The sequence below is a fragment of the Staurois parvus genome, unplaced genomic scaffold (assembly GCF_062004578.1).
Source record: "Staurois parvus isolate SC_StPar_1 unplaced genomic scaffold, SC_StPar_1.0 ptg000175l, whole genome shotgun sequence".
Classification (NCBI taxonomy): Eukaryota; Metazoa; Chordata; class Amphibia; order Anura; family Ranidae; genus Staurois; species Staurois parvus.
In genome coordinates this window covers 3,152,283-3,224,371 of record NW_028317971.1, presented here as the reverse complement: position 1 = coordinate 3,224,371, position 72,089 = coordinate 3,152,283, and positions in this window count along the sequence as shown.

Below are 72,089 nucleotides of genomic sequence, written 5' to 3'. Positions count from 1 at the left end.
TGTTGTTACTTTGTACAGTGCCTATGATACCTGTGAGTGGAAAGTAAATGATCTAATTCATCCTAGTTACTAGGCATATATCTTTAGAGGGTCAGTGCCGGTGGGTGCTCCATAAAGGGCCACATTTCCAAAAAAACTATGGCAGTCTTCGCACCGGCAGAAACCCCACTTAAGGGAGCTCTGGAGCCTTCATACACCTGTATACATTCCCCACCTAGGAAAAGAGGGGGAACGTGGAAATGGACATTGGAAAGTGGCCAGTTGTGTAGAGGAGGGGAACCCCCCTACTTAGCATACCTTTTGGTGGTACTTGCCCTGATCCTGGCCCAAGAAAATTGCAGAACACCACTGTCTGAAGCTCAGGTTCTGGTGACCTGTAAGGGGAGCACTGAAAGAGACCACTCAGTCATATGTTTAGCCCCCCAAACACAAAATATCCCAGAGGCTGCCAACAAGGAAACTGGGACATTATAGCCGAACCTGAAAGCTGCAAAAACTGTATCCGTTCAATAGATGAACCTGGAGAGGCTACCAGATTTTATAATAATCCCTTTGCAATTAACTGGTTTTCTGCAGTAATTTGCCATAAAATGTGTTCTGATCCTCATCTAAATCACAATAAAAGAGACAAACACAATGTTCTTAAGTTGATAATACACAAACAACTCTATTTTTTTTGTGTTTATTAAATACACCCATTAAACATTCACAAAGCTGAAGGAAAAAGTAAGTGAACCCGCAGATTATTCACTTCAACAAAACCTAATTGGAGTCAGTAATTTGCACACCTGGAGTCCAGATAATGAAATAAGTTTGGAGATGTGGTTTAGGGCTACTTTGACTGATAAAAGACAACCAAACATTTTAAAATTGCTGCTAATAAGAAGTATCAGCTGATGTGAAAAATGCCTTGCAAATAGTAGCTCTCTGAAGACATACGATCAAGAATAGCTGACCTGCATAGTGCTGGAAAGGGATACAAAGCAATCAGTCAACAGTTCGACAAGTTGTCTATTAATGGAGACAGTTTAGTTCTTTGACTGCTCTTCCTAGAAGTGGGCTTCCAGCCAAGATGATTACCAAGTCACAATGCAGAATCCTCAATGAGGTAAAGGAGAACAGGGGTGAAAGGCTCTCTTAAGGTCATTCCTCAGCATCTCTATGGGGTTAAGGTCTGGGCTCTGACTAAGCTACTCCAGAAAGTGCATTTTGTTTTTCAGAAGCCAGGCTGTGGTGCATTTACTTCACTGCTTAGGGTCATTATCCTGCTGCATCACCCAACTTGCTTCTGCTGGCAGATAGTCACCCTGACAAATACCCGAAGGATATTTTGGTAAACTTGGGAATTAGTTTTCCCCACAATGATGGCAAGTGGTCCAAGCCCTGAGGCAGCAAAGCAAACAAGCCCAATTCATGACTTTTCCTCCACCATATTTCGCCTTTGGGATAATGTTTTGATGTTGGTAAGCTGTGCAATTTTTACATACAGTCATGGCCGAAATTGTTGGCACCCTTGATATTTCTCCAGGAAATCATGTATTTCTCACGAAACGTATTGCATTAACACATGTTTTGCTATACACATGTTTATTCCCTTTGTGTGTATTGGGACAAAACAAAAAAAGGGAGGAAAGAAAGCAAATTCGACATAATGTCACACAAACCTCCAAAAATGGGCTGGACAAAAGTATTGGCACCCTTTCACAACTGCGGATAAATAAGAATGTTACAAGCATGTGATGCTCCTGTAAACTCACCTGGGGCAAGTAACAGGTGTGGGCAATATAGAAATCACACCTGAAAGCAGATAAAAAGGAGAGACGTTCACTTAACCTTTGCATTGTGTGTCTGTCTGTGCCACACTAAGCATGGACAACAGAAAGAGGAGACGAGAACTGTCTGAGGACCTGAGAACCAAAATTGTGGCAAAATATCAACAATCTCAAGGTTACAAGTCCATCTCCAGAGAACTAGATTTGCCTTTGTCCACAGTGCGCAACATTATCAAGAAGTTTGCAACCCATGGCACTGTAGCTAATCTCCCTGGTCGTGGACGGATGAGGAAAATTGATGAAAGATTGCAACGCAGAATAGTCCGGATGGTGGATAAGCAGCCCCAAACATGTTCCAAAGACATTCAAGCTGTCCTGCAGGCTCAGGGAGCATCTGTGTCAGCGCGAACTATCCGTCGACATTTAAATGAAATGAAACGCTATGGCAGGAGACCCAGGAGGACCCCACTGCTGACACAGAGACATAAAAAAGCAAGACTACAGTTTGCCAAAATGTACTTGAGTAAGCCAAAAGCCTTCTGGGAAAACGTCTTGTGGACAGATGAGACCAAGATAGAGCTTTTCGGTAAAGCACATCATTCTACTGTTTACCGAAAACGGAATGAGGCCTACAAAGAACAAAACACAGTACCTACGGTAAAATATGGTGGAGGTTCAATGATGTTTTGGGGTTGTTTTGCTGCCTCTGGCACTGGGTGCCTTGACTGTGTGCAAGGCATCATGAAATCTGAGGATTACCAAAGGATTTTGGGTCGCACTGTAGGGCCCAGTGTCAGAAAGCTGGGTTTGCGTCCAAGATCCTGGGTCTTCCAGCAGGACAATGACCCCAAACATACGTCAAAAAGCACTCAGAAATGGATGGCAAAGAAGCGCTGGAGAGTTCTGAAGTGGCCAGCAATGAGCCCAGATCTAAATCCCATTGAACACCTGTGGAGAGATCTTAAAATTGCTGTTGGGAAAAGGTGTCCTTCCAATAAGAGAGACCTGGAGCTGTTTGCAAAGGAAGAGTGGTCCAAAATTCCGGGTGAGAGGTGTCAGAAGCTTATTGATGGTTATAGGAAGCGACTGATTTCAGTTATGTTTTCCAAAGGGTGTGCAACCAAATATTAAGTTAAGGGTGCCAATACTTTTGTCCAGCCCATTTTTGGGGTTTTGTGTGACATTATGTCATATTTGCTTTTCTGCCTCTGTTTTATATTTGTTCCAATACATACAAAGGGAATAAACATGTGTATAGCAAAACATGTGTTAATGCAATACCTTTTTTGTGTGAAATACTTGATTTTCAGGAAAAATATCAAGGTTGCCAACAATTTCGGCCATGACTGTACATAGTGCTGAGTATTCTTCTCGAACAATTCTACTTTTGTTTAACCTCTTCACGCCGCCCCTCCCCGCGCTTTAGGGGGTTTCAGACGCCGGGAGGTGGGGCAGGGTTTTAGGGTCATGTAACCGCCGTGATTCGCTGTCATGACAAACAAACAAGAGATACCTGTGCTCAAATCCCAACAGCTAGTGCATGCATTTATCCATCAGGTGCTAAAGGGGTGTAACCACATATTAACACTAGAAATTCTGAAGGACCCTCTGCACACTGGTATATACCCTTTCAAGCAGACTATGCAATAAATAGGGATATTTAGTTCACACATATTGCAATACATGCTTAAGCTGGCCAACTGCGTCAAAGTAATCCCTCTATGGCCAGTCCTACTCTGCTCTGCCTACGCAAATGCTACTGTGGACACAATGCTAGCATAGGGGAAAAGACACAATGGGGAGAGCTACAAGGTTCAGATCTGGCTACTGACCCAACAATACAACAAACAAGAGATACCTGTGCTCAAATCCCAACAGCTAGTACATGCATTTATCCATCAGGTGCTAAAGGGGTGTAACCACATATTAACACTAGAAATTCTGAAGGACCCTCTGCACACTGGTATATACCCTTTCAAGCAGACTATGCAATAAATAGAGATATTTAGTTCACACATATTGCAATACATGCTTAAGCTGGCCAACTGCGTCAAAGTAACCCCTCTATGGCCAGTCCTACTCTGCTCTGCCTACGCAAATGCTACTGTGGACACACTGCTACGCTGTCATGGCAGTCACATGATCGGAAATCCATGAGACACCGACATATGTGCTGGGAGCATGCAGGGCGCACACTCTCAGCACATATGTGTGTTCAAATGGTACGCAAATGTGTGGCCACTCGGCGTCAAGGTCCAGCCACCAAGAGGCCACATGTGTGTGTATGGTCGGCGTCAAGGGGTTAATCAATCCACAAAACATTATCTCACTAGCGCTGTGGTTTGCCATGGTGCCCTTTATCAAACTTCAGTTGCTTTTTTTTTTCGAGCTGTGGCTTTCTCTGTTGTTTTCTGCCATAGGCACCCTGCCTGTTCAAAGATGTGTGGTAGGCTCCTGAACATGGATGTTTGCAAGTTCTAGTGATGTCTTCATGAATTTACTGTAGTTGTTACGCATGTGTTCTTCTTCACCTCATTGAGGATTCAATGCCTTGGTAATCATCTTCGTTGAGTGTCCACTTCTAGGAAGAGCATTCACAATACTAAACTGTTTCCATCAATAGACAAATTGTCAAATTGTTGACTGATTGTTTTGCATCCCTTTCCAGCACTATGCAGGTCAACTATTCTTGATTGTATGTCTTCAGAGAGCTACTTTTTGCAAACATTTTTCACACCAGCTGATACTTCTTATGAGCAGCAATCTTAAAATGTTTGAGTGTCTTTTATCAGTCAAAGTAGCTCATTCACAGGAGCACAGCTCAGGAGCGAGCCTGCTCGAGTGCTCCCAAAGCAAGAGGCTTGCTACTGGGACCACTCAGCAAGGGGGAGGAGTCAGGACTGTCAGTGGGGGACCCAAAAAGAAGAATATTGGGGCCGCTCTGTGCAAAAACCATTGCACAGAGCAGGTAAGTATTGCAGGTTTGTTTGTTTTTTTTAATGAAAACCTTTAGAATCACTTTATATTTCAGATTATAGCCTTACCTACCAGTGCTATTCATCTGTGTCTTCATTGTTGCTGTCCCTGCTCAGTTTTTACATTTTTGTTAGTGGACTAGTAATATAAGTACATATAGCTCACCTGTTCTGGGTTCATATTCCAAGAAATAAAATATTTGTAGGCCAACAGTCTGCCTTGGACATCCAGTAGGTATTTGTAGATGTATTGATGCAGAATGGACAGATTGTCTCTTTCATCCTCTCTGTCCCTAACTTTGGCATTTCGTCTGTGAATAGTATGCCTGATGTTGCTAGTGCACCTGGGATGGGGCATAACAGGACAAATGATCTGCTGGGTCAAAATGTAGGAATGCAGCTTTTCTGTACGTCATATTCACTGTTCTGAGTATGAGTGCAGCAGTATGCATCCTACAATTGGTTTGAGTCTAAGCTAAAGCAGTTCTGTAAAGAGAAATTATCAAAAATTCCTCCTGAACGTTGTGCAGGACTGACTATGATCTACCGAAAGTGTTTGCTGCTATAAGGAGGTTCAACCAGCTATTAACCTCAATGTTCACTTTTTCCTCGTGAATGTTTATTGGATGTGTTCAATAAAGACATAAAAAATTAGAACTGTTTGTGTGTTATCAGCTTAAGCACATTGAAGATAATCTCCTAGATTGTAAACTCCAAGGAGCAGGGCCCTCCTATTCCTCTTGTATTGAACTGTATTGTTGCTGTATTGTCTCCCATTCTATTGTAAAGCACTGAGCAAACTGTTGGCGCTATATAAATCCTGTATAATAATAATAATTTACTGAATGCAAATAGACTGTGCACTTTACAAATGCAGTTGCACTCATTTTCCCAAGAGCTTAGTAAATGAGGGGAAACTCTGCTGATTTCCATCATCCAATCATTTGCAAGCTGACTTTATCGTTCTGTTTTTTTATGGGTTCAGCTATTGAAGCCATTGGATAAGCATGACTGCCTGATAGCTAGCATTTTCTGAATGTGATCTGCAAAGACTACCTTGGTGTCTCTGTCTTGACAGGATACTTTCAAGGAATGTAATGTCTTAGAAAGCTGGCAGTGATGACTCGGAGCTACAACCATCTTAGCTCTTACCTCACTGAAAACACTCTACAGAAACTGCCCTACTAAAACTCACTAACAATTTACTTAATGCTAAAACCAATGGCCACTATGCCATACTCTTACTACTAGACCTCTTAGCGGACTTTGATACTGATGACCACCTGCTCCTTCTCAATAAACTCCACAGCCTTGGTTGGTCGTCCATATTCAGCTCTATCCTGGTTCTCCTCCTACCTGTCACAGTGCTCCTTTGGTATTACCTATAACTATGTCTCCTCCTCTTCAATTCCTCTTTCTGTAGGGGTCCCCTAAGGCTCTGTACTTCGACTCCTTCTCTTCTCTTCTCTATCTACACCTCCACTCTTGGTCACCTGATAACCTCACATGGCTTCAAATACCACCTCTATGCCGATGACATCCAAATCTATCTCTCTACTCCTCGCCTCACTCCTTCAGTCTCCTCATTACTAACTTACTAACTGACAAATCAGCATGGATGTCGCACTACCTCCTTAAACTGAATCTCTCTAAAACCGAGCTGATAATATTCCCTCCCCCTAATGTACTCTTACATGACTTTTCCCATCAGGATCAGTAATAGAACTATCAGTCCCTCCCTCAAGCCAGGGTACTCAGTGTAATCCTAAACTCTGACCTATCCAATGTCAAAAGCTTGTAGACATCATCTCCGTAATATCTCTAAAACTCATCTCTTTTTAACCAATGAAACCACCAAGATGCTTGCTCATTCCCTTGTTATCTCTTGCCTTAACTATTGCAACTCCCTTCTCATAGGTTTACCTCTCCATAGGCTATCCCCTTTTCAGTCTATCATGAATGCTGCTCCCAGGATCATCTACCTTACCAACTGCTCACTGTCTGCCACCCCTCTCTGCCAATCCCTCCACTGGCTTACAATTTCCCACTGAATTAAATTCAAAATACTAAAAACAACATACAAAGCCATCCACAACTCTGCCCCGAGCTACATCACCAATCTTGTCTCCAAGTATCACGCAAACCATCCTCTCCGCTGCTCTCATGATCCCCTGCTCTCAAGCTCCCTTGTCTCCTCCTTCCATGCTCATCTCCAGGACTTTGCCAGAGCCTCTCCCATCCTCTGAAACTCTCTACCTCAATCTGTCTGGCTATCCCCTACTGTGGATACCTTTAGGCGATCCCTGAAAACCCTACAGGGAATCACTCCTTCGAATAGACATTTATCACTTCCATCAACTCATTCCCCGTTAGTTATAACCTTTTGTACCATTTGCCCCACCCTATTAGATTATAAACTAATGAGTAGGGCCCTCTTAATCCTCTTATTTTGATCTTATTGTAGCTGTACTGTCTCCCTTTATATTGTAAAGCTCTGCGTAAACTGCTGGCGCTATATAGGTCCTGTATAATAATAATAATTTATGTTATTAGTGAAGCCTGTCTAGACATAGAATTAATAGGTTATTTACAGAACAAGACATTTAAATTAAAATTTGCCAGAAGGGTAATGTCCACAAAAATGGTCATACAGCTTTTTTATAAAGCATATGTCCATATTTGTATTCCTGGGTCATAGATAATTTCACTGTATTGTGTTAAACAAATCAATTTATAAATGAGTTAAATATTCACATTAGCACATTTAGCAATTCATTAAGTCAACCAATGCCGTAAAACTAATCACAGCATAAATGGTAAAATTATGCCTGCTAGTTTGTATGCATCATGGTTAAATATTAATTGTCAGGCTCTGCAATTATCAGAGCCATACACAGAGAGAGAAAGACTGCTGGAAATTGAAAAATACTTTAGCTGTAAGGCTATACAGACATGGAGAATGACAAGACATTGTCAGATTAAAAGGACACCACCATCCATCCTTTTTAAATCTTTTAAAAAATATACACATCCCTTATATTACTTAGGTTTATACTGGTGTCAATTCATGTGCCCCCACTGGAGTCCACCGAAACTGGGGTGGGGATGGAAGGGGTGTGCAAGTTATGTACACAGGATATGGCATATGGCAATAAACACTATACCCTGAACATGGCATGCAGCTGCACACACAAATCCCAGCTCACAAAAACACACAGTGCTTTTGACATCTCCACACGCTGTATTCAGCACAATGGAAATGGCACAAGGTAGCATATACCCTACCCAGCATGGGGGACACAGCAGCACACCATACCAAATACAGCAGACACATGCAGCATACAGATACAAAAGTACAAACCATATTTTGCACACTACACACAACACGTCAATGTGCATTGTTCTCAGCATGGACATGACTGCACACAGGACACCATACCCAACAGGCTGAACACAGCACACAGTGAAGCACATCATTATTAGCACACTGAACATGGCTACTACAGCACGCAACAAAATCAACACACTATATGCCCAGCACACAGCATATTCATTACTCAGTACATTAGGTTTGGGACACAGTAGCACATAACACAGCCTTCCCTCCCGGACATGAGCCGCAGCATCACACATCACAGTCTGCTTGAAATGCAGCAGTACCATACCCAGCACACTAAATACAGTAAACAGCAGTAAAAACTAACTCCACCATAGTAAGCACAGCATACTGCTGCACTCATACTCAGAACAGGGAATATGACATACAAAAAAGCCACATTCCTACATTTTGACCCAGCAGACCAGTTGTCCTGTTGTTCCCCATCCCAGGTGACTGGATATCTTAGTACCACACTAACAACATCAGGCATACTATTCACAGAAGAAATGCCAAGGCTGGGGACAGAGAGGATGAAAGAGACAATCTGTCCACTCTGCAGCAATACATCTACAAATGCCTACTGGATGTCCAGGGCAGACTGTTGGTCTAAAAATATTTTGTTCCTTGTCATATGAACCCAGAGCAGGTGAGCTATATGTACTTAGATTACCAGTCCACTAACAAAAATATACAAACTGAGCAGGGACAGCAACAATGAAGACCCAGATGAATAGCACTGATAGGTAAGGCTATAATCTGAAATTTAAAGTGATTCTAAAGGTTGTGATTTAAAAAAAGAAAATAACAAACATGCTATACTTACCTGCTCTGTGCAATGGTTTTGCACAGAGCAGCCCCGATATTCTTCTGTTTGGGTCCTCTGCCAACAGTCCTGGTTCCTCCCCCTTGTTGAGTGCTCCAAATAGCAAGCCCCTTGCTCTGGAGGCACTTGAGCAGGCTCGCTCATGAGCCATGCTCCTGTGAATGGACATCGGCCCCGCCCCTGGTTTGGCTCACTGGCTATGATTGACATATGAAGAAGAGTCAGACATGTCTAAGGTCCAGCCCAGTTGGCAACCATGGATTCCTCCATAGATTCATTATAGGAGTGAACACAACTACCCAGGGACAGGAAATGTATTTTTTTGCAGGGTTACCAGGTAAAAGTAAAGAAAAAAACTTGAATGCAGACACTTTGTCTAAAGACTGATAAACTGCAACTTATTAATCTGTTGGCTTTAGGTTTAGACACACTTTAGGGGAAATAGATAACCTTTGAAGGTGCCCATTTTGAACAGCAAGTACAATGAGCTTGCAAGACTGGAACAACCATTCCTAAACAGGAGGTTGTGTAATAGGATGACCAGCAAGTAGATGTGATGGTCAGGTGTCCATAGACTTTTAGCAAAACCATTCTGTTTCTCTAAACAAATCCTTTAACAATACAAAGCACTAACAGTTTTCATAGCTGTGGTATAGTTGTTTTTTTAAAGATGTTAAACTAGATATACATTACTTTTTCTAAATGTTTTAACCAATGTCAACATCACTCTCCAGTCCCTGTGCTTCTGGGCCACATAATAGTTGATGGGTCTGCTATCACTATAGTTATGCCCCAGCCTTTGACCTCTGCAGAGAGCTCATGGATAATTGATGTCATAAGAAAAAATAATTAGCCAAGCTGGACTTTTCCAACTAATCACCATTGTTTCCTCAAGATAAGAACAAAGAATCTTTGCCCATTAACAAAAATGGATTGCTCATTACATATACAGTACATGCACAAGTGGTTGGAACAATTGTGCATGTTTAGTCTTTCCAAAGAAGAGGTGTTAGAACTATTGACCACCATTACATGTCTATAGGAACATTAACACATTTCTAAAGAAACAAAATAATGCAAATCTATACATACCCTCCCATTTTACCTAATTGAATAATGTATCTTCTGTTGATATAATTCAGATCATCCTAAATCTTTACCTGTGGTCACTATTTTCATTTCAAAAACATTTCAAAGGCATAGTGGCTAAGCCAATGCCATGTGAGATTAAGATATTGGTAAACCGTTTTTTAAATGTAATTATAAGAGCAGTTTGACGCCTAGTGAATCAGGGATCAATAAAGTGTAAGCAGCTTTGCTTGGTTCAGTCTTCTGATTTTATCACTGTAATGAGATGCAAACGTCTTGAAATTAAATTGACTTTAAAATTTAATCCAGTAGAAAAAGTTTAAAAGTTTATACAGTATAAAAAGACACAAAGGAAAATGCAACGCCATATATTTTTTCTTTGAATTTTACCTTGAAATGCAAGTACATCATTCTGGCTGATAAAATATGTGGTGGACGATTCCATTAGAACTTAAAATTTTATCTTGTTAAACCTTGCTGTGAAATTAAAGATCACATTTTCGAAAGTAGTTTTATTTTGTTATGTAATGGAACATGACTTAGGTGAGGTGTAGAACCTTTACAATCACTTGCAGAACAGGGAGATTTCAAGGCCTACTCTGCATATTTTTCTTTAAACGTTTGCAAAAAGTAAAGATCATTTAACTTAGTGATTTAGTGATTCTTGAGCAACGTTCCATAAATACTTATATAAAACGTGGGCATATACACAGATATTATCATTACATTGATCATGAGTATAACTTCTTCAATGATGAATCTAGTATGACAAGTGTTGGAAAATTCAAATGGTAACCAGCACTTGTAATAATCCAACAATAGAAAAAAAAACTTTAAAAAAATCCCAGTCACCAGGTCACCATGACATCCAGAAATTGTATCCTGGCGCCTGGGTTCACACACTACCTCCCATAGACTTCAATGGGAAATCATGCCCTATAGACTTCAATGGGAAATCGCGCGCCATAGACTTCAATGGGAAATCACACCCCATAGACTTCAATGGGAAATCGCGCCCCATAGACTTCAATGGGTAATTGTGCCTCATAGGCTTCAATAGGAAATCGCACCCTATAGACTTTAACGAGAAATCACGCTCCATAGACTTAGATAGGAAATCACACCCCATAAACTTCAATGGGAAATTGCGCCCCATTTACTTCATTGAGGAATCGCCTCCCTTAGACTTCAACAGGAAAATGCCTCCTATAAACTTCAATGTGAAAACGCCTCCCATAGTCATCAATGGGAAAACGCCTCTCATAGACGTCAATGGGAAAACGCCTCCCATACACTTCAATGGGAAAATGCCTCCCAAAGACTTCAATGGGAAAACGCCTCCAATTGACTTCAATGCAAAAACTCCTGTCAATAGCAATTCTGTGTGAACACTTATGCTTACGCTTGTCACTCTAATCTATAACTTGCTAGTTAGGAACGCTCCGTTACACAGGACCCTTTTCATAATGGAACTCAAAACACAATGCATGTGGATCGCATCTGTGTGAACCACCTCAATAGGAACACAAAATATCTAGCCTGTCATGTGAACCTGTGAGTTTCAAAGCACATCCAGAATTGCATATATGTGAACCAGAGCGGATCCATTCACACCTGGCTGTTTTGGGATCACAAAATGGCACCTAAAACATAGTGCAGGTTTGCCGTGATTGTCACGTGGCAAATTGCATTGCATGAAGTCCCAGGCAATGACAACCCATGCCATGCTAAAAATAAACTGTCTCCTAACTTTTTTTAGCTAGCTTTTAGATTCAAAGCAAATTTGTCAAGCCCTGTTATAATCTATATATACTAGTGAAGGCCATACAGAATAAACATGCAAAATATATGGAACATATCTATTTATTTCCACTAGTTTCTGTTTTAATGAAATAATATGGGTTACATGCTTTAATTCTCTCTAGGGCACCAATCAATAGAACTGCATAAGCAGTGAATATGGTACATTGATTAAAGATATGTGTTGCCTAGAAGTCAGGCAGTAAACGTAGCTTGTTTAAGCTTATGGACTATTAGCTGAATAGCTGCAGGATTAAAGGGTACCAAAGACTATTATTATTGTACATACTTGCTTTCAAGGACATAATAAGGACCATATGGAGAACACATTGTCTTTGAACATGTGAGAGTTATTCTACTTCACAGTTAGGAAAATGTTCAGGAACTTCAAGAGATTTAAGGTGGATTGAAGTATTATATTGTTTCTGTGCACCATAATAATCCTCACTCGTTTACAATTATTCACATAAATCCATTTAAATCCATTAGAATTGTATGACATTGGAAATGTGAGTAAAATTAGTCCACATATTATTTCTTCACCTTCTAAGAGTGCCCCTTGTCTTCAAGCACTTACACTGCACCTAGCGTACTTAAAGTGTCAGTTCACATGTACCAGAAACCTGCCTATGCAGATAAGGAGTGTCTGTGGATAACAAAAAACTGTGGGTCTCTGACTAAAGTTGAATGATACCAGTGATATTAATATCAGGTGTCTTTTCCTTAATTTATCTATGTCTCATGATAATATGCATACTAGAGTTTTTGCCTCATTGCACGCCAAAAAGGCGTTTGATTCAGTAGAATGAGCATACCTCAGTGAAGTTCTGGCTTCAGCTTCCCCTAGAGCATGTGTTCGCACCAATGACTGGCTCTCCGCGTCCTTTCCTTTACATCGTGGTACGCGTCAAGGCTGTCCTCTTTCCCCGTGTCTTTTTGCATTGGCCCTGGAACCCTTGGATATTTTGATTCAGGACTGTGGGTGGGGTTGCTGGAGGAGAAGATATCCCTATATGCAGATGATGCCCTGCTATACCTCAGTGATGCTGGTCCATCCCTGTCGGTTGCATTGCACATTTTTTATAACTTCAGAACCTTTTTGGGTGTTAGAATTATTTGGTGCAAATCCCTCCTCTTTCCCATTTATGAGAGGGCAATTGCCTCTACCAACCCTTCTCCTCTGTGCTGGGTGGATGAATTTCAGCACTTTGGGGTTATAGTAACTAAGGATCCGCACCATTATTTCGATTGTAATCTTCCGTTGCTGGCCTCTCTTAAGTCGTATTGTTCTGCTTGGCATACCCTCCCTTTAAACCTCCAGGGTTGTAGTAATCTCATTAAAATGATGCTACTACCTAAGTTCAACTACATTTTGCAGAATTGTCCTATCTGGGTCCCTGTTTCATTCTTTCTTGAGATTGATTCCTGTGTGGGCTTCTTTATATGGAAAGGTGTAATGCCCAGATTGGCTAAATCCACCCTTTGGCTTCCTTCTCAGTTGCGGAGGTGGGGTTTGCTGTACCTCACTTCCACACATACTACTGGGTGGCAGTGGCAGTTATAGATTTATTAAATATCAGATTACTGTCCCTTCCTATTTCCTCAGAGTTATCCCTTCTGGGGATTCAGGATGATGATCAGCGTTCCCATCATACCAAACCGCAGCCCTGCCCATGTACAAAGTTATATTTTTAAATAGAGGCTGCCCTTAGAAATATGTGTGGTCCCCTTGGACTTCGAAATAGTGTTCCATTCTATGCCCCCCTTTCTTTTTTTCTTATCCTCTATTCTCCCCTTTGATTTCCTCCCTTCCTCGCTAGTTCTACTCTCTTCATTGTTCCTACTACCTCCTTCTATCTTTCTCTTGGACAACTATCCCCCCATGAGATTCCAGTGCCTTCCCATGGTTTAACTCAGGGATCCTTTGATTGAGTGGTAATTTCATGAACACTGATCTATACATGTCTACTTACTGCTCTGCTATACTGTATAGTTGGACTCTATTAGACCACTGCATTTGGTGAGTATGCATGGCTTTGTATTTTGTACATGAGTTTCTTTACTCTGTAATATTCTTGTCTTCAATAAAGCACTCCTGATTTGTAAAAAAAAGTTGAATGATACCCTTGCTATAGGTGTAGGCTTTTTATGTACCTCAGGAAGCCTGGCTGGAATACTCCCTGGACATTGTTAGGACATTGCTAAGTGAGGCCTAGTCATTACTGCTTGCCTCCTCCATCACAGGAGTTAGCTTTTTATCTGAATCAAAGCCCCTCACATGCTCTTTCTCACTCCTAGTGCAGTGGCTCTGAGCTCAGTGTCTGAGAGCTCACTCCTGTGATGATGAAGGTGAGTAGTAATGACTAGGCCTCACCTAGCAATGCCCCAGGAGTTTTCCAGTCCGGCTTCAGGAGGTATGTAAATGTCCTAAACCTATAGCAAGGGCATTATTCAACTTTAGTCAGAGCTGCACAGTTTGTATTGATCTACAGACACCCCTTATCTGCATAGGCAGCTTTTTGGTAAAGGTGAACTATCCCTTTAAGCATGAGCACTCCGTAAGAGTCTTCTACATTGGTCTTCATGCAATAGCATTCCTTACTTCACAAATTGAAAGTACAGCCTTCTAAGGATGGCTTTTCCAGAAGTGGCTTTCCCCAACCAGATAGGCTCTCTTACTTCCACCCCTAAGAAACTTTGCAAGCTTTGGCACCCTTGGAAAAGTGACCTAAAATCATAACAGTTTTCATCTTATGTTTTGAACTTTTGTGTTCTTGTTTTGTATGTTCTCTCATTTCTTTTCATTCACTTTACAGTTCCAGAGGATAAACCATGCACATTTATGGATTTCATGTGTAGGTGTTACAATAGGTATTATCAATAGTGGTATCTACAGATACCAGACAGGGAGTGTGCTGCCACAGCAGTCATTTTAAGACCCCATTCACACTTGCAAATGGATTGATTTGCGATTACCCATTTGAAACTCTGCAGGATTACCTGCAATTAGCTGTGGGTAGGAAGCCCCATTGAAAGCAATGCCTGTGTCCATAGCCGATCATCTGCAGTTAATTGCTGCATGAGCGATTAAATGCAAACAGCTGCAAATAGCTGCAAGATTGTCAGGTTTCCATTGCTTTCAATTCAGCTTCTCGTCTGCTGCTAATCGCATGGAGTCTCCCACATTTAATCGCAAGTAGTTTTATTCTCAAGTGAGAATAGGGCCTTATGTTTTGTGACCTTGGTATGTTCCCTTCACTTTTTTGCCACTAGTTAGTACAGTCTATAGTTAGACACTCCCAGCCTCTCCACAGTCTCTTGTTAGTTTCACTTTACACTTGATGTGTTGAGATGTCCTTCTGAAATGCTTTTCCAGCTGCAAGAATAACACAAAAACATCCTCCCTTAAAATTTTTATTCCTGAAATAAATAGGATTAGATTCTACACTTCCTCTTGATGAGTTGACACTGTCTGTGGACTTTGTAAAGTCAGCAACTTGCCATACTGCCTATACAGACTGAATCTCAGGAGGTACTGTATGTCTTTTGTACAAAAACAACATTTGAAACAGAACAATTATTTTTGTCTTGGTTGCTAAATTTTGCAGAGAAATCAAGGAATTCTCTTTAAATAATAATAATAATACATTACCCTTTCAGTATTTTCAGTATATTTCCCTAAAAGTATTTTATAAATGTGAAAGTAGCAATGTTATACCATTGAAAGTGTTTTTTTTAATCTGTTTTAAAAGTACAAAAAAAAAAACTTATTGATCTTGTCTGAAAAACATTAAGCTTGTAACTTCCTGTGGGCATTGCCTTTGCTGCACTGAAATCTCAAGCAGTGGAGCATACAAGCAGCAGTGGGATATGGCTGCCTGACTCCACTGCTCCATGGTGACTGAGCAGTTTCAGCTCTAATTCTCAGCAATCTTGTCTGCAATACCACCTGGAGCATTGGAAGTCCTCGCTGCACGTAAGGGTATGCATAGACACCTGAAGCAGAAATGCAGTCAGCGGCTTCAGACAAAATCCCCCCTCTTCCACTGCTCGAGTGTCCAAGATGGCACCTGAACCTCGGACTCCAGACGACGCCACAAGGCTTACCATGGAAGACCTGACCTCGGTGGAGGACAGCCTGCAACAAAACCTCTCAGTTCTTGCAAACACCCAGGAACCCTCTTCTGACACTATGTTGCAGAAGTTTCACTGGGAAGAGATTACTGCAGCTCCCCACAAGCTCTCATTTGATCTGGTCTGGGGGCTCAAGGAATTGGACACCACACAAACCAATTTGAGCAGTGCATGGACCTGGCTACCACAGTCTTTGAGGGCCATGAGCAGGAGTTTAAGAACCTCAAGGCTGAATTAAACCTAGTAAGGGACAAACTGGTAGATGCATAGAACCGGGCCCACAGGGTTAACCTGAGAATGCAGGGCCTTCCGGAGACCTACACTGGCCTGCAAGGAACCATAACGGCCTTTTTTAAGAGTTGGCCCCAGATCTCCCCATAGAGAGGTTAGAATTTGACAGCATTCACTGTGCCTTGACCCATTGGCAACCTGATGGACCCCCCCAGAGATAGTAGCATTAAATTTCATGTTTACCACACCCAGGAGAGATTTCTGCAGGCCGTTCAAGACTGTCAAGACCTGGTGTTTCAGGGCAATTCTCTACAGCTTATTGCAGATATCTCCCAAGTCACCATTGTAAAGAGAAGAAACCTTAAGCCCTATCTGCAAATTCTCCAGTCTAGCGGCATCACCTACAAGCTCTCCCTTACCTATCAGGGCCATCAATTCCAGGCTACAACTGCAGGAAACCAGTGGCGGTTCTTTCAGTAACTGAACTTTGAGCTACCACCGTCTCAACAGGCCACTTTTTCTTCTGCACCCGGCTTCTCCACCTTGCCAGGCACCCTCCCAAGTGCTTCCATCTGCAGGTAATCAAAAATCCTCCTCTCAGCAATCACCACGGAATTACCTGGCCTTATATGCCCTACAGGCCCAGGGATTCCAGGAAGCTTCACCGGAATAAGTACACTTAAGAATTCTTGCTTTTTTTTCTCTATGCTATGAACCTGGGTTTTTATGATCTTAGATCCCAAATGTTCTTTTTTATGCCTTTTGACTCCCACTGCCACCACTCCCACTCAATGTAATTTAACTTTTTTGCTTGCTTAGAAATTTTTGGCAGGGCTCAGTGAGTTTTGTTTTTTTTTTACTGTTACTATCAGGACAGCCTACTTTTTTTATGTGTACTATGTGCGATAGTCCAATTTTTACATTGTATTATCTGGGAGCAACAGTGAGGGGATATTATGTTATCTATACTGTTGTTTTTAGTTGCTAGTTTTAATACCAGCCACATTGTTCACATCCTGGGTTATACCCTGTGGGATGCCATTTAGGTATCCACGCTCATCTGCCCATGGCATGTCCTGTTTTCTATATTCCCTCATTCCTTTTCCCTAGCCCTCCTCCCTCCCTTCTTATCCCCCTCTCATACCCTTTCCTACTTCCCCACCCTCTTCCTACTTCCCCTGGTCCTACTGTGGACATTTGCCCAGTGATAGATGAGACTGTTCTCTATTGTACACTGGCATAGATTTCCATCTATTATACGGTTTATTTGCTTAGTAATCCTATATTATACTATGAGCTACATCTCTCCATGGCCTTTTGGCCCATAAATAGCCCTGTAGCTCAGTTGGATATTTGCTCCTTCCATGACCTGGTAATTGGTTGTCCATAGGTATACTGCCACTTACCAGCTCTTGCATGGACCTTTTGGTCCACAGATACCTTTCCAATTTGTCCTGATTCATATGGATACTTTTTTTTATTGTTTTTCTTCTTTTCTTCCTTCTCTTCCTTTCCTTTTTTCCTGATCTTTTGTTTTTTTTTTCCATTTCTTCTAAACTCTTGGTCCTGGGGATCTCTCCATACATTATTTTTATTTGGTTTTCCCATGACTCTTATTTGCCTTTCCTTGAATGTTCAAGGACTAATCTATCCTCAAAAACAAGTGAAAGTTTTTCGCTATCTCAGGAAACTCTGCATTAACATAGCCTGCCCTCCAAAATATAATTATTCCTATTACGTCTATTACGTCTATCAACCAAACAACGAGGAGTTCTTGTTGAATTTCAGAAATCCACTCCCTTTCAGTGAAAAAAGCAAATTGCTGATCCAAACTGAAGGTATTTACTGCTAAAGGGCCTCCTACAGGACAGGAAAGTTACTCTCTTGGTCCATTTCTTTCCCACATCTGCCCTTGGCCAATCACCAAGTGGGCACCCTATTGCTAGTAGGAGACTTCAACCTAGTACTTAACTCGAAACTGGATAAATGTCTTTCTCACTCAGCTTCTGTCTCTAATGGTGCTAAGAAATTTGCCAGGAGTCTGCTGAATCATGACCTGGTCGACCCCTGGAGGTGTGACGATCGCAGCGTCAGACCCCAGCTCTTCTCACCAAACTCGTGATCGAAGGACTAGCCAATCTAAAACCGCGCTGTCAGGTGCGTAACAGTTCCATGCCCAGCTGCACCCTGCACAAACATTTTCCAGCTAATGGACCACAATCTGTGTACTTGCAGCCTGGGAGCAATTGTTACTGGGTCAGGTTAATTACGCAATTAACCGTAATAACCTTCACACTGCCACCACCTCCTTTTTGTACAGAGAAAGAGGAAACTTGGCAACATTAGCAATACACTATGATGTTTGAATAATCGTTTGTACTGTATACACGATGTCACCGCAGACAGATGTATGCAGACGTTTTAAAACACACAGTAGCGCTCTTCAGAGACAGGGGTTCTTAGTTTGCATTAAAGAGCTTTAGAAACAGTTCAACACTTTCAGAAAGTAAGATATATTACTAAAAGGTCAAATGGTGCAATAAAAATAGTTACAGAAAAAGATGTAGCCAATACATATATATAAATATACAGAGAGCAATAACACAGCAAAGAGATAACAGAAATGAATTTAGAGAGATAAAGTACTAGCCAAAAGTCCTGGTTTAAGCAGCGTTCAAGTTTCAGAGCAAAAGGGCCGTCTTCCAAAGTTGGTTCCGAAGTTAAAAGAGAGAATCTTCAACTTAGCTCAACTCAGCTTAGCCTATCTTCCTGCTCCAAGCATAACAGCTTTTCTAGGAACTCAGCATGGTGTCTCCTTGAAGCATAGAACCAATCGCCTCATTTGGGGAGGGTGTTGGGGCGGAGACCCAATCTAGAACCAAAAACCCTCACAGTTGATGTCATGGTCCATAACTTACCCTCGGTGCATTTAGCAGCCTTGGCACTAGTAGATTAATATGCAGACTCATCTGCTGAACGTCTAGATATGAAATATGACATACTTGCTGGGACTGTTAAGGAGATATCATTTTTCTGCTCTCCTGTAGATGTCAGCTAGGGGGTGTAATATATCAGGCGGCTTGTATTAAAGTGACCAATCTGAATTTATGCCTGGTTTTTATGTAAGTCTTTCATATTCCAAGATATGAAATCATAGGGGAAATGGATCTTGAATGTGATGTCTGGTTTACAACTACTTGGAATGTCTTTGAGCTCAGTGAAGGACTTGGTTTTATGGTTTTACGATATCCCAGATTGAGAAGCTAACAGACATCTGGCCACCAGCTAGGTTGGGATTTTATAGCCCTGGAGCTCTCCTGTTGAGCCTGATTGCCTGTGACCTCTGCATCATACAGACCACATGTCACTCAATAGAGAGGGAGGGGGGATGAGGGAAGCTGATTTGGGAGTAGAAAATGATAGAAGATGGAGGCCTTTGCCAAAATGGAGGTTCGCATCCATCTCTGTGTGCACGATTGCTACAGGAGGAAATTCCATTCCTTGGTGAAAGACTTCACTCACTTTTCTCATCCCCATAAATCTCATGCCAGAATAGACCATGTATTTTTACAGTGGAAGTATCTTCCTCTTGTCAACTTAGTCTCTATACTTGCAGTTCCTTGGAAGGACTATGATCCCATCCTGGTCACCTGCCACCCCTTCTTATGTAAGCCCCCACACTCTTCTTGGGTTATGAACGATTTTCTACTTTCCATTTCTGCTATACATACTGATCTTTTGCAGAAATCTACCGAATAGTTTGCTCAGATCTCAGGTTCAATATCTTCAGCAGTTACACTATGGGAAGCTTATAAGGCAGTGTTGCTTGGCCATGTCATACAGCTTGCCTCCAAGCGTAAAAGAAAGCGCCTTCAGAAACAAAAGCACTTGGAGTGGCAGCTTGACCAAGCTTTGGCCCTATTTAAGCTATCACCCACTCTCTCCAACAATGGGGCCTTGGACCAGGCTCGTACAGAGCTTAACCTCTGCCTCTGGACTTAGCAGAAGGGACTCCCTGCTGGACATGCCAGAAATGGAATCCTAAAGGGAATAAACCTGAAAAATGTTGGTCAATCTATTAAAAACATTTCCTTCCAAACATTCCCCTATTACTCTTCACACCAGACGAGCTGTACTAACTAGTAACTAGTTAGTAACTCTTTCTTGAGGAATTTAAGCACCACCTGGCCTCATTGTATGCTGCATCTAAACAAGTAACTATTGCAGCAATCAATGATTTTCTTGCAAATCTTTCTTTAATAAAATTGACTCAGGCTCAACAGGTCCTTATGGACAGGGATAATGCAGTCTCAGAGGTTTTGAAATGGATCAAAGATCTTAAACCTAGAAAACGCCCAGGCCCAGATGGCTTAACTGCTCTTTTTTACAAAAAAATGGACGATGCGGTTGCTCCTCATCTTATCAATATGTACAATTCTGCCAAAAAGGATGGTTCTTTCTTACCTTCGCTCTTTACGACAAATATTGTTATGCTCTCAAAACTGGATAGGGACCACCAATCTAGGACTAACTACAGGCCAATCTCTCTCATTAATGTAGATGTCAAAATACTCACTAAAATTCTAGCCAATAGACTGAACACCTTTTTGGAGGCCTTATCAAAAATTACCAAGTAGGGTTTGTCCCCTGGAGGCAGGCCAGTGGTATCATTTAACGTGCTATCCATTTAGCACATATAGCCAAAAAGTGATCAATTGAGCTAATGTTCCTTTCCTTGGACATGACTAAGGCCTTTGACACCCTCCTATGGCCATGCCTGACCTTAGTCCTACAGCAAATTGAGTTTGCCCCTTCTTTTATGTGATGGATTTCAGCACTTTACAGTGTTCCCCAAGCTAAGGTAAAATTTTATGGGTTTGAATCTCCTCTGTTCCCAATTCAGAGGGGTACCAGGCAAGATTGCGCCCTTTCACCCCTACTGTTCTTCTTGGCCATCGAGTCTTTGGGTGAGGCTTTACGTTGTCATGCTGATATCAGCGTGTTGGAGGTTGCAGGTTCCCATAAGATCTTATTCTTCACAGACGATATTCTATTACCTATCTCTTCCCCTGCCTATTTTTGCCAAACCTTTTTAGATTTCTAGATAGATTTGTCTCTTTTTCAGACTTACATGTCAATCCTATTAAATCTGAAGTTGTGTCGGTAAATCTTTCAACTCCCAGCACTGACGCCCTTTGACAAGCTTTTTCTTTACAATGGTCCTCCAATCTACAATATCTGGGTATCCGCTTAACACCAACATACGAAGCTCTATACCAGGCTAACTATTATCACCTATTCTGAAAACTGTCTTCCATGCTTGACTTGTGGTCTCATTTCTCATTGTCAAGGTTCAGCAGGATTAATGCTGTCAGGATGACATACTGTACCTTCTTAGGTTATTGTACTTTTTTGGGTCCTTCCAGTTCCTACTCCTTCCCATACACTTCAAATCAATCAGAGGAAAATCTTATACTGTACTTTATTTGGGGTTCCTTTGGACCCATCTCCCACACCTGTATGACATTTCAAATTTACCACATTGGGCCTCCCAGCATCTTATCGAGGTCCACCCAATTCCATTGGCCTTTCTGCTGTGGCTCCCTCCAGCTTCCCGACCTAAGCTTTTGAACCTGGCTCTAACCTTTACTCTCAAAACATAGGATTCTGTTTACCATCCTGCTGGCATACTTTCCCCACATTTACCCTTGCTGTCTCTGCTTCACTTCCCCTTGTTTACCCTGTGTCTTGACTATCTGACCCAATTTATTATGCATGTGCTTCTACTATGGAGGCTTTCAAAAATTTATAGAGTTAGTTTGACCTTCCATGTGCTCCTTACTCTCTCTTTCTTCTTTTTCTTCTCTCCTTTTCTTCTGACTCCTATTCTCTTCCCATCCCTTTTTTAATGTCAAATTCAACGGTAAAGGTATCAATGGTTTAGGCTGCCAATTTAATAGAAGTAGTCTCCCTCTACCTCTTCTGCTGGAGACGCCCTGCTGCTCTTTACATCTAGATCAGGTATGGATGCTAAACAAATCCTGCATCAGAGAGTTTAGTTTTGGATTTATAAGCTGTACAGGATGCCAGGGATGGGTATTGGACAGGAGGTATATAGTATTTCTCCACTGTTTGGATTGTTGTTCCTTTAAGGGAGAGTTCAAAAGACATTTTTGAGTACTCAGGAGTTCTTATCCACGCAGGATGAGGGGTTCTTGGGTACTCCAGTTAGAGAGGAGAGGACTGATTTACAATTCTGTTAGAATTGGTAAGTCCCCATTTGAGACCCAGAATTCAGAGACTCAGAGAGGCTTTAGGAGAGAAACAGCATTCAAATCCTGATTACAGGGACTTTGGTCCCAAAATGTAACCCAACGCATTACCTCAGTAAACCTTAATTTTATTAAATTCAGAATGATACTCACAAACAACTAAGTAAATCAAGCATGTAAGTCCTCAAAGGAACTTTAGAAATGTGAAGCCTGTGTGAGTCACATCATAGGGGTAGACACTCAAAGTACGGCTGGCGTGTTTCGAAGGGCATCCCTTCTTCATCAGAGCTTTCTTCTTTTTTGTTTCACTTTGCAGTACTGGTTGGGCTTCCCCAGCCTTGTTTAGAGCTGCACAACCCTATATGCATTGGTGGTCGAATTTGTCAAGTTCTGGTTCCATCCATCCATCCTTATTCTGGGTCATAGAGCGCAGGAGATGTCGTTTCTGGTTCTTCCAAAATGTAACCCATTTGCAAGGGAGTCTTGAAAATGAACAGGAAAGAGTCAGCATATGTCAGTAAAGTGGAATAGTTCAAAGCTGAGAGAAAATGTGACCTGCTTGTAAACTTAGATATTGTTTTGTTGAGCTATTGCAGCACATGGGAACCACAAACCCTAGTGTGGGACTGGCTGTCAGGGATCAGATTTGAGCTTGCAACCTCTGTGGTGTCTGGCTGTGGCTCTTCTTGCTGTGCCACCAAAGATGTGGAACAGCTCCCTGTCTGACCTCTTAGGACAATCATGACTCTGCTCTTTCCATGAACTTTCTGATTTAAGCCATGCCTTTGCACTTCCTGTTTGCTAAATTATTGTGCTCTCTGCAGCAGATGTCTTGCTCCTATCATGATTCCAACCTGCAACTACTTGCTACCAACCTTTGATTTGTGTACTAACTATGCTATTGCTTGATCCCTAACTGCTATATCTGCTACTGGACCCTGGCTTTCTCATCTGTCATCTTCTTTTTTTAAAAGCGATCCAAGTGGCTAGACAGCTGACCATAGTAGACCACTTTTACATGCAGCAGAAGGGGTCCCCCCTTCTGACGCCACTGCATCCAATGTGAAGAGTGGAAGAAATGAAATTTCCCGGCCCCTCTTCCATGACTAGAAACTAACATTGACAAGGATTTTGTCACTTCTAGTTTCAGTTTGTTTGTTTACAAGCTGTTACCAGCTTATACAGAATCTGTTCAAACCAACCTCTATTTTATCAGATGCTTTGGTGGCCAGAGGAGAAATATGGGGTCTAATAGACCACCAGATCTCTTCATAAAGAGGACTTGTCATGGCCCATGCTATCACAAAGGATGTTGTTTATCTTTTGTAATAGTAATAAAGTTGATAAAAAAATAAAGCTACGGTGTAAAAGTAAATAAAATAAATAAATATTTGTGCCCCTGTCCCCCCATGCTCATGTGCAAATGCAAACACAAACAGAGGTCCCTCAAGCCTATGTGGGATTGCACTATGTTTGAGGTATTGCCATGAACGTCAGAGTGAGAGCAATAATTCTAGTGCCAGACCTCCTGTGTAGACTGGTAACCTGTAACGGTTGAAATGTTGCCTGTGAATAATTTAATGTACCTTAGTTTGCTGCTATTCCACAAACATGCACAATCCTAAAGCGTGACATGTTTGATATCTATTTACCTGACATAACATCATCTTTTATATTGTACATAATAATTGGGCGCTATATTGTGTTTGTGTTCACTAAAATTTTTTCCAATAAAATTGTGTTTGAAAAGGTGCTGCACAAATATTGTGTGATATAAAAAATGTAAACACCCACCTTTTTGAGCCCAAGTGCCCAAACTGCAACACAAAAGCAACTTTTTTATTTCAAAGTGCCAACACTGCAATTAACCACTTGTCTACCGGGCACTTCTACCCCCTTCCTGCCCAGGCCAATTTTCAGCTTTCAGTGCTGTTGCACTTGACAATGACAATTGTGCAGTCATACAACACTGTAACCATATGACATTTTTATAATTTTTTTCACACAAATAGAGCTTTTTTTGGTGATATTTAATCACCACTGGGTGTTTTATTTTTTGCACTATAAATGAAAAAAGAGCAAAAAATTAAAACAAAAAAGGTTTTCTTTGCTTCTATTATAAAATTTTGCAAACAGGTAATGTTTCTTCTTTGATATGCGTTGGTGAGGCTGCACTGATAGGCAGTACTGATGGGCACTGATGAGGTGGCACAGATAGGTAGCACTGATGAGGCGGCACTGGTGGGCATTGATGAGGAGGCACTGTTGATGCACTAATATGCAGCAATGATGGGTACTGATAAGCGGCACTGACTGATAGCACCAACTGGAGGCACTGACAGACGGCACTGACCGGTGGCACTGCTGGGCATCATTGATGGATGACACTGATGGGCAGCACTGATGGGCAACACTGCTGGGCACTGACAGCCAGCACTGCTGGGCAGCACTGACAGGTGGCACTGCTGGGCAGGACTGATGGGCAACACTGCCTGGCACTGATGGGTGACACTTCTTGGTACTAATGGATGACACTGCTGGGCACTGCTGAGCGGCATTGCTGGGCACTCCTGAACGGCACTGATAATCAGTGCCCTGGTTATTAGTGCAGATCTCTACTGTCACCTTTGCCGGTTATCTGCAGTACTTACTTCAATCTGTGACAGCGTGAAGAAAGTGCAGCCGATAACCGGCAACTGTATTTACATTGTAATCTGCTGTGTCATTTGATACAGTTGATCACGTGGTAAAAGGCTGCTGTGATTGGCCTTTTACCTTATCACATGATCAGCTGTATCCATAGGACACAGCGATCTCCGGTAGCGCAGGGTGTGTGCCACTGGGTTCGCGTTCTGGGACGCCCTCCCAGAACTAGACAACCGTGCTGTAGCCATCTTTCGGCTATAGCATGGTTGGCAAGCACCTCTTACCTCTGGCAGTGTCAGTGTGGCTTCCAATCCAGCAGCTCATTCCCATCCACGCTAAACACATCGCCGCTGGCCCCGGAGCAGTGTGGGAGCCTCTTCCTCTCTTCCACGCCCATCCCCGGCTACATCACCCCTGGTGCCAGAGCCGCATAGGAGCCGTTTTCCTCTCGTCCACGCCCACCCTGGCCCCAGAGACATGTGGGAGATGTAGTTCAATGGGGGTTCAGTGTGGATGAGATCTGGATGGCCGGTCAGTGTGCGTGGTCCCTGTGCGCTCATCTTCCTCTTGTTGCTGGCGTGCCCACTGAGATGGCTCTGCGTGCCAGCTCTGGCACGCGTGCCATAGGTTCGCCATCACTGCTATAGGACCTCTGTTAAAAAAAATCTAAAATGTTTGGGGGTTCTAAGTAGCTGCCTAGAGAAAAAACAAACAAACAAACAGATTTTTACATGTGTGAGAGAAATGTCAGAATTGGCCTGGGGGTCAAGCGGTTAAAATAGGTAATGTTAACCTCTTGCCAAGCTGCCCACAGTAAATTTACTGCAGGCAGGCGGTACATGCAGGCACAGTCACGTACCTGTACATCGGGGCTACACATGCGCACTAGTGCGCCCCCTGGGTGCACAGCAGCGCACTACCGATGGCCACAGTAGTTCATGGTGCTCAGTACCTGGCCACTATGAGCGACAGGAGTATAATGTGATTGCTATTACCAATCATAGTGATCACATAATAACAATGTAAACAAACTGTCATAAATGGATTTCCATTCATGAACAGCTTTCTTACAGCATAGTTACCAACAGTCACAGATTGCCCGGGACACTCACGGAAATTACACAAATGTCCCGCTCGAGGCTTGTCCTGGCAAGAATCACAGAAAATAGGCCCGGACAGCAGAGAAGTTTGGCACTGACACAGCATACAAAGTAGCTTCAGTGGGTAAGCAAAGGTTAACTTTACGGGAGTCAGATCCTCCTCCCACTTCCTCTGCTTGCATGAGGTCAAGTGATGCCTATCTCTCATGTGATTGGTTAGCGCTAGCAAGGAGGCATGGCTAGCAGAGGGTGATCATTTCCTGTTAGCACATGGAGAGGAAGAGGGGAAGAGGAGGCTGCTGCTGAAAAGACCAGCGAATGGCCGGGGATGGACACAGACTGTCAGCTCCTGGCAGACTGCAGACTGGACCAGACCAGAGAGGAACAGGGACAGACACAGGAGGCCATGGGAGACCCGAGCAGACAGAGGATTGAGGAGCCAGAGGACCCAAAGTCAGCAAAGGAGACAGGTAGATGGCTGATGTCCTTCCCATTTTTTTTTTAGGGGGGGAGCGAGAAAGTGGCAGTGGGTGGCCTGTATGGGGATGCCTGCACTACATTTGCAGTCTGTGACCCTCTCCTGTACCATGCCTGCAGTCTGTGACCCTATCCTGTACCGTGCCTTCAATCTGTGACCCTCTCCTGTACCACGCCTGCAGTCTGTAACCCTATCCTGTACCGTGCCTGAAGTCTGTGACCCTCTCCGGTACCGTGCCTGCAGTCTGTGACCCTCTCCGGTACCATGCCTGCAGTCTGTGACCCTCTCCTGTACCGTGCCTGCAGTCTGTGACCCTCTCCGGTACCGTGCCTGCAGTTTGTGACCCTCTCCTGTACCATGCCTGCAGTCTGTGACCCTCTCCTGTACCTTGCCTGCAGTCTGTGACCCTCTCCTGTACCATGCCTGCAGTCTATGACCCTCTCCTGTACTTTGCCTGCAGCCTGTGACCCTCTCCTGTACCTTGCCTTCAGTCTGTGACCCTATTGTCTCAAGTTAGCCTGCAGTTTCTTGTTTGTGTGTTCTTACCTCATTGCTGCAGTGCTGTTCCTGATCCCTTAACATGTGTGTTTGTCTGTGCTCACCTATGGACATCATCTGCTGTTCTCTGGGTTTTATCTCCTTCCCTTCCATCACTTCCTGGCCCGCCTCCTTGTTTGCCTGCCTATATAAGACATGCTCAGTCTAGGCCACTTTGCCTGAGCAACTTCCTAGTTGTCTGTGCTCCTGTGTGTTGCTATCTCCTGTATCCTGCATGGACTACTCGTGTACTGACCCCGGCTTCGTTCTCTGATCGTGCTTGCTTTCCGCCTGTCCTGACCTCGGCTAGTCTATCGGATTTCTGTTTGTCTCCTCCCATTGTACTCTGCTCCCGCGAGCGGTCTCCTCATGCTCAGCTGGGCGTACCCGGGGGCTGTGACCTGGTCCCAGCTTGCTGCAAGTCTATCCCCACCATCAGGGGTTCTGGTGAAGAAGCAGGCTGGGGCTTAGACTCTGCACCCTGGGGAACCTGGTCCCAGCTTGCTGCAAGTCTATCCCCACCATCAGGGGTTCTGGTGAAGAAGCAGACTGGGGCTTAGACTCTGCACCCTGGGGAACCCTGAGTTGGCGGTCTACAAGGGCTCACTACCATAGGTTCGTGACAGTTTGCTCAGGCCATGAGCTCCTCGGAGACCCAAAGCCTCTCCTGGAACAACTCCAGTGTTTGGCGCAGAGATGTCCAGCAGGCCTATCAGGAATGTATTATGAAGTGTCTGCAGGAACTTTCCTCCCGGTTGGATCAGCTGCAGGTTGTGTCCACTTCCTCACCCTCTGTTTCGGCTCATGCTCCGGTTCCTGCTGATCCAACCCCCGCTGTTCCTCCAGTGGAACACAGTCCTTCGAAACTCCAGCTGCCTTGTCAAGGTCCTACCTTTTCCCTGAGGTTATGTTACTCCATGTGCTGGCGTCCATCTTGGATTCTGCTGTGCATGGTGGGAATCCTTTTATACCTTCAGGTCTCTGAGGTCCATCCCCCAGAGGGGCGTGGCTGATGACATATAAGCCTGTGGCCCGCACATGCTCTTTGCACTTGTGTCTTGTGTCTTTGTGTCGCTATTACTCTGTTCTGACTCTCGTGACTCTCCTGGTATCTGATTCGGCTTGTGACTTGACTATTCTTTGTATTCTCCTTTGATCTGACCCTCTGTTGCTGAACCCGGCTCGTGACCTGTGATTCTCGTCTGCTGTCCTGTACTGTTTTGTCCCGTTGTTGTTGACCCCGGCCTGTCTGACTACTCTTTTGTCTCTTCCACCAGCTACACGCCATTGGCGGCGGCCATTACCGCAGCTGAGGTGTCTCGGGGGCCGCGACCTGGTTCCTGGCTGCGTCAAGTCCATCCCCACCATCAGGGGCCCTGGTGAAGGGCAGCCTGGGACTTAGACTCCGCGCCCTGAGGGACTTCGGTCTGTGAGTGGTGGTTGTCGTCAGCCAGTGCGTTACATTGTTAGGCCTGCCAGTCCGTTCCTCGGCCCCTGCCCTGACATGCCTCCACTGCCTCGCTTCTCTGGTGATCCCAAAGCTTGTTCGGGCTTCACCAATCAGTGCTCAATTCACTTTGAGCTAGCAGCCCACCATTTATCTACTGACCGTTCCAAGGTGGCGTACATGATTTCCCTCCTTTCTGGTGAAACGCTGGCTTGGGCCTCGCCACTGTGGGAGCGTCAAGATCCAACTGTTTTCAGCCTCTCAGCCTTCTTGCAAGCTTTCCGTAAAACCTTCGATGTGCCCAGCAGGACTTCATCTGCCGCAGGAGCTCTTCTTCGGCTTCGTCAAGGTTGCATGACTGTTGGACAATATGCAGTTCAGTTTTGCACCTTAGCTTTGGAACTGGCATGGAATAATGAGGCCCTTTCTGCAACCTTTTTGCAGAGTCTAGCAGACCATATTAAGGACGAACTAGCTGGAAGAACCATACCCACCACCCTAGATGACTTGATTGCTCTTAGAATCCAAATTGATATCCGCTTCCAGGAGCAAGATCTGGAAAGGGCTTGTCCACGTCCCCCCCCCCAGTGGGTTCATTTGTCCTGTTTTCCAGAAAGCCCCTGATCAACTTACTTCTGCAACCGTACAGACATATGAAGAGCCTATGCAGTTAGGCCGAACACGCCGCACTCCACAAGAGCGATTGCGTCACCTACGATTTGGCCTATGCTTTTAATGTGGGGCTGAAGGTCATATAATTAAGTCCTGTTCTGTCTGTCCAGGAAACTCTTGGGTCTAGGTCACTGTCAGGGCTCCAGGGTATGACCAGAGGTATGTGACTGACGCAGGGAAACGCAGGCTTCAGATATGTTATAAACAATACGATTTATTAACACTAACAATACATAAACGCAGTGCAATACTAAAACATAACACAGTGCAAACAAACCAAACCACAGATGACTATACATACAATGCAAGCGTCGTCAGGCAGGCCGGGTCAATAACAAACGGGCAGGTAGGAACAGGAGGAGCAGGCAGAGAGTAGTCAGGTCACGAGCCGGGTACAGCAACTAACAGGCAGGTAGGTACAGGGGGTCAGGCAGAGAATGGTCAGGGTCACAAGCCAGGGATCAGAACAGGAGAAGTCAGCAGAGGTCAGGATCAAGCAGGGTCAGCAACAAGACAGGAACAGGACCAGGAACAGGAATGCAGGAACAAGATACAGGGCCCAGGAAAAAACACACACACCAAGGCAAAGACTGCAGGTCTGGCCATCACTTAAATACACCTGCATAAGCAGTTTCAGGTGTTTGGCTGGCTGCAGGGTTGAGTCCCTGATTGCTGGGTGCACCCGCTGGCCAGCCCTGGTACTGCAGCCCACAAGGCAGGTGAGTCCCACCATTACTGGCAAGTCCATTCCTGACAGTCACTCTGAGGGAGGTCATCTAGACCAGAACCTGAATTCTGCTACCTTCCCACGATTTATCATACCTGTCTCCATTCATTGGACCGTGAACTTGTACCAGGTTTCTGCTTATGTGGACTCTGGGGCAGCCAGGAACTTCATTGAGCAATCTTTGGCCACTGAATTGGGCATTCCTCTTGTCCCCTTGATGACACCCCAATCAGTGTCTACAGTTGATGGCTCCATCTTGGCCTTAGGACCTTTATGCTTCCGAACCACCTCCATAACTATGCATGTTGGCACTCTTCATCGTGAGGAAATCTCCTTCCTGATCCTCCCTAAGTCTTCAAGTCCCATCATTCTTGGACTTTCATGGTTGCAGAAACACTCACCCTATCTTGACTGGAACTCTAGCCAAGTATTGTCTTAGGGGTCAAAATGCAATCGGACTTGTCTTCCTAAGGTGCTCCCACCTCGCACTGTACCCGTGGCTGAGGCCACCACCTCTTTGATGCTCCCTCAACATTGCCAGGCCTTCCAAGTTGTTTTTTGTATTAAAGCTGCTCCCCTGCTTACTCCTATTGCAGGCCCCCTTCCAGTTCTGTCCACCTCTAGTTCCTCACCCTCTTTGCTGCCCAAACCATCGGTCCCTTTACATACTGTGCAGCTCAGAGCTCCTATTTCACTACTTTCTGGATGGGTTGAGGCCCCAACTTCTGTGACCTCTGTACTCTGTATCTGAGTTCCTAGCTTCATGTGCCCGGTCTGCTGAGACCCCGATACCCCTACTCCCTTCAGCTGCTTTGGACCCAGCTTTGGTTTCCACATTAGTAGCTACAGTGCCTTCTGTCACCTGCCCTGCCCCCATACACCCATTTGTGTCCTCTGTCCCCTCTACTGCCCCCATATACCCTACAGTGCCCTCTGTCCCCTGTATTACCCCAGGTTCCTGTTCTGCACAGCCTGTCTTGCCCATTGTACAAATCAAAGCTTTCACACCTACTGCTGTCTCCTCCCTGGCTGCCTTCTCACCAGACCCTTCATCCTGTTTATTGGTGTCTGCTCCAGCCCAGCTTCCTGTCTTATGTTCTCCCAGTCTTACTCCTTCTGAAGCAAATGTTTCCAAGAACTTACATCTGTCAGCTTCCAAGTACAAAGTAGCTGCAGATTGTCATCTCCGGGTGAGTCCTAAATTTCTCCCTGGTGACAAGGTTTGGCTCTCTACCAAGAATATCCGTCTACGAGTAACCTCTATGAAATTTGTTCCTCGGTTCATTGGTCCCTTTACCATCCTCCGCCAGGTCAATCCTGTTGCTTTAAACTTAACCTCCCTTCGCATTTAAGAATCCCTAATGTTTTTCATGTTTCTCTTCTGACAGGGAAGCTCTTGTATCTAATTGACTGGAAGGGATACGGTCCTGAGGAGAGGTGTTGGATTCCTTCTACTGATGTTTTCATCAGAAGTTTCCCCTTAAGCCTGGCCCTAAAAAAGTGGGGAGACCTCGTAAGAGGGGGAGTACTGTCACAAGTTAGCCTGCAGTTTCTTGTTTGTGTGTTCTTACCTCCTTGCTGCAGTGCTGTTCCTGATCCTGATGTGTGTTTGTCTGTGTTCACCTATGGGCATCGTCTGCTGTTCGGATTTCTGTTTGTCTCCTCCCATTGTACTCTGCTCCAGCGAGCGGTCTCCTCATCCTCAGCTAGTCCATACCCACTATCAGGGGCTCTGGTGAAGAATCAGGTTGGGGCTTAGACTCCGCACCCTGGGGAACTCTGAGTTGACGGTCTACAAGTACTCACTACCACAGGTTCGTGACACCTATCCTGTACCATGCCTGCAGTCTGTGACCCTCTCCTGTAACACGCCTGCAGTCTGTGACCCTCTCCTGTACCACTCCTTCAGTCTCTGACCCTCTCCTGTACCACACCTGCAGTCTCTGACCCTCTCCTGTACCACGCCTGCAGTTTCTGACCCTCTCTTGTACTTACGGCAGTAACCTCTAGCAACCAGTCACTGAGTGTGGACCAGTTCTTTATGTTTATAATATTAAAGTTTTTTTAGATAAGTCTATCTGTGTGTTTATTTGATTTTTGGGCTGTTGGGGTGGAGAACAAAATTGTATGGGGGAGCCCAAGAACATATCAGACTCTATTTAACCACACCTCCTTTAAGCCACACCCAACATTTAGAGTAATTTAGTCCACATCCACTTTTTGGTGTGGCATGCTATTTTTATCTCCAAGCTACACCCACAATTGATACTCCCTGCCCCTAATTTACATATTGTTCTGCCTACACTGGCTTTCTGGACTTAAAATAAAAAAGTGTCCCTACAAATTTTTTTGAACTGTTGGCAACTATGTTACAGTTGTGATCTGTGATTGGCCCACAGGAATCACATGGTACCTGGCTACTTGTGCCATGAGATTAGCTGCAGCCAATCACAGATCACAACCATAAGCAAGCTATTCATGAATGTTAACCCATTCATGACAGCTAAAACTACTGCTTATACAGTGATCATCACTATATAAGCAATTACAGTGAAATAAAAAAAAAACCCTAATCACCCCCCCAGAGTAGTACAATGGTGACACTGAAATAATCTGATAAAAGTATTTTAGAAAAAGAGTAAAAAAAAAAAGTTTTAAATAAACAATTATTTATTAATTGTTTTTACATACTGTCACCAGTCAGTATTCCTGATCACCACCACACCAGTCATATGATGATGCTGTGCTGCACCAGTGTCAGTATGTAAAAATAAAATTGCAACTTCAAAAACCTTGCCATGTCTCTTACTAGATTTCTTGGACTTGTTTGCTTTTCAAAAAGGGGTCATATGGGGAATATTTGTACTGTCTTGGCAAATTAGGGCCTCAAGAAATGAGATTGCCCTTCATTACTTCAAAACTGATCACTTTTCAAATGTATAAACCTTAGTTTGTAGACTCTATAACTTTCATACAGACTAACAGTAACTATGAAAAACGTGTTTTGTTTCAAAATTTTCAGTATGTTTTCATTTATTTAGCAAAAAAACAAAAGAGACCCATTGGGGATTAAATACCACCAAAAGAAATCTCTATTTGTGTGATAAAAAAAGATATAAATTTTATTTGGGTACAGTGTTGCTTGACCAAGTAATTGCCTGCACTTATTAGCAAAAAATGGCCTTGTAATGAAGGAGGTAAAACCTTCCGGAGGTCAAGTGGTTAACTGAGAGATTTGTTCCACTTTAAAAATATTTCTTTAATTTCTTTCTATAGTAAGTTTTCCCTCATTTGCCAGAATCCGGAACTGGCAGGCCAAATGATTTCCACCTGACAGTTGAACTATAAATCCCACAGTTCTGCTTCTCCAATCTAAGCACTGAATTGTGATCTCTATGACTGATCCAGTTGTGGTGAGATAGTTGCCACTGTGGCAGAGCGTCCCAAAGGAACCCTGGGAAAGTCCTGTTCCTGGTTTATAGTCTCCCAGATTCCTTACCTATACCTTTAGAGATCTCTGATATGAGGTCCAGTGCAGGGTTTACCTCTCTCTCCATGAGCGATTAAATCCACCTGGGACCTGTAGCCTGGGCTCTTGGCCTGGAGATCAGACAAGTCCTGTCTGGAGAGCTGAAAGGTTGGTGGAAACGAACTAGCTGTGTATGCTGTGGCTGACAAGCGGTCCTCCACAGTTTTCAGTCATGAAGCAAACTTTTCAGAGCGCAAACACTTTGTACCTCGAGCCACGTGACCCGGTGGCGTAACACGTAGGGGAGGGACTCTGACATCATGATGCTTAAGGAGACAGGCAGCTACACAACAAGTATACTGAATTGAAAGCTAGCAAACACTGTGGATCAGTTTTTAAAGCAATTTTATCAGCATTTACATGTGAGTGCAATACTTTGCATTTAATAAATGTTTTAAAAGATGATAAGGTAGTATGTTTTTATTACTTTTTATGGCATATGTACCAATGGAGGAAGAGTCTTAAGGAAGTGAGGGGATCCCTAAATCTGAAGATTAATAATCCCATCCAGTCTAAGTCCAAATAAAAGGGACACAAGCTATTTATGACCTCACTTAATGATTTGGTCATATCTACCAGGGGAGAGCACAGCTGGTGGAGGTACACGCATGGTTATTACAAATACGCAATAGCGGTGAATTGAGCACCAGTCTTTTTTGCCCACATCACTGGAAAGAGTGTGAAATCATGGATCGTATATGGACACCTAATCTTGGAATATCGATATTGGTTTTGGGCACTTAATTTTGGAATACTGACATTGTTTTTGGCAAATTTCTTTTGTAATTGTACATTATACACTTAACTACTTATCAGTGGAGCGTGACCCTATTTTATTTGTTTTGGCTTAATATGACACATTAGTATGGGTATGTGTGATGTGTATGCAATCTGCTGTTATAATTTAATCAATATTATTTCACTGCACCTTTTATATTTGTCAAAACACCATTTTTGACACCATAGTAGCTCGCAAGATCTCACATATTATTTTTACTCTTTAAGTTAGGCAGACCACGGCAAAACCTTTGTTCATGTGGAAATAAAGGTATAGCATTTATATTGCTGATTTAATAAGCATCTTAAATTCATTACAATATTAATTTTTATAACAAAGGTGCAATTGTCCATGAAATAAATGGGTTTCAGTTAAAAGTTTCTCACATGTTCCAAAAGAAAAGTGGAAGCAGAAAGGTCTAAAATTACATCAAACACATAAATCCAATGTCCTTAGATATCGTGTTCTGTCACTTTCAAGTTCAGGCCATTATCATAAAATGTTCTTTCAGCCATTATTCCAGCAGTCACAGATCAAATTTATTAAAAACACATTTGTTTCCGGCAATGTGAGTTATTTAGTGCTACGGATTTTTTCCTTCTATTACCTGTTACATAGCTGATTGATAGCAATCATCACTGACTACTTGTTGCCCAGCTCTAAATATGACAGGTGGCAATTACATTTTTGTGGATGGGATAAAAAGATACTGTGCTCAATTATATGACTGTTCTAAGAGACCCACAGGGGCAAGCCTTAAACAAGTAGATTCAGAATGACTTTACTTCAAAAATAAAAAACTTACAGTGATACTAAATGCTAGGCCTTTTTACCTTAACACAGTCTCTAAATTAAAGCTCAATTAAACTTCAATATATATATATGTATATTTTTTTTTTACCAAGGAGCTGTTAGCTATGATGTACTCTAGTATGCACAGCATATTAGCACAATTCGCTACATCATTTAAAGTCCAGAATTTACACAGCAGTTCTGAGCTTCCAGAGGCAGGAGACAGGGATCTGATGTTACACACTGCACAGCTCTGAGTGTAAACTGAGACCTGAGCGGGAGAACATGTGCAGCTGAAGCTGTCAATCACAGGCTGTGTGCTGTAGGCTTTGTCAACCACCCCCCTTGATCTCCTGAAATCAGCACAGCCTGTTAGAAATAACTCATGCAGATAGCAGAGGAACCATAACACAGACAGAAATCACACTTAGTGCTTTGGATTGAGGCAAACAGAGGCAAGTACACACTATGGAAAGATATTCTTTGTTACTTTTTCATATCAGAAGTTTACAACTACTTTAAAGCTAAAACTGTAGGAGTGACCAAACAGGCTCACCCATTAGAGGTTGCCTGCAGAAAACTACAGCAGGGAGGATACAAGACCAGTCTACCTGGAGAACAGCAGTGATTCTTAATTCCAGAAGCTCCCATTCAGAGACACAGTTTCACATTGGATTATTACACAGAGCTTAAAGAAATACAAAAAAAACCCTCCAAGACTGAAGTAAAACACACACACTTCTTGAATTTGAAAAGGGTGAGAAGGGAAGGTAAGAAAGGAGGCAATCAGGGAAGAGAGAAAAAAATAGGAACGGGATGCATCCGGAGGGGAACCTTGACCAGTATGTTCCCTTCCTCGTTGGGTGCCAAGCATGGGTCACATAAGAGGCCTACTGCGGGGTTGGTTCTTTTGGGCTACTCTGGGCACCTTGAACAGGGTCTCTCGCCTTACACATGGAGTACCTTTACTGTGCTGTGCTCATCAATGCCCTGGGACAAGGCGGATCTCTAACTCAAAGATGGCTTTACATTTACACACTGTACACTTGAGCAGATGGCTGAACTCTAGTAACTCTCTTGATCACCATGTACACTACAACTGTAAGTTGTTGCCTTTAAGAGTAACACGTTGAGCCGATGCCCACTCCACCTGTTCAGTGCATCTGCGCTATCTCACTCCCAGTAACAGAATGGAGACATGCCAGGCACCTAGTGCTGACTCTAATGTTTTCTAAAATGTCCTTCTAGAAAACATTTGCGCTGAACTTAAAATGTGAATAGATGAAATTTCGATCAATGAATTGGACCTCTGAAGACCATTATAAGCTCTAATGTTCTCATTAAAGCCAAAAGCAGCATTTTAATAAACTGCAGGTTACCAGCCTATACACTGAACATAAGCCAAGACTATGTACATTAAAGTAATAATATATTCTGAACAAGCAGCGAAAGCTTTTATCTTAAAACATCTTCAAAGTTGACAAAAGAAGCACTGAAATCTCCTCTCCTATTATTTTCTGAGGAGAAACTTGGCAGCCTGCCAGCCTTCTAATGTAATCAAACATCAGTCACTGGGTACTGACTGAAACAAGACTTTAGAGCCTCGGCTGTGTTTTTTTAGGATAAATTACTTCACAGTACACAGAGTTAGAGAGTTCAATGATGGCTTGTTTTAGAGTATAACTAAAGGCATTTTTTTTAGTTTTGGACAGAGTAGAGAGAGGTTAGAACACCTACTACCAGTAGCTGTCTGTGCCCCCGTTAAGGAGATTCACCCTCTCTATTTGTCTTGTTTACCATTATAATTGAAAGTGAAAGTAAAATCTAAAATTCTTAGTTGTCCCCAGAAAAGAAAAAGAGGGGAAATCTTTCAGTGCCCACATGGAAGAAAAATATATTTTGAAATATATTTTAAAAATAGTCTTCCCAAATATATTGACATATATTTGAAATACTACAATTTTGACCACATTCAATATATTTCAAAATATATTTCAATAAAACATATATATACTGTATGTTGAAATGCATTTTTATTACAAAATATATGAAAAATATTTTTAAAAATACATTTCCAAATATACTGTATGTTTTTAAAAATACATGTAATCTAAATTTTTGGAATGCATTACAAATATATGTGCGTGTATGTGTGTGTGTATATATATATATATATATATATATATATATTTATTTTTATTTATTTTTTTTAAATATATTGAATATGTCCAAAATTGTAGTATTTCAAATATTTGTCAATATATTTTGGAAGAATATTTTTAAAATATATTTCACATATATTTTTCTTCCATGTGGGTGGGGACTTCTGGTGATATGGGGGGCCCCAATTTGCAGAGATTTCCTCTCACTTCCTGTTTGGCCTATGGGACAGGAAGCAAAGGTAAATCTCCCCAATGGGACACGGGAAGAAAAAAACTAAACAGAGTTATAACCATTTTTTATTCTATCCAAAATGATCAAAAAAAGTTTAATCTACAGTTCTACGTTAAAGATGAACTTCAGGAATGTGACAAAATCATCATTTAAACTACATCATTTAACCCCTTGACGCCGACGTCACACAAATATGCGGCCTCACGGAACTGGGCTTTTTTCCATGGAGCCGCATATTTGCATACCTGTCTTTGTGCAGGGAGTGCACCACACTGCGCGCTCCCAGCACAAAGACTGCGGTGTCACTGAGAGCCCCGGGTCATGTTCTAACGATCGGGACCTGGGACTCCTGATTCCGGGTCACATAATCGCTGTGATAGCCTCTGATTGGCTATCACAGTGATCAGTCACTGTGCAGCGTTGCCCCCTTGTTTTTTCTGTCTCTATGAATGGAGAAGAGAGATACATTGTATCTCTCTAACTCCTGGCATAGAGAGAAAAAGAAATGTTTGTAAAAAAAAAAAAAGATAAATAAATATTAAAAAATAAAAGAAAAAAGTAAAGAAAAAATACCTAGATCAAGGTTTGATCTAGTTCAGTGCCAGAGTTATTGTTTGGGTCAAGGTCAGGGTCAAAGGTCAGGATTTTAAAAAAAAGAAATTGGTATCCGTGTCAGTTAGTGTCCATGTCAGTGTCAGTGTGTTTTAGGTAAAAAAAAAAAAAAGACAAAAACAAAATGCGCACTATTGTTTCTGGGCTGTACTACGGGTACAAACAACAAATAACATACACATATATGGTATCGCTGCAATCGTCAAGAGTTGGAGAATTTATTTGGGTTGTTCTTTGGTGGTAGGTCATGGTAGTAACAAGAAACACACAGCTAAATTAAAAAAATGTTTTTTTTTTACTATTTTGGGCCAGTTTTCCTTTGATAATAAAAAAAATCAGCAGATATCCATTACCATTTACCACCAAATCAAAGCCCAATTTGTCCTGAAAAAAACAAGGTATAATTCACCTGGATGTCCAAAGTAGTTGTGATGATATGTACGGTTTTACTAACACATTTCAACGTTGCAAAATTGTGCTGAGGCATTTAGATTTGTTTTACCCTTAGGCGTGAAGGGGTTAAGCAGGGGTGGGTAAAAGCTGGCCAGTTTGGAAGCAGTGATTACAGGACAAATATGGAGACCCAATCACAGGCAGCCATCTCATACCTCCCAATTTTAGAACTTGAGAGTGGGGGACACTCAGGAGAGGTAGTGACCTGCAAGACATGTAGCATGCTGTGGCAAAAAGTGGGTGTGTCCAAATCCTTGGGAGTTGGCTTAAGGGGCATGGTTAAACAAAACCCAGACTTCCTTGTACCAATTAAATATGCATGGATTGCTGTTCCACATGCAGGAGTCTCACACTTGGTTTTGTACATACTGAAAATAGACATGGAGCTAACACTTTGCCTGAACCTACTTTTAAAAAGAACTTCTTTAAAATAGTCATGGACTGCTTAGCAACCAGCAACTGTTTAGACAAAGAACAATTTGGTAAAAAGTATGCAATGTACTATATAGTGTATATAGTGCAAAAGTCTGTAATGTTCAATATAGTGTATACAGTGTAGGAGTCTGTAGTGTACAATACAGTGTAGATAGTACAGGAGTCTCTAATGTACAATATAGTCTATATAGTGCAGGAGTCTGTAATGTACAATATAGTGTATAATGTACAATTGCGCCTACTAGAATCTATAAGGCAGAGTGCAGGGGTCAGGGGTATGCAATGCACAGTGTCAGGGATCCTGGCCGCTCGGCGGTGCGTGCATGCGCAGATCGCTGACTCGTCCTAGCCGGTGAGCACTGAGTCCTAGACGATGGCAGCGGTGGCCCCACATGTGCACTAGCGATCGCGGCCGCACCAATGAGAGCACAGGGCGCCCTATTTAAACCAGCCCTGTGCATCTCCAAATCGCCTTATAGTCTTGTTCCCTGTACCTGTGTTCCTGTTTTATCCTGTGTTCCTGATTACCTTGTTGCCAACCCAGCCTGTTCCTGGTATTGCTGTCTTCTCCTGCTCTGACCCCTGGCTCGTCCTGACTATTCTCTGCCTGATCCTGATTGCCTGACCTCCTGTTACTGAACCCGGCTCGTGACCCGTTATTCTTCTGCCTACTGCTCCGTACTGTCTGCTCCGCTGTTGCCAACCCGGCCTGTCTGACCACGCATACCTCTTCACATCTGGCTCTTACCTGCTCCACGCCATTGGCATCCACCTCTACCACAGCTGGTGTTTCTCGGAGGTCGCGACCTAGTCTCAGGTTGCTTCAAGTCCATCCCCACCATCAGGGGCTCTGGTGAACCAGCAGACTGAGGCTTAGACTTCGTGCCCTGAGAGATCCCAGCCAGTGGGCCACTAGGGGCTACCGCCAGTCGGCTGCTGACAGAACCATAAGGCCATGACGGAGCCAGGAAGAGGCCCCTCACCTCTGGATGAGATATGCCAACACCTGGCGGCACTTACTCAGGCAGTGAAGACACTTCAAGAGGGGTACATGCACCTGGAGGGGCGTATCCAGACTCTAACCACACCAGCAGCCACGCCATCCGCCACGGCAGGTGCACCTGTGGGCCAGGACCCCGCAGAATCCTCCGCCAGAGCAGTATTCGACATCCCTCCACCCAAACCTCGAGTACCTACGCACAAGCGTTTTAATGGGGATCGGAAGAAATTCAGGGCTTTCCAGAACTCTTGCCTGCTTTACTTTGACCTCCAACCCCGAACCTTTGCCTCCGAATCAGTCAAGGTGGGTCTCGTTATATCGCTATTGCAGGGGGAACCTCAAGGCTGGAGGATCGGCACTCACACTTTGATTCGGTGTCATCATTTTTTAAGGCAATGTCACAACTGTATGATGACCCGCAGCGAGCCGCTTCGGCCGAGGCGACTCTACATACAATGCAACAAGGCCGCCGAGCGGCGGAAGATTATGCAGCTGATGTCAGGCACTGGAGTGGGGACACACAATGGAAGGACGCAGCTTTGCGTCACCAATTTTGGCTGGGCTTGTCTGAACCATTTAAGGACAAATTGGCCAGAGTTGGCATACCCGACACGCTGGAGGATTTAATTGGAGTGGTTGCGGGAACTCCGGCAAGAAAGGGCCACTTCACATCCCAGGCCAACATGGGTGTTACCCCGGGTTCCGCTCCAACCTGCTTCCCCAAGCAGGAATCGAGGTCAGGAAATGGCTGAAGAAGCTGAACCAATGCAGATCGGAGTAATGCGGCCCTCGCTTACATTTGAAGAGCGCCAGAGACGCCGGCTGAACAATTTATGTTTATATTGCGGAGCAGCTGGCCATAAAGTCCATTCTTGTCCCGAGCAGATGCGTAAGTGTGCTTCAGTTGCTTCTAGTGTGTCTTCTCTCTGCCTCAACAACGCCACTCACTTAGCTGTACCCATCTCTTTCCAGCTTCCGGGAAGGCTCGTACTGGTGATGGCCATTATTGATTCAGGAGCCTGTAGCTGCTTCGTCGACCTTGGCTTTGTAGCTCACCATCAGATTCCGTTGCAGACCAAAGAGCAGGGTCTGAACATATTTCTGGCAGACGGGTCCCAAATAAAGTCTGGAGTAGTAGATCGAGAGACCCCGCCGCTCCACACTACGATAGCTGGATGCCATCAGGAGTTCCTCCGATTGGATGCCATTGCGTCCCCTCTGTTTCCAGTAATCCTGGGACTTCCTTGGCTACGAGCCCATGACCCTCACATTGACTGGAAAATGGGCACAATACAGTTTACGTCCCATTATTGCCAGGAACACTGTTGCCTCGAGACACCCAGAGCCACCCCGTCTCTGTGCTAACCACAGAGGAAGAATTAGCTCAGGCTATTCCTTCGGCCTACCACTCCTATCTGGATGTGTTCAGCCCACGGGGAGCAGACATCCTTCCCCTACATCGGGCATATGATTGCCCCATCGACCTCCTACCAGATTCTGAAATTCCTTTTGGCCGAATCTTCCCTCTCTCTAAACGGGAGTTAGGAGCTTTGAAGGAGTACATTGAGGAGAGCCTCAAAAAGGGATTTATCCATCCGTCCACATCTCCTGTGGGTGCAGGAATTTTCTTTGTTGAAAAGAAAGATCAGTCGCTGAGACCCTGTGTGGACTACCAGGAATTAAATAAAATCACAGTTAAAAACCGCTACCCGCTCCCCTTGGTTCCCGAATTATTCCAGAGACTGAAGGTGGCCTCCGTCTTTACGAAGCTAGATCTCAGGGGCGCCTACAACTTGGTCTATATCCGGGAAGGGGACGAGTGGAAGACAGCTTTACGCACCCGATTTGGGCACTACGAGTACCTAGTGATGCCATTTGGGTTGTGCAATGCCCCAGCCACCTTTCAACATTTTGTCAATGACATCTTCAAGGATTATCTGGACATGTTCGTGATCGTCTACCTTGATGACATCCTAATCATTTTGTTATCATCCCTGGAAGCACATCGGGGTCACATTAAGAATGTATTGGAGCGACTTCGCCAGCACGGACTGTTTGCCAAAGAGGAGAAATGTTGTTTCGAGCAAGACAGTATTCAATTCTTGGGATTAATCATCTCCACCTCAGGAATTGCAATGGATCCCCAGAAAGTCTCAACAATTTTGGAATGGCCAGTCCCAGCAGATAAGAAAGGTGTGCAGCGCTTTATCAGCTTTGTGAATTTTTATAGAAAATTCATTAAGAATTTCTCAGGCCTGGTCGCATTTATCACGCAACTTACCAAAGCAGGGATGCATTTCAGTGGACACCGGAAGCACAGGCAGCCTTTGAGACCCTGAAAAAGTTATTCACTGCTGCCCCCATCCTAAGTCACCCCGATGCATCCTGGCCCTACATCCTGGAGGTGGATGCATCCGAAAATGCAGTGGGAGTGATCCTGTCACAAAGAGGAGGCGTAAAAGACCTCATGCACCCGGTGGCCTTCTTCTCTAGGAAACTCACTCCGGCCGAGAGGAATTACGATATTGGGGATCGGGAACTCCTGGCGATTAAAGTCATGTTAGAAGAGTGGAGGTACCTCCTGGAAGGAGCCCCGCATCCAGTCCTGGTCTACACTGACCACAAGAATTTAGAGTACCTCAGAACAGCTAAGCGCCTTAGACCACGACAAGCTAGATGGGCGCTGCTTTTCTCGAGGTTTTCATTTCACATAACTTACCGGCCTGGCTCCAAGAACTCAAAACCCGACGCTCTGTCACGAATGTTTGAAGACCCCAAGGAGGTCCCTAAACCTGATACCATCCTATCAGCAGGTAACTTCCTTCTCTTACAGTCAGAGCTCTTGTCCAAGCTACAAGCCGCATCCATGGGGGCCCCTAACCCACCTGGAATCTCAGTGCAAAACAACGAAGGGTTGCTATGGAAGGGGGAACAAAAAGGTGGTGCCTGAAGAAGCTCGAACCCTGGTCTTAGGCTACTGCCATGACCATCCATTGGCCGGACACTTCGAAATAAGCAAGACACTAGAGCTAACACAACACACATTTTGGTGGCCGAGTATGGCCAAGGACTGTGAGGTCTACGTCAAAACCTGTGCCATATGCAACAGGAATAAGCCTACACGGAGCAAAGCTTGGGGCCTTCTACGACCCTTACCAGTGGCCGACAGGCCATTGAGTATGGTGCCCATGGACTTTATTGTAGAACTGCCACCTTCTCAAGACCACACTGCCAAATTCGTGGTGGTAGACCGCCTATCAAAGATGGCCCACTTTCTGCCGCTCAAGAACACACCCTCCGCTTCCGAGACCACACAGCTCTTCATCAAAGAAGTAGTGAGACTCCATGGAGTTCCTAGGAACATTGTATCAGACAGAGAAGTCCAATTCACGTCAAAGTTTTTGGAGAGCCTTGTGCGAACTGCTAGAGATCAAGTTGTCGTTTTCCTCAACATACCACCCGCAGACGAATGGGCAGACGGAGCGAACCAACCAGACGTTGGAGCAGTACCTCAGGTGCTATACCTCTTTCCTGCAGGACAATTGGTTGGCTCTCTTACCGTTAGCAGAATTTGCATATAATAACGCAAACCACTTTGCCACCAAACAATTACCATTTTACGCCAACTATGGGTTCCACCCCACTTTCCTTCCGGATCTGATTCCAGAAAACCCAGTGCCAGCAGCTCAGGATGCCGTAAGTTTCTTTACATCTAATAACAAATTACTGCAAGAGACAATAACAAAGGCCCAGGAGGATAACAGGAAAGCATTCAATAAAAGGAGAAGAGGGGAATTGGCCTTATACCCAGGAGATCAGGTGTGGTTAGCAACAACCAACCTGAGAATGGCCTGTCCATCAAAGAAGCTGGCACCCAAATTCATAGGTCCGTTTCCGGTAAAACGGAAGATCAACGAGGTAGCTTTCGAACTGGCACTACCTGAATCCTTCCGCATACACCTAGTGTTCCATGTATCTCTGTTAAAACCTGCAACTCCTGATCCATTCCCGGATCGCAGATCAAGCCCTCCAGTAGCCTTGGACATTGACGGTGAAGAAGAGTTCAAGGTAGAGGCAATCTTGGATTGCAGGAGGAGAGGAGGTCAGGTTCAATACCTGATCAAATGGAAAGGCTACGAGTCGGAGGAGAATTCATGGGAGCCAGCCCAGAATGTCCACGCTCCCAGATTAATCCGTGAGTTTCAGCGCAACCATCCACAAAGGAGATGTCGCTTGGGCATCCAGAGGCTGCCCGTAGGGGGGGGCAATGTCAGGGATCCCGGTCGCTCGGCGGTGCGCGCATGCGCAGATTGCTGACTCGTCTTAGCCGGCGAGCACTGAGTCCTAGACGATCGCGGCGGCAGTCGCGCATGTGCACTAGCAATCGCGGCCGCACTAATGAGAGCACAGGGCGCCCTATTTAAACCAGCCCTGTGCATCTCCAAATCGCCTTATGGCCTTGTTCCCTGTACCTGTGTTCCTGTTTGATCTTGTGCTCCTGATTACCTTGTTGCCGACCCAGCCTGTTCCTGATACTGCTGTCTTCTCCTGCTCTGACCCCTGGCTTGTCCTGACTATTCTCTGCCTGATCCTGATTGCCTGACCTCCTGTTACTGAACCCGGCTCGTGACCCGTTATTCTTCTGCCTACTGCTCCGTACTGTCGGCTCCGCTGTTGCCAACCCGGCCTGTCTGACCACGCACACCTCTTAACATCTGGCTCTTACCTGCTCCACGCCATTGGCATCCGCCTCTACCACAGCTGGTGTTTCTCGGGGGTCACGACCTGGTCTCTGGCTGCTTCAAGTCCATCCCCACCATCAGGGGCTCTGGTGAACCAGCAGACTGAGGCTTAGACTCTGCGCCCTGAGAGATCCCGGCCAGTGGGCCGCTAGAGGCTACCGCCAGTCAGCTGTTGACAAGAGTGCAAGTGTCAGGAGTATGTAACATACAGTTTGTCTCTTTTATGCTTTTCTTCCTGGGTATTTAAAAAGATGTCACCAGCGAAGCTTGAAAAAGGTGGCAGAGTTTATCTCTAAGTGAAAAAATTAGAACTTTTGTAAACAGATTAACTCCTTCATCTAGCAAGCCTTTGTTAATCCCTTCCCCACTATCCCACTCACACCTAGCATGCCCCTCAATACCTTCACCTGCCACGGCTGTGTTGTCAACCCAGGGGCGTAGATAAGGGGGTGGGGTCAGGGGAGTCTGAACCCCCCCAGTGCAGAGGTACAGACTGTCATATCAGAGGGGTGGCACCCAGGGCCAGTCATTGGATTGCCTCCGCCACTAGCACTAACACAGCAGAGCAGAGCCAGCAGTACTAAATAGAGAGTGGGAGTTGCCGGAGTTAACTTTCCAAGATATCCAGCAGGTGATTGCTTGCTAGGTGGTCCTAGCAACCAATCGCCAGCTTGTTAATATGAAAAATTAATTCCAGCAGCTCCCGCCCTGAGCGCCCTCTATTTAGCGCTGCTGATTCCACTCTGCTGTGTCTCTCGCTCTGCGTGCCCAAGTAAGGTAAGAAGGGGAAGAGCTGCAGAGGTTGTGTAATATGAAGAAGAAATAGCTTCAGGGGGGCTGTGTACTGTGCAGGGGGGCTGTGTACAGTACAGGGGTACTGTGTACTGTGCAGGGGGGCTGTGTACTGTGCAGGGGGGCTCTGTAATGTGCAGGGGGGCTGTGTAATATGCAGAGGGGCTGTGTATTATGCAGAGGGGCTGTTTGATGTAAAGGGGACCATGTAATGTGCAAGGGGCTGTGTAATGTAAAGGGGTACAGAGGTGCAGGAGCCGTGTAATATAAAGGGAGCCAGATGTTTTGTTGGCTGTAGCTGGGGGCAGTGATTGGCAAGTCAATCGATGGATCGAACTGTGTACAAACAGATAGCCCATACATGCTTTGAACGTTGTCTGGCCCCTGCTGAACCAGCCAAATTTCTCTCTTTCTATGGCCAGCTTTAGTGTGTTGGGGCGCCATTCAAAATGTATAGCACTACACCACACCAACACACATGACGTGTTGCCGCAATGCCATATTGTAGAAAACCTAGACTAAAGCACCAAGTAGCACACCTCAGGCTCAGGCAGATCTATTTATAAATATCTGTTCAATTCAGGCAACTGAGGACAGATCAGTCCCCCACCCCTCACTAATGTTGGTCATTTTTTAGTCCCAAGAATCACTGACATCAGGTACTTTTCTCCCCATCTAGGGTCCATTGACATAAACTATGTAGTACATTGTACAGTCCTGACAGCTACACTCTACAGGCTCAATTCGCAAAGTTTTAACACCGGGGTAAGGATCTTTATTTTATCCATGTGACATATTTTCAAAGCTCATTGAACTTAGGTGAAAAGAACTGTCACTTTTTTGAAAATAAGGATTCTTATCCTGGTGTGTCAGCTTTGTGAATTGAGCCTTGTATACACCATATAGTATGTTATATACTTTAAGATGGCAATAGATGGATCAAAATTCAGCAGGGACCAGTCAAATTTCAATCCCATCCCCACTTGACAGACATTAATCTAATGATCAACTTTTATCTAATGGAAATGTTGGAGTATTTTCATTCAATGTATTTTGAGAGTGGAGGAGTCCTCTGTTAAGCTGGCTATAAATGAGTCACAGGTTGAACTAAAAAAAACTAACCCAATGCCCCCATCCACACACTCGAGGTGAAGGGAACAATCCTCCCTGCTGAGCCATTGTTTTCTGGCAGCACGGGAGACTCCCCTGCTGTCAGAATACATTGATCAGTGTTGCAGGCTACAGCCTGTAGTGCTGATAGAGCTGGGGAAATCCGATAAGGCGGTTGTGCAGAAGACTATCGGTAGATCCAGCCTTACACTTGCACTCCATATATGTTATGTGTTCAATATGTCTGATTAAAGTGTTTTTTTAAAAATTTTTTTAAGTTTCTCAACAGTTGCCTGTCGCTGTGTAGTTTTTAAGTTTTAATTAAATTCATCTTCACAGTAGTCTCAGATAAAGTGTTAGTTCTTTGTCTTCTGTGAGGAGGTATTAAGGTTGCCTCCTCACCACCTGTTATTGTTTCAGTAGGTTTTTATTGAAAGTTTTCATAACAGAGAAAATTCCTGTAACTGCAGGGGACAAAGAAAAAGGTGTTAAAAGAAAAAGATGTTAAAAGAAAAAAAAACAGAGTTAGCCTTGCAGGGCTCAGTCATTTCAATACATCCAGAAAGGTTGTGGTAGATTTAATTACATATAAACAGATATGTACATTACTGCATCAGTTCAAGGGTTGGAACAAAAAGCAACAACAGTATTGTTTCTTGAGCAGCGGATTAACTAGGATTGCTAAACAGTATTAAAAGATGGTAGTGAGTCTGAGCGAAGAGCTAATAATCTTTCAAAAAATATATTGAATGAATTATGTTTATCACCTCTGACAGGTTGGGTACCTGTTCTCTCTTCCAGGGTCTGGTAATGGTAAGTCAAGCAGCCAATGGAATGCAAGTTATCATCTTGCAGTTGTTGTGGTGGTTTATGTAAGGATATATATTATTTATAAAGGGCGTGTCCCTTTCCCTTAGATGAAATATTACAGTGCCTCCAGCCGTTAAAATACGGCAAATATTTAATAAACCAATAATTTGGACACTTTGATAATTTGATCACCACTTATTATTATACCTTGAATTCTTTTAGCCAATATGATTTCGTACCATACACACAAAATTTGCCTTATAATAGATAAATATAAAAATTTATTTATGTACAAAAATTATATATATATTAACACGAAACGCAAAAGACTGGTGATAAATGAATATTGGTACACACAATCAAAAATATATCCTACCAATGTAAGACACACTAATAAGGTCTTTAACTAATTACATCAATCACAAATTTTAAATGATATGATATTTATTAAATTTATTAATAATTAATAATTTCGAATATCTCAAAGGTTATATTCTTACAAGCCGTGGCCATAGGATTGCAAGAAGCAAGCCCTTGATATATGATACTCTGGTTATTAATATTCAATAAATTATGAAATATAAAAAAAATTTTTAATATGGCAATAAACAATTTTTAACAGTAACACAGTATCTTTCTACATATATCTAACTACTCAATATTGTTATGATACACTGAGGTAATTTTATGATTCCACACAACAGAGAAAATAATTAATACAAAAATCAAATAAATATCTCACCACACCCGGAATTCAGACTAGGCAACTCTCCCGTGGATTTAGCTGGCAGTGGAACGCCTTTAAACTGATATATAGGGAAAGTGATAGATTCAGTAGGGGAGAATGTAGGAAGTTATCAGATTAGAGGTTTAAAGTTTTAGGAAGTTTGAAAAGATGGAAGAGTAGTTATTCAGCAGATCTTCTTCAGATGTCAGGTCTTTCCATGAGGTTTTTATGAGGGATCCTTTTCTTAAAGCACATGGGCTTTTATATCCACTAGTCCATTGTTCTAAGATATCTTCCCACCAGGCTTCCTGATTGGCTAGTTGAGAAATGTGTGTACATAAGCTATTTCTCACCTGCCCGCCAGGTGGCGGTCATGTATCACAGAACAATGTGAGTATTTGAGATGACTCATACCTTGGGTGGAATCTTCAGGTAATTTCAGGAATAAAATATACGGCTCTTTCCAGATATAGCAGTCATCATACCTATATTATTCTAAATAGGGACCATGGAATATAGGTGTATATTCAGTTATTCCTCCTTGAAGTACCATCCTGTTTGTTTCCTGATAAGACATGTAACTAATGCTAGTCTATAATACATCTTACTTCCCATCATCTCAATACTCAAATTAGTGATATATAGTTCCCATTGCTGATTATTTAGTGGTGTTTAAAATCTATAACATCTTATTTATGATATGTTTTTGTAGTATATTTTTGTCATGATATACAGTGAACTTTTAAACTTAAATGTCCTGAATTTCACCCCTTTGTTTCAGAGTCAACATTTTCTCTGTGTAGGAAAAAAAACTCTCTGTTTGCATGGCCCTTGTATCGGACTCATGGTAAACAATTGTTAATGCTTTCACCCTTGGTGAACAATAGTATATGGTAATAGTTTCAGAGGTCTGTTAGTTCATCACACTCTACAGGTTTTGGTTAAGCTTTCAACCAGTTGAGTTCCCGTCTCATTCTTGTTGAAATGTTTAAAAGTCAAAGTCCTATCTGGCTATGTGTTTGACTTTTCTGTATGTGCATTCTTCTCAACCTCCATATACAAATAGTCCTTGTTGACAGTTCAAACAGGCTTATTGTCTTGGAAAAGACTCACTTCCCCCATTCTCCATTTCTTAACTAGAATCCTTGATGGTTCAACCAAGACAAAATTAACTCTTAGCATCCGGCTATACTGAGCTGTTTGCCACATAATATTATGTCTTGATAAAAGTCATATTTTTGAGACGTGATTCAAAAGTCCACAACAAATCCCCCTTTGTTTTGGGGTATAGGCACGCGTAGAGGGGTGTCTGTATCGAAAAACATGAGTGGGACTTTTGGTTAGAGTGATCGTTCGTCTTCTCCGGTGAAGGGAATGAAATAATAAAAAATTTTTTTTTTTTTTTTTTTTTTATAATAAAATGGCAGCGGTGATGCTGGTTGGTCCTTAACTTGACTCGGCGTCTTTAGATGGACACTTCCGATGACGATCCTGGTCTTGTGATGAGGCCGGCCTGGCCTGGCACATCCACCTTGGGGTCCATGGGTCCTCCGCACGACAGGTCTCTTAGACGGTCTCCTAGGCGGGTCTTTTCCTCTGGACTGGCCCTTGGTGGCCTGGGACATCAGGTTATCGTCTCCGGATCGATCTCTGGCATCTGGTCTTTCCCACAGGACATTATAGCTTCCTTCTAGGGTCCGGTCATTGACACCTCCGATCGCCGGTCTGGTCATAGTCTGGGCCTTCCTTTCTAAATTATTAAAATGAACAGTTTAAGTATTGGATATACATAAAATTATATTACTGGATCCTGTAAGACAAAAGATGAATTATATGTTCAAAGGAAATTTAATGATGATCTCAATATCTCCAGATAGGAACTGGTGGGTTAGTCTTCCAACAACTGCAATTGAGACTTCGGATGGCAAGCACGTAATTGATTGATGTGCACCCATCTATCACTGATTTCACCATACCGGGTAACCTGCAATTTATATGCGACCGGAGAGATTTTATCAATGATAGAGAACGGACCTTTCCAAGATGGAAGGAATTTCCGTTCCTTGATCTGGTCTCTTGCAAAGTTGTATAGATAGACCTTGTCACCAATCTCATATTCCTTCTTGGAGGTTTTGAGATCATAGTATGTCTTAGCACTAGTTGCAGCTCTTTCCAAATTTCGCTGGGCAAAGGCAAAAGCATATTGCAGATGTTTACGTAAATCCTCTATGTACTGGTGTGTGGTGGTAGCATTGATCAAATTTTGATCTGTAGTGCGATACAATAAGTGCTGGGGCAGTACCATCCGTCTACCTGTCATCAGTTCAAAAGATGACATTTTTGTAACTGTATTCGGAGTAGCCCTCAACGCCATCAGGACCAGTGGCAGTTTGACATCCCAATCTTTGCCTGTTTCCTTAACAAATTTCTTAAGGACATTAACGATGGTCTGATTGTATCGTTCTACACCACCACTAGAGGCTGGCCGATAGGCGATATGCAATTTCCTTTTAACCCCCAAAATTTTCCACAATTTGGCCATCACTTCGCTAGTGAAGTGCGATCCTCTATCAGACTCTATCCTCTGAGGTAAACCAAAACGTGAAAATACATGATTTATTAGCAATGCAGCACATGTCTCGGAGCTATTATTTGGTGCTGGTATACATTCGACATACTTGGTGAATAAACATGTAACTGTTAACATATACCGATTTCCTCGTGAAGATTTTGTTACGGGCCCAATAAAATCCATTTGAAGGTCTGACCAAGGCATACATATCCCCCTCTTCTGGAGAGGTGCTCTGTGAGTTGGCTTGGTAGGTTGAAATTGGGGACATATTAGGCAACCTTGGCAGTATTCCTTCACATCACGTAACATATGAGGCCAGTAGGCATAATCCCGCAGGATCTCATACGTGATCTTCTCTCCACGATGACCGGAAGTGGGAGCATCATGGGCATGCTGTAGCATCAAACCTCTAAATTTAAGTGGGACGACCCATTGTTGTACGCCACCCTTTGAGGTTCGTATCAACAATCCCTGGTATAAAGAGAATTGGGATTTGGATTTCATTAAGATACGTAAATCCTCCTTCCCACTACATACTTCCTTATTTATGGGATTTTGGTTGGGATCTTCTATATGACTATAAAACAAGCCAATTATTGGGTCTTCTTTTTGGGCAGTAATTAAATCCTCACTAGGAGAATCGTGACTCCACTGTAATGCATTCGGATCACCAGCTGTTCTGGCCTGTTGCCTGGTGACAGCTTCAATCTGTACGGTACCTAAAAATTGGTCAATGTCTATCAGTTCACCGGTGATTGCCCCTTCCTTGGCTAGAGAATCGGCCAGATCGTTCCCTTCTTTCTCGGCACCTGGAACCTTGGAGTGGCCTTTGGTCTTCTTGAAGTGCAGGGTGAGATCATTGGACCTTACCAGTTCATCGATGTGACAAAAGAGCTTACCATGTTTCACGGGTTTGTGATTACTCTTGTTCATGTTGTTTCGCTTCCACCTAGGGAAATACTCCACAAAACTATTCCTGACATAATTGGAATCGGTTATGATGGCACACTCTCTGATGTTGAACTCTATAGCCATCTCAACTGCTCTAAGAATTGCAGTAAGTTCAGCAACCTGACTGCTTTTTGGTCCAAGTTTGTATCCCACAGAAATTGGGGTGACACCTTGGGTCCAAACGATTCCAATACCTGCCACTAGTTGGAGCTGTTCCCCATCCTTGTGATGAAAAGCACAACCATCCACATATACACACGGCAGCTGTTTACAGTATTCTTCATCGTAAACCTTGTAGGGAGAGAACAGTTGTTCTTCCAGAAAGTCAGTGTCCGGGCCCTCCATAGCAGGCGTAGTTGCGGAACAATCATGGAGCTCGGCTAGGCCCTGGGCTACTTGACTTTCCTTGTTCTGTTTGTACCGAATTTCAAGAGGCCACCCTTGCAAAGACAAAGTCCAAGCAGTGATGCGGCTATTAGACACATTTCCTCCCTTGATACGTTCACTCTTTAAATACTGTAAAGGCTGGTGTGCCGTTTCAACAATGATTCTCTCTCCCTGAATGTAACTGCGGAAATTCTGTAATGCCCACACGGTGGACAATAGAGCTTTTTCACAGTCACTGAACTTTACTTCAACCGGGGACAAAGTTTTACTGGCATAGGCAATCACCTTACTGACATCATCACGTTTCTGGTAAAGAACAGAACTCATACTTACCTGCGTAAACCCTGTCTCTAGATAGAAATTTTTACCCCCTTCGGGATATCCGAGACACGGAGCTTGTGTGAGACGTTCCTTTAATTCCTTCATGGCGTCCTCCTGTTTCTTACCCCACGACCATTCGACATCCTTCTTCAGTAGGTGAAGCAGTGGCTTGCTTATCTCGGCGTAATTATCAATAAACTTACGCGAGTAGTTTACCATACCTAGGAATGATCTCAATTCTTTAAGGTTAGTAGGGACTTTACAGTTCAGAACCGCCTCAACTTTCTTCTTTTGTGGGTTCAAACCTTCAGCAGTAACTTCATGGCCTAGGAAGTTTACCTTCGTGCGACACCACTGGGCTTTTTGTAAGGACAGTTTAACTCCTGCTGCTTTTAATTGGCCCAGTACATGCCGAAGTTCTGTAATGTGTTTGGCCATATCTGTACTTTTGATCAGGATATCGTCCACATATGCCAACGTCCCCCTTTCGAAGGCGTCTGGCATGGCCTTGTGCATGAACACAGCAAATTCATGTCCGGAATTTATGAATCCGAAAGGCATTCGTACCCAACAATATTGTCGATTTCCAAAACTGAAGGCCAGTTTGTATTGGTCTTCCTCACTCACCTTTATGGTCCAATACCCCTGTGCACAATCCAAGGCTGTGAAAACTTGGGATCCTTGGAGCTGGGCTAGACATTGGTCTATGTATGGGACAGGCCATCCTGACATGTACACACGTTTGTTCAGCTGACGGAGATCAGCGCACAAACGCCATTGTCCATTGGGTTTTAAAATACCCAGGATCGGGTGGTTGTAGGAGCTGTGGATGGGCCTAATTATACCCCTTTCATGTAACTTCCTGATAATCTCAGCTAGAGATTCATAGGAAGCTAATGGTAACCTATACTGTCTTACGAATACTGGTGGGGCATCTGGATCTGTTTGGATCCTAGCGATGTGTAGGTCAGTAGTCCCACAATCGTAAGAATCCTTGGCAAAGATCTCTTGGAATTCAAGGAGAAGCTCTCGGAGCAATTGTCGGTCGAGATCACTGGCACACGCGTCGGCGAGGGCCACCATCTCTTCCACTAACTCCTTGAATCCAGGAAAGCTTTCCGGCTGACCTATCTCATATGCCTCTTCAAGTTTTGTGGTGAGGTCATTGGGTATGTGATGTGTGTGTGTGTTCTCCTGCCATCCAGGTTCTTTGGGGTACTCTTGTTCTTTGATTGGGTGATCAAAGACAATTGATGTCTCTTCGATTCGACAGGTGCCATCTTTAGAATCAAATGGATAAATGGACTCTATGGTGAAAATACCCTCTGGTAATGAATGGAATGTTTGTTCAATTAATTGTTCCTCCGACAAATATTCATCGGGGAGGAGTCCAATCACCTGGTTAGTGACCCCAAAGGTGTAATATTCAGTCTCTACCGCTAGACCAATAAGGGTCTCTTTGGGTAAGACGATGTCCTGATTGGACAGATTATGGATGTAAATGTACATCGGGGATTGATGTGTGTTGACTAGGGGCGTGTGTGTAATGTTCAGTCCCTCCCCCTGCATTTTATGGGAGAGGCATACTAATGCATCTGACCCCTTTAGTCTATGTCCCTTTTTAACCTGGATGGGGAGTATGAAGTTATTTATGCCCTTAGGAATTGTAATCTTTTGGGCTACCTGGACTTCAACAGCATAAGGCATCTGTTGCTGGGATTTTAAAGCTAAGTCCAGATTTTGGTATTTTTCGGGGTCCCCCTTTAGTCGACTCCATAAACAGTCATTAATTAGGTCGACTTGCATTGCAAAGCGATGTAATATATCGTTGCCAAAATAAATTTTAGTTTGGGGATTATCCAAGACTAGGAACACATGGGTGGCTGTTTTGTTTCCTACAGTGACGTTTAAGAGACACCTAGCCATTGAATTGTGATCATCAGAGTCATCAAGGGAGTCTGAAAGCCAATGACGCTGAGGTGTGGAGAAACGGATCATTTCCATTTCGGTCAAGTGTTTTATCAGCCCATGGCTTACAAAGCTGTGTTCCTGTCTCAAATCTAGTTTGGCATATTTTGACCTATTAAGACCATTTATCCGGATGGGGATAAACAAGTCGCTGTTAACCCTTTCAATACCTGTCAAGAATTGGGTATGATCTCCCCCTTTTCTTGGTTTATCCTCCTGATGAAAAGATATCGTAAGGATGTCATCTTGGAGGGAGATATCTTTTATTTTATCTTGGGGAATTCTAAAAATGTGTTCCTCATCTCTTCTGATAGGGTTATGGTCATCAGGTTTGATAACCGTTATATCAGGAAGTTGGCTGTTCCTGAAATGGATTTCTAATGATCCAGGCTTTTCTTCCACCAGGTGGCAGTGTTGTCGGGAATGGGGAGTTTTAAGTTTCCCATATTTAATTGGGGTATTTACCTGTGACCACAGGACTTGGTTCACACAGTCAACTATGGTGTTCAGCCTTTTTAGGAAGTCCATCCCAATTATCATGTGGTGCTGGGATATGCTAGCAATGATGATGGGGTGTCTCAGTTCCTTATTACCCAGTTTCAGTTTAAGCCAGGCGGTACCCATGACTTGTAACGGGTCTCCACCTACACCAATCAATGAGCTGTCAAAACTTTTAAGTCTCGGCTTGGTGGGCATGACATTCGCCACTTTGTCAAAATGTTCCTGTGACATGATGGTTGCTTGGGATCCAGTGTCTATTAAGCCGACAATCGAAAGATCACTGGCATCCTGCACCTGCACCGTGGCATAATATCTCCCATCAGATTCAGTCAGCTCACACATGAAATTAGTGTGGTTGAAGATCTGTGGGCCCTTCAATAACATATGACTGGCTCTTATCTCACCGCATGTGGTGGACACATTACCCTTATCCTCCCTGGTGGGATTCTTGGACTGTCTCAAGACAAAAGCACAACTAGAAGTTGGTGCTCCGTCTGGCTTGTCAATCCCGACGACTTCCGATGCCGCGACTATATTAGGGGCAATAGATGGACACTGAAAAACAGGAGAATCATTAATAACCAACAACTGGTCCCCCTTTGCCTGAGAACTAGATTCTCTATTAGTAGGCGTGTCAGGGACGGTACACACATCTCCTGTCATTTGACTCAGTGTTCTCCCCTGTTGGTTTAAGGCTTGGTTGCCTATTAATTCTGTGACCCTTGGTTGGTCACAGGAGCTGCTCCTAAAAAAGGATTGGATGGAAATTGAGTGACAAGCCTGTCCATTTGTTCAGCCATTTTGCTGACCTGTGCCTCTATTTGTCCAATACGCTCAGAGGAGTCATTCTGTTGATTCTCCCTTTTCCTATACTTGCGCTTGTATTTTGGACGAGACTGGTAATGAGACTCAGAGTCAGAACTACTGCTCTGGTCCCGACGCCATTGTTCTCTCTGAGGTTTTGGGGTCTCCCTGTTATTAAAGGGAGCCTGGGGTACTGTATCCCCCCTTTGAGCCTGAGGGTGTTCTTGGCGTGGAGGAAATCTTTGGAAGTCGGAGTTTTTATTAAAATGGGGATTCTTATTGTAATTATGGGGCCTGTTGAAATTGGGGTTCCCATAAAAATTCCCATGTTGGTTTTGGCGAGGATAATAGAACCTCTGAGGATACCATTGCCTCCTTTGATTCTCATCACTGTACTGACCCTTACCATACTTTTTATTCTTCTCACTTCCACTACCGTAGTTCCCTGGCTTTTGTCTATCCTTTCTCACCCACTGGTTTTGGGGTGCAAAGTTATGGACCTCCTTCACTTGCTGGGTTTGAGGTACAAATCTAGGGGAACCATTGGTTTTACCCCCACGGACTACTTCCGCATATGATTTCTTCTCTGCCTGCAAATTTGGATTTGGAGGGGAAACGGTAGTGGCTGCTACTATCTTGGGGCTATTTTTAGGTTCTCTTTTTATCCCGCCCTCACTGGACTGTTGGATCGAGAATAAATAGTCACTCTCTCTCACCAACCAATCAAGAGAGCATCCCTTTCTGTAATCCTTTGCAAGTCCCAATTTTATGTAAGCAGGTAATGCTTCATAGAATAGGGTCTTGAATTCTGGCTGGTTAGGATTGGGATCCTTTTCAGCCAGGATATAGGCATTTCTGAGGACAGCCAGAAATTCTGCAGGGCTTTGGTGAGGACCACACTTTAAATTGTAGGCCGCAGCCTTGGCAGAGGTTACAGTTTTATAAGGCCCAAATTCCATGTGGCACTTATGTTTAACCTCTCTCCAGGACTGATTGGAATAGGCCCTCAAGGTCTCAAAGAATTGCCGGTATTTCTCTTCAAACACCCATGGCAGCAATTCTATTTTGGTGTGGTCATCTCTAATGCCCAGAATCTCTAACGTCTGTTCATATGTTCTCATGTGTTCGGTGATCTCAAGGGACCCTTTCTTAGAAAACATAGGAACAGTGTCCTTCAGGAACTTAATAACCTTTGGGGTGTCATATCTCCTGAATGACCCCTGGGATTTCCCTTCCTGCCTATATGAAACCTCATATTTTTCTTCAGAGCGCTCTGGAGTGTATCTTGAAAGCTTAGGAGGTGACCTATATTCTGACCCTGACTCACTATCAGATACTTCGCTGTGATGCGGGTATCTCCGCTCATCAGCCTCTGGCTTGACTGGATTGGTCCGTCTTTGGACCCCAGAATTTATTTGGGCCGTCAACCTTATAATCTGCTCCTCCAGAGTTTTCTGCTCAGATTTTATCAAGGTAAGTTCTGACTGGTCATGCTTATCCCCTGGGTGAACTTTAATTTTGACAGGAGATAACCTCTCTGATCTGAAGTACTCCACCTCATCTTTTAAGTCCTGATACTTCTTTTGAAGTTGTTTTAATTCCTGAAAGTTTCTTTCATATAGGTCTTGAGCACTTCGAAAGTCTCCGACCAATCTATCATAATGTTTCTCGGATTCGTCTAAACGAACACCGGCATGACCAAGCTTCCCTTTCAAAGACTCAATGTCCTGATTTTTGCTTTCTAACAAGAGGCGGGCCTCTGACAACTCTTCCCTTAGAGTCATGGTCCGCTGGGCAGCTCCAGCGGTCATGAACCATAACATGGGCCAAGCTTCTAGGAGAAGTCTGTCACGGCTTCTATCACTTTCTGCTCCAGCAAATGCTATTAAAAACCCAACAACCTGGCCCTTTTGGTTGAACAGGTCCTCAAAGGTACTCATGGCCTGCTCTTTCTCTTCATCCACAAATTCATTATTGCTATCCCCCAAATTCAATCTCTTGCGGAGATAATTTATTACTTCATTTTCAACATACTTCTGCCAAGCACCGGCAGCTTTCCGAGCTGGCTTCATAACTTCCTGCTCAATGCCTTGAGCCGCCATATTTTCCTCGTTATGCTTGGAAGAGGTGGATCCGTGATTACTGGATGCCATTTTGATACAAAATATATGTTTGATAAAGTGTACAAATATACAATCACCAGTGCGTTTTGTGTTATGGTACGATTTCTATGACTCTCAGCAGTGCCTCCAAATTTATGTTGTGGTGGTTTATGTAAGGATATATATTATTTATAAAGGGCGTGTCCCTTTCCCTTAGATGAAATATTACAGTGCCTCCAGCCGTTAAAATACGGCAAATATTTAATAAACCAATAATTTGGACACTTTGATAATTTGATCACCACTTATTATTATACCTTGAATTCTTTTAGCCAATATGATTTCGTACCATACACACAAAATTTGCCTTATAATAGATAAATATAAAAATTTATTTATGTACAAAAATTATATATATATTAACACGAAACGCAAAAGACTGGTGATAAATGAATATTGGTACACACAATCAAAAATATATCCTACCAATGTAAGACACACTAATAAGGTCTTTAACTAATTACATCAATCACAAATTTTAAATGATATGATATTTATTAAATTTATTAATAATTAATAATTTCGAATATCTCAAAGGTTATATTCTTACAAGCAGTGGCCATAGGATTGCAAGAAGCAAGCCCTTGATATATGATACTCTGGTTATTAATATTCAATAAATTATGAAATATAAAAAAAAATTTTAATATGGCAATAAACAATTTTTAACAGTAACACAGTATCTTTCTACATATATCTAACTACTCAATATTGTTATGATACACTGAGGTAATTTTATGATTCCACACAACAGAGAAAATAATTAATACAAAAATCAAATAAATATCTCACCACACCCGGAATTCAGACTAGGCAACTCTCCCGTGGATTTAGCTGGCAGTGGAACGCCTTTAAACTGATATATAGGGCAAGTGATAGATTCAGTAGGGGAGAATGTAGGAAGTTATCAGATTAGAGGTTTAAAGTTTTAGGAAGTTTGAAAAGATGGAAGAGTAGTTATTCAGCAGATCTTCTTCAGATGTCAGGTCTTTCCATGAGGTTTTTATGAGGGATCCTTTTCTTAAAGCACATGGGCTTTTATATCCACTAGTCCATTGTTCTAAGATATCTTCCCACCAGGCTTCCTGATTGGCTAGTTGAGAAATGTGTGTACATAAGCTATTTCTCACCTGCCCGCCAGGTGGCGGTCATGTATCACAGAACAATGTGAGTATTTGAGATGACTCATACCTTGGGTGGAATCTTCAGGTAATTTCAGGAATAAAATATACGGCTCTTTCCAGATATAGCAGTCATCATACCTATATTATTCTAAATAGGGACCATGGAATATAGGTGTATATTCAGTTATTCCTCCTTGAAGTACCATCCTGTTTGTTTCCTGATAAGACATGTAACTAATGCTAGTCTATAATACATCTTACTTCCCATCATCTCAATACTCAAATTAGTGATATATAGTTCCCATTGCTGATTATTTAGTGGTGTTTAAAATCTATAACATCTTATTTATGATATGTTTTTGTAGTATATTTTTGTCATGATATACAGTGAACTTTTAAACTTAAATGTCCTGAATTTCACCCCTTTGTTTCAGAGTCAACATTTTCTCTGTGTAGGAAAAAAAACTCTCTGTTTGCATGGCCCTTGTATCGGACTCATGGTAAACAATTGTTAATGCTTTCACCCTTGGTGAACAATAGTATATGGTAATAGTTTCAGAGGTCTGTTAGTTCATCACACTCTACAGGTTTTGGTTAAGCTTTCAACCAGTTGAGTTCCCGTCTCATTCTTGTTGAAATGTTTAAAAGTCAAAGTCCTATCTGGCTATGTGTTTGACTTTTCTGTATGTGCATTCTTCTCAACCTCCATATACAAATAGTCCTTGTTGACAGTTCAAACAGGCTTATTGTCTTGGAAAAGACTCACTTCCCCCATTCTCCATTTCTTAACTAGAATCCTTGATGGTTCAACCAAGACAAAATTAACTCTTAGCATCCGGCTATACTGAGCTGTTTGCCACATAATATTATGTCTTGATAAAAGTCATATTTTTGAGACGTGATTCAAAAGTCCACAACACAGTAGACGATTGGAAATTCATCTATCCTTAGGTTTAGAATTGCTAGGTCAGGTTTTGGTTTGGGTAGAACCCCTGTTACACTGAAGAGGGGCCAGAACACACTCCACCAAAAGCTTGCTAAATTTTTACATGCCCACAAAATATGAAGTAGGTTACCCACTTGGCCACAAACTCTCCACTATAGAGAACACCCTCACAGGGATAAATGAACTACAGTACGGGGTGAGGTACCATCTGGTAATGATTTTCAGTGTAATTTCCCAGTAATTAAAGCAGTGGAAAATAGCAAATGAATATCGACATGCATTAAGCCACTGTTTTGTTGTATATGATTGTTGGAGGTCTGCCTCCCATGCCATAATGGGGCAGTCTTACAAAATGGCAATTTGTTTTGCAGCACGTTATAGAAGAAGGAGATACCTTTAGTGGGTTGGGGTAGGTTGTTATAAAATTGCCAAATTTTGGAGTTTACTTGTATGATAGTAGGGGCCGAAGTAGTAAAAAATGTCAGATACCAAATAGTTTAATAAGTACTGTCACGGGAAGGTTCTCATTGCCCGTTTTAACCCCTAAAAACCTGCACCACAACTACATGGTGAATGGGTCACAGTTGACAGGTGCTACTGCTTGCCAAGTGCAGCAGATTGTTTGCAGCTTAAGGAGGAGCAGTTGGGGGGTGGTGGTAAAAATGCAGCTCAGCCACGAGCTGACACCCCCCCGAAAACAAAAATTACCTAACTTACCCACAACATAACCCATGACTCTGTTGCCACTTTTACTCACAGCACCGACCCCATCCTCTATCATGGTACTGTGGCCAAACGTACCCACAGTACTCCTTTACCCACAGCATCACTCCTATGTGGCTCCCCCTTACCCTCAACACCTCCTATCTCTGACCACCCTATGCCTAACCCCCTCTTCCCTATTCTGGGCATCCTTAACAACAACACTACCCTAAACTGTCCACAATACCCTTAGCCAATACATATCCTCTATCCTATGGCCACCCATTCCCTCAACACTACCAACATCTGGCTACCCTTACCCACAAAATTACCTGTATCTGGTCATTCTAGGGCCAACTGAATCTACATCATTGGCACCATCTTGCTACGCTCACCTTGTATACCTGGGCTTTATTTTGTATGCCACCCATACCCCCAGCTTCACCTGTCCACCCGTAACCCAAACACCACCCTCATCTGGCTACTCTTACCCACAATGCCACCCCTGTCTGTCCAGCCATACTCTCAGCACCACCCTCATTCTGCCATGGCTCTATAACTACACCTTAACCCCAAAACTACTCTATGGCCACTTGTATCTTCATCAACATCCCCAAGTATCCCTACTGAGAACTCCACGCCTGCCTTATTCCAATTACCTGCATTTATCCACCTTATGAACACCTTTAACCCAGAACATCATCCCAATCAGCTAACCTTAGCCACAACATCACCTGTATCTTAGCACCTAATTTCCATTCATACCTGCATTTGGTAAGTTCTTCAGGCCACTCACATACCAAGTTGTGTCTACAATGAGACATGAAAACAGTGGTCTGACACAGATTTGCATTAATTCATCACCTGGAATCAAACTCACGACCTGGCATTAAGAGATCTAACATCTTACATGCTGCAACACTGAGTAAGTTGGTGTTTTTCTTTCCCACAAAACTGAGTGTTAGCAGTTATAAAAGGAAGCTCAAAGAGCAACTATTGGGTGTGATCCCACAGACTCCCTCTATGTGCATTATTGCATCAGCTATAAGAGCCACGCGCGGACTAAAGTGTAAACTCCACAAAACTGTCTATGTATGAGAAGCAACCCTGAAAAGCTGTCTGAAGGATATTAAATTAATGGATTGTTTTGTGGTAACTGAAGCATCAACTCCAGTTTTTCTAGCTACTTTAATACCAACATGCTCAGTGGCGCAGCATTTAAGGTTGCAGCTTTACAAATAACAGATTGTGCGTTCAATTCTTGGAAGTGTCCTATAGCTTTAAAGTGTTACCAAACCCACAACAGCAAAATCAGTCAGTGTATGCAGTAAAACATGCTTTTTATACACACTGTGGAACCTGAGGGGTTAATCCTCTGCATTGTGTAAAAGGATGTTTGATCCTCCTCTTCTTCCACAGTCCCCAATCCATCTGCTGATAAAACTGAGCCTTGGGTGCAAGCTGCACATGCTCAGTTTGGTGTGTATTGCTAGAGAGTTTTTTTTTTTCTTGGGCGAGTGCATGTAATCAGCTTAGGGCCAATCAGCACTGTCCACACAGAGAGTCAGGGGTTATGCAGCCTAGGAAAATCAGGGGAGAATGAAAACTCCTCCTACAAGCCTTACCAGTGCTCTGCTGGACACTGGTAGAAGTCACAAGACTGCTATATACTGCTGATGAGAAAAGGTATTTAGCACTTTATATTTACTAAAACAATTGCATTTCCATGTTCTTTGTACTGTGGGAGACCAGATATAGTAAATGCAGGGTCATAGGTTTAGTAACACTTTAAATGCAGAAACATTATCATGTATTCTACTAACAGATTATGTCAAGCATTTTTCTGGGTAGTCCCCATGTTTTGCAATGTACACATTGTTGTCCAGCTCATGCTTCAGGTATTTGTGGCTCAAATAGCTAGAAGGGTGACCTGCATACAGGAAAGCCCAAGGATCAAGCCCATTAGTAGGTCTGTACTGAAGCATCAACTCAAGCTTTCCTGGTTCTTCAACCACCAACATGCTCAATGATGCAGATTGTAAGGCAATAGCTTTATGAATGCCAGGTTTTGAGTTCAAATCTGATGTAGCCTATTACCTTAGATGCAAAGTGTTCCTACTTCTAAGAAATTGTACCCTTATTTTGCAATGTAGACATTTTCAGCAAGCTCACAATTCAGTATGTTTGTGGCTCAAATAGTAAGGTTTGTGTCAGGTGGTAAGCCCACAGGACCAAACCCATCCATAGATTTGTACTGCTCCTCACCCCGTTTGTTTGGTAGGTCAAATACCAACTCATTCAGTGGCACAGCATGTAAAGTCACAGGTTGTGAGTTTGAATCTGGGAGGCGGCCTTAAACCTAAAATGCAAAATGGTTTTAGGGCCCTATGCACCAAGATAGCCAGAGATACAAGTGGCCATAGGGTATTTAGGTACAGGTAGTGAGGTGGCAAAATTGGGGTGACTGGGAACAAATGGCATTGTGGGAAAGAGCGGCTATAAAGTCATAGCAGACAATGGTCATGTTGTGGGTGTAGGTGGCCATAGCATTGATTAGGGTTGCCACCTCATCCATTTAAAACTGAAAACATATTAATTACACAGGTTCTGGGGCTAATTTTATGCAGATAATGCACTAAGTAAGTTTAATTACCATCTTAATCAGCCACAGAACCTGTGTAAGTAATATGTGTTTGGTTTTAAAGGGATGCATTGAAAGAGCGGATGGGATGTGGTGTTGTGGGAAAGAGGAGCCATAGAGTCATGGCAAACAATGGTCTGTTGTGTGTACGGGTGGCATTAGGATTCGATGGGGAGTGGTGTTGTAGGTGAGTGGTGGCCACAGAGTGGTTGAGTTGTCAGGTAGGAATGATGATAGAATACAGGTGGCCATAGAGTGATCAAACACAGGTGGTCTTGTGAACAAGGCTGACCAGTTGGAGGTAGTTGGAAAAAGTAGTGTTGTGTGTGGCAAGTAGATGTTCAGGCACAGCTGGTGTTGTGGGTAAGGGTAGCAAAATTGGGTGGTTGGAAACAACCGGTGCTGTGGGCGAGAATGGCCATAGAGCCATGGCAGACAGCATGTACAAGTGGCCATAGGATTAGATGGGGAGTGGTTTTCTGGGTAAGGGGTGGCCATAGGGTGGGTGAAGGCTGCCAGATGTGGATGGTGATGGGAATACAGGTGGTCATAAAGTAGTCAGGCACAGGTGGTGTTGTGGGTAAGGGTGGCAAAACTGGGTGGTTTGTAGACATGTGTGGTTCGTTTCGCTCTGAATCAAAATTCAGATGAAATTTTCATGATTTGGATGTACTGTATCATAATTTCAATACTAACAAATTTAAAAAATTCGTAAATAATGAAAAAAAAATTAGGCACGAAATAACTAATTATCCAAATTTAAATGAATTAGAAAATGAAATCTAATTCGAAACATAAATATATTGCTGACTATTGCTGATTTCCTTCAAAGACTGTGTGTATTACAATAGCTGTCTTCCAAAATTCGAATTTCAAAAAGAATAGAATACTATAGAATAGAAAATAAAAAAATAGAATAGAAAGGGATTGAATATAAAAGAACAGAATATAATAGAAAATAAAATAATAAAATAGCAAATTAAAGAAGAGAATAGAAAATAATAGAGCAAAATAGAAAAAAATAGACTAGAAAGGAATAGAAAATAATAGAAAGGAATAGAGTAGAATAGAATAGAGAATAAAAGAATAGAACAGAATAAAATAGAATAGAAAGAATATAGCCGTCTTTAACCTGAGTGGAATATACCTGGATTATTTCTCACCAAGTATGTGAGTTTGGGACATTTGTAATGCAGCTACTGGGTTGCTGAAGAGTCATACTCTTCTAATATGTGTCTGTCTGCTGCACAACAGATACATGCTGTCGCATTAAAAAAAATCCAGATAATATGTGGTTCTGTTCTCCCTCTTCATAAGATAGTAGGAATGTTATATATATACAGTATATATATATATATATATATATATATATATATATATATATATATATATATACCTTTTTTTTCCTCAGAGAATAGGTGCAGGCACTCTTCCCTTCCAAGTCACCCATGGTCTCCGTCCCCTACTCACCTCCAAGCAATGTCCCTTGGTTTCACCCCCTACTTGCCTCCCAGTACCACTTCTTTTAGAGAATACAAAACTAAGTATCATTTTTGGGTGCTAAGTAATTTGTATGGAATTTGTTCATGTAAGGCAGTAAAAGGGTCCCAGAAACTATAGATCCCCCAGCAGGAATAGATCCCTTACAGCAAAAATAGCCCCCTCCCTGCAACAATAGACCCCGATTAACAATAGACCTCCCTATGACAAAATTCCCACCAGCAACAATAGATCCCCCAGCAGCCAGCAATAATAGACCCCTCCCTCAACAGTAGATCTCTCCCAACAACAACTGACCCCACAACAACATAAAACTTTCCCTCCAGCAATAACAGATCCCGCAGCAGCCAGCATCAATACACCCTCCAGCACACCTCAGCACCCCTAGGCATTACATACATTCAGCGCTGGAGGTGCTGTGTTCCCCTACGTTCCTGCTGAAAAAAAAGCCCTGTATATGTGTGTATATATATTATATAATTATTCGGATTCTACAACAGCAGAAATACAATTGATTGATGTATGGCAGTGGCATTGCATGAGAAGCTTTCTAGTTGTTTTTTTCCGTTCAGTATTGCTGAGTTCATGAAGTCCTACATATTAAAAGTATAAATCAATTTTATATTAAATTAGACTAGCAGATTTTCTTTTCTTCTTCTCTCAGAGTTGCTTGGTAACAAATCGTTAATCCTTAGATGTCTGCAGCTAGTGTGGAAGACATAAACAGGCATTTACTTTACGGGTAGTTTAAAGGAAACCTGTATGTTGAAATATTAGAGTACATTGCAAACTTCTCTTTCTGAAAATGTTAGTTGTCTTCTATACTGCTCCAGTGGATTTAACATTTTTGGGTTTTTGGGTCACTGACTTAGAACAGGTATACAAATCAGGAGTTTTGTTGCAAAATACATATTCCAGGTCAATGTCCCTGAAAATACTAGAGGCAAGGTGAACCAGGTAGCTAGAATTTTCAGGACGAGGAAAGCAATAGCAATCTACGCCATTCTCTCAGTACAGGTTTCCTTTAAAGCTGAACCCAAGCCCAAAAAATAAAAATACAATGCACTGATCATTACACACCTAATATATAGAAGCAATAGTGAGCAGCACAGTGGCTAAATGGTTAGCACTTCCACCTGGCAATACTAGCGTCATTAGTTTGTATCCCAGCCACAGCACCACCTGCTTGGAGTTTGTATGTTCTCCCTGTGCCTGTGTGGGTTTCCTCCAGATACTCTGGTTTCCTCCTACACTCCAAAGCAGGGGCGGACTGACCATTTGGAAACTCGAGCACTGCCCGAGGACCTGGGGCCAGTAGGGGGCCCCATGAGATGCTCCTGGTACCTTTTTCATAGGCTTTTTTGACTTTTGGGCCCCATGATCCCCTATTGCCCGGGGGCCCCATGAGTTGTCAGTCTACCCCTGCTCCAAAGACAGGCTGGTAGATTAATTGCTTTCTGTCTAAATTGGCTCTAGTATGAATGTGAGCTAGGGACCTTAGACTGTACACCCCTTGAGGGTTAGGGACTGATGTGTACTTACAAAATATATATGTATAAATACACACATGTAAAGCACTGCATAAATTGAAGTCGCTATATAAGTACCTGTAAAATAATAAGCTCTTTTTGGCAAAGTGGGGGGCCTCTCTTGCTTACTTGCTCATCTTATGGCTTCACTGCATTTTTAATTATTGACTTTGGACAAGTATGCAGATCATGAATTTTGACTTTATTCTTAAAGAACTACTGCTTCAGGGCTGAGAAAAATCACTTATATATACGTGATTTTGCTTTCCTGGGTAGGGGGTGCGCGTGCGCTGCCGTACCAGCACCGCCATTGGCGGCTACAGCTGTCGATCACTGGGTCCCTTCCAGAGATTCCCCGCGGACACCCTGTGATCTCCGAGGCACAGTGAAAGCGGAGAGGTCTGTGTGTAAACAACACAGATCTCACCCTTGTCAGCATGGACATTCTGCTTTGTTTTGCTCTGCATAGCATAGCAATACAAAGCAGCTGGTCTCCCCAGTAAAACACACACAGCACATAAAGTAAAACAGCACACAGTTAACCCTTTGATCACCCCAAATGTTAATTCCTTCCTGCCAAGTGTCATTAGTACAGTGTCAGCGCTTTTTATTAGCACTGATCACTGTATTGGTGTCATTGGGATGTCAGTAGCAGTTAATCAGTTCCCCCCCAGTGTCAGAATGCCCACCGCAGTCCTGCTATAAGTTGCTGACCGCCGCCATTACTATTATAATTTAAAAAAAAAAATTCCAGTATATATACTGCCATTTGTAGACACTAACTTTCACGTAATTAATTACGTGTATTGGGATTTATTTTATCAAAGACGTGTAGCAGAATACATTTTGGCCTAAATTTGTGACTAAATTAGATTTTAAAAATTTTTTTACTAGATATGTTTTACAGCAAAAAGTAAAAAATATTGCTTTTTTTTCAAAATTGTTGGTCTTTTGTTGTTTATAGTACAAAAAATAAAAACCACAAAGGTGATCAAATACCACCGAAAGAAAGCTCTATTTGTGGGAAAAAAAGGACATAAATTTAATTTGGGTGCAGCTTTGCATAACCGCGCAATTGTCAGTTAAAGTAACGCAAAAAATGGCCTGGTCATGAAGGGGGGTAAATCCTCTGGAGGGTAAGTTGATCATTTGCATCATGCTGTTCTTTGTTTATGACTCAGAAAATACCAAAATGCTCAGTAAGCCCTGGTTCACACTGGATCCAACTTTACTTGAAGTTGCACAATTTCAAAGCCACATGCCAGTGCGATTTCAGGTGCAACTTGAATGACATCTGTGCGACATCATGTTTATGCAATTCGCAACTGAAATCGCAAAAAGTAGTACAGGAACCTTTTTTGCAAATCGGTGCAGCACCACAAAGTCGGAGTCACAGCAATATTAATGGTTGTATTGCCGAAAATAGGGTGCGACTTTTCATGCGATTTGAAAACGTCAGATTGCATGATAAGTTGCACTAGTGTGAACCAGGGCTAATGGTGCACATGTATATCCCTAGAGATATTTGTTTTTCTTTTATTGGAAGTCATCTGGGTTTCATTTTGGAATGATAGTGAAACATTTGAGGACATAGAGCTATACAATCACTGCAGTGCTATATTAAGATGAACATAAAGGAAAATGGCAAAACTAATATCAGTAGATAGCATAAACTTTAAAGTGTTACTAAACCCAGGACCCTGCATTCACTATATCTGTTCTTCCACAGTACACAGAACATGGAAATGCAATTATTTTAGTGAATATAAACTGCACAATACCTTTACTCATCAGCAGTTACAGCAGTCTTATGTCTTTTATCAGTGCCCAGCAGAGCACTGGTTAAAGCTTGTAGGAGGGGCTTTCTTTCTGCTCTAGGAGGATGCAAAACCCCTGACCTCTGTCTGGGCAGTGCTGATTGGCCCTGTGCTGATCACATGCACTCTCCCAAGAAAAAAAACAAAAACCTCTTTAGCAATACACACTAAACTGAGCATGTGCAGAATGGCTACGGGTTCAGTCTGTCTTATCAGGAGATAAGATGCCGACATTTGAACAAGAGGAGGGGCAGAGAAGTCAGGATCAAACAGCCTTTTTACACAAGGCATAGGATTAACCCCTTCGGTTCCACAGTGAGTATAACAAGCATGCTTTAATGCATATACAGACTGATTTTACTGTTGTGGGTTTAGTGACACTTTAAACTTGTACTGTTTGGTGTAGACAACTTCACTTCAGAACTATCTTGTGCCTGCCTTAGCTATGCAAGTCCCTATTTGCAGAAAGAAAAGGAATGCTCCACAACATGTAACAATGTATCAAGTAAAGCAACAGGAGCAGTGAGCAGGGGCGGACTGATCATTTGAGCACTCGGGCACTGCCCGAGGGCCTTGGTTCAGAAGGGGGCCCCATGAAATGCCCCGTTACCTTTTTTATAGGCTTTTTGGGTGTGCTTTGAGTGTGGGCAGGGACACAGGGGCCCCATGATCCCCTATTGGCCAGGGAACCCATGAGTTGTCAGTCCGCCCCTGGCAGTGAGACAGATTTATTATAAATAAAGTAGTATTAACCACTTCAATACCAGGCACATTTACCCCATTCCTGTCCAGGCCAATTTTCAGCTTTCAAGGATAAGTTCACCTTTTGACAAAAAATAATAAATGCACATTTTTTTTGCAGGTAAAAAAATGTGCATTTATTATTTTTGTTGTTGCAGGAGCCTGGGAAGCATTGCACCACCAATTAGCAGATCGCTGGTGCCATGCAGATTTCCTGCAGACCTGTCAGTATATCTGCTTTCCTGTACATCCCATATGAGAGTCGATACACTCTGACAGGAAGAATGAATGAACTACCACAGTGCTCACAGTGCCGTGATAGTTCACTAAGAACTACAAGTTCACAGCCGTTAAGGCTGTCTGGGCTCGTAGTTTTCTCTTTCACAGAAGAATTTTTTAAATTTTGACAGCGGGGAGAAGATCCCCTGCTAGCTGTCTAAGCAGGGGAGCAGGAACCGATCCTTTCATAACATGTTATATAATACACCCTGAATATGGGTGTAACGTGTAAGTTGTTATGAAAGGTGAACTTATCCTTTCACTGCCCTTTTGGTGGTATTTCATCACCGCTGGGTTTTTCATTTTTTGCTAAATAAACAAAGACCATAGGAAGAAGCCACTGGAGACTTAGGGGTATATCCCTAAATACAAGCATTACTGAACTGACTAGCAATAGTAAGTCAACAACATGTGGTGAGTGTTTGTCTGTTTGGGAACACTGGAGGCACTGAGAAGTGGAGCACCTGTTTTGTTTACACCTGCACAAGCACTTTTTTTAATCTGGGACTTTTGACTTGGATTTATTCACTGTTTATATGACTATTTACCCTTAACCACTTCCACACCGCCCTATAACTGAAATACTGCTACAGGGCGGCACGGGTGTATAAAATCACATGTATATATATATATATATATATATATATATGATTCGCACTCCCGCAGTTTTCGAGGGCCTGGGAGGGGGCGGGCTAGCACCCCCACCAACCCATGGGTGCCGTGATTTGATCCCCAAGGGATCAGTCATCTGATTTAGGTCAGTGATGGTCGGCCTAAGTAGGATGATCGATCCCTGTCCCATCAATTACACAGATACAGGAAGTGATGCCATCTTCTCTCTCTGGGCACATTCCATCCCAGAGAGAGAAGAATCAACACACAGTGAGTAAAACAGCACACTTTTCACAGTTAGAACATTTTAGTATACATTTAACCCCTTGATCTCCCCCCCAGTTAACCCCTTCACTGCCCTGTCACCAGTGTCATTAGTACATTGTACAGATTTTTTGCTGATCACTGTATTAGCGACTTCAGATAGCATTAGCGTCAGTTAGCACCCCTTCAAGATAGCGTCAGATTGCCCGTCAGTACACCAGTATTCACATTTAATCCCTTGATTGCCAAGAACACGCTCACATACACAATAAACCTCCATTGCTAGTATAGTGTCTGAACGGATCAATATCTTTGATCAGATCAGCACTATATCAGCGTTCACATTAGTATAGTGTTCCCAAAAACACAGCGTTAGCGGGATCAGCCCTGGAACCCTGATAGGTAGCTCAGACGATGGAAAAGAGGTCCCTGCTAAGATCAGGCATACCCAACCCCTTTCCTAGGTTGCTGAGATGTTACAATCGCATGATTATTCGCATATGCAGCAGAGTGCCAGTACTAGTGCCACTCTACCTTTTCGTGAACTGGTGAGCACCAGCGGCCAAGTACATCCTTATCTTTCACATACCAGCACTGCAGTATCACTTGGTGACGTGGCGAGTCCCATAAGTGCAGTACAAGCTGGTGCGGTGGCGAGCACAAGTAGTGTCCCACAGCCACCAAGAATTGGCACACAAGCCCATAGAGCCCCTAGCATCCTTCCAGACGTGCTTGCAAATGCCAGTTGGCAGTCCACAAATTCTGCAGCACCTGTACTTCTCCCATTCACTGCCCAACCCAGAATTCAGATGGAAACAGCTAATTTAAATACTCCCCTTGATTTTTTGGAGCTGTTTTTCACAGAAGATCTCTATGCAATTTATATGCACAACAGTTTACCAACTCAAATTCAAACCTCGCCAGACCATTCGCATGGAAACCAATTACGGTTTCCAAAATTTAAAGTTTTTTTTCGGCCTAACCCAAACCTAACCTAACATGGGAATTACTAAAAAAAATGAATTGTTGTTGTATTGGTCCACAGACCCGATTCATCATATGCCGTGTTCTCTGCTGCCAGGTATAGATATGCATAAAACGCATTATATTCTCATTTCAAAGACAACCCACTGTCATCTTTTCAGGGGTGACCCTGAATTTTACCGGCTCCACAAAATTCAGCCCCTCGTAAATCACCTTAACCCAAAATTTGCAGATGTCTATACTCCCCATCAAAACATTTGTGTTGATGAGTCCATCATTCAAACAATTTCTCCCCAGCAAGCATGCCAGATATGGGGTCAAGATGTACAGTTGTGTTCAAAATAATAGCAGTCAGACATCACAAACCTGATCAATCACTGTTTTTGGTAGAAATGATATTTCTACATGGCAAATAATTTACTAGCAGGTGTAGTAGAGTAATAGAAATCCAACAGACCCAACAGTCATGACATGCATGCTGCTGATTCTGTGTAGTTGAATCACTAATTGAAAGGGGCATGTTTAAAATAATAGCAGTGTGGAGTTCTATTAGTGAGGTCATTCATTCTTTGAAAAACAGGTAGCAATTATTGTCCTTATTTAAGGAAGGAAGGCAGCAAATCTTGTACATGTTGGTTACAGTGCATTTCTGTCTGAAATTCTGAGGAAAATGGGTCGTTCCAGACATTGTTCAGAAGAACAGCGTACCTTGATTAAAACGTTGATTCGAGAGGGGAAAACATATAATGAAGTGCAGAAAATGATAGGCTGCTCAGCTAAAATGATCGCAAATGCTTTAAAATGGCAACCAAAACCTAAAAGACGTGGAAGAAAGCGAAAAACTACCATTCGAATGGATAGAAGAATAGCCAAAATGGCAAGGACTCAGCCAACAATCAGCTCTAGGAAGATGAAAGAAGGTGTAAAGTTTCCTGTGAGTACTGTTACAGTTAGAAGACGCCTATGTGAAGCCAAGCTATCTGCAAGAAGCCCCGCAAAGTCCCACTGTTGAAAAAAAGACATGTGCT